This window comes from Corvus kubaryi, unplaced genomic scaffold (assembly GCF_017639235.1).
Source record: "Corvus kubaryi isolate FWS band 111438036 unplaced genomic scaffold, C.kubaryi_AGA036_p1.0 37157, whole genome shotgun sequence".
NCBI classification, from domain to species: Eukaryota; Metazoa; Chordata; class Aves; order Passeriformes; family Corvidae; genus Corvus; species Corvus kubaryi.
Genome location: NW_024581041.1, coordinates 459,248 through 527,397, shown reverse-complemented (window position 1 = coordinate 527,397; position 68,150 = coordinate 459,248). Strand labels below are relative to the sequence as shown.

General features: G+C 48.1%; 2 protein-coding genes across 3 annotated transcripts in view; one reads left to right on the top strand and one right to left on the bottom strand.

The window, feature by feature from the left end:
- The window catches only part of TP53INP2 (tumor protein p53 inducible nuclear protein 2), a 21,900-nt gene extending 640 nt beyond the window's left edge, over positions 1-21,260 (top strand). The window contains exons 2-4 of one of the 2 annotated variants that reach the window (XM_042021659.1): positions 8,428-8,758; positions 11,924-12,233; positions 13,689-21,260. In XM_042021659.1, the coding sequence (XP_041877593.1) occupies positions 8,635-8,758; positions 11,924-12,233; positions 13,689-13,941 (687 nt within the window). In that variant the 5' untranslated portion in view covers positions 8,428-8,634 and the 3' untranslated portion in view covers positions 13,942-21,260. The remainder of the gene's footprint in view (positions 1-8,427; positions 8,759-11,923; positions 12,234-13,688) is intronic. The other variant, XM_042021660.1, reaches the window with a different exon arrangement.
- Positions 21,261-24,363: 3,103 nt separating this feature from the next.
- Positions 24,364-61,862, bottom strand: NCOA6 (nuclear receptor coactivator 6). Its single transcript, XM_042021658.1, has 15 exons — positions 61,735-61,862; positions 56,366-56,518; positions 55,988-56,262; positions 52,961-53,116; positions 52,270-52,392; positions 50,748-50,876; positions 49,116-49,928; positions 46,249-46,395; positions 44,193-45,312; positions 38,353-38,474; positions 34,474-37,464; positions 32,846-32,914; positions 30,899-30,935; positions 27,905-28,053; positions 24,364-24,966 (listed from the first exon to the last, which is right to left on the bottom strand). Exons 3-15 carry the CDS (start codon positions 56,220-56,222, stop codon positions 24,920-24,922), a joined length of 6,138 nt encoding a protein of 2,045 aa, XP_041877592.1. The 5' UTR covers positions 56,223-56,262; positions 56,366-56,518; positions 61,735-61,862; the 3' UTR covers positions 24,364-24,919.
- Positions 61,863-68,150: the final 6,288 nt, after the last annotated feature.

Below are 68,150 nucleotides of genomic sequence, written 5' to 3'. Positions count from 1 at the left end.
GCTCTTCGGGTGCAAAATGTGGCTTATTGGAAAAGGAATGCGAATATATAAATATAAGTATATGTTAATCGATGAAATATGTCATAGAATCGCAGAATGAGTCGGGTTGGGAGTGACCTTAAACATCATCTCGTTCCAACCCCCTGCGGGGGCTGTCCTGGCAGGGACACCTTCCTATACTATATACTATATAAAATACAGTATATATAGTATACTATATAAAATACATTTGTGTAAAGAATATAAATAGATGTAAATCTCTAATGCAGAAAAGTATTACCTATTTAACTTAGTTCCAGCAAATCCTTGGTGCTTTGGAATTCTGCTGTCTTTAGATCTCAGTTGTCTTTGTAAATCCCACCAGTTTTAATGAGATTCAGACGTATGCTTTGGTATTTTTATTGAGTTTAGTTGTGCTGCCCAGGAAGGGGCCGTGTGTGGCAGGGGGAGGGTGCTGGCAATGCCAGGCTGAGGTTTGTGCCGTGGGGCAGCTCCACCACATCCCAGGGTGCTGCACCCAGGAGTCCCTCAGGTACCACACACAGCATCCCCTTCTGTTATTGCTGCTCTAAGGGCACCTCCTTTGGGACAGCTCAAAACAGTCCTAAAAGGGCAACTTTCCTCTGGATTTTGTGTCTCTCACCTCAGCTTGGGTGACCCTGGCAGGCCCTGGAAACTAATCCTCCTCCCATCTGGGGGGACTCATTGTGGAAAAACTTGGACTTTGTGGAGTGTAGAAAAGGGTTAAAAAAGGACATTATTGCTCTTGTAATTCTTTTATGCACATACATACACATTTTTGTGTAGGGGAGCTACAGCCCCGTCAGAGCACGTGGGCAAAGAGACTGGCACCCTGGGATCCCAAAATAGTGGATTAAACTGTCTCCCTTGAGCCCAGCAATATCCAGTGCTGAAGTGGCGCCAAAGAGGACTGAGCTGGGTGGCTGCCAAGTGCTATTGCTTGTTTGGCCAAGGTTTTGCTGGGGTAGGAAACCATCCCAGAAACCCTCCCAGAAACAGGTGTTGGGCTCTGGTACAGGACTGTGCTGGACCTCCTTTCCCACCAGGCTTAATCTATAGAGTGCCAAGAACTGTGTTGTTTTGCTCTAAAATAAATCAATAAATCTTTCCTCTCCTTTTATATTTCCCCCCCCTCCCCCCAAGAAAAAAATCCAAACAACAAACCTACAACAAAAAAAGACAAAAGCTGTCTGCTGTAGGTCACTGTCACTGTTGGGCACCTGTTGCATCAAACTGCTGCTTATCTGGCTGAACACAAAAGGAAAAATACAAAAGTGTCTCCCCAGATAATAAAATGGTAACAGCTGCTTGTAATAAGACTGGAAAACCCTGTGACATAAACTTGTATCTAAGGGGTTTTTGATGCTGACTGCACAGTGAGTGGGGCACTGGGTGGGCTTGGGGGGAGCTGCTGGGCAGCTCGGGGTGTTTGTGGTGTCCAAGTACTGCTCAGCCTCTGTGATTTATGGAGGCTGTGAGGTTGGGCTGCTCCCTCCCAGTGTGCAGCTCCTCGGGATGCTTCGCTCCCTGGGATGCTTCACCCAACGCATCCCAGAGAAGAAGGTTCTAAAATTTCATAGCACAGCTCATGGCAAATCTAAAATTTCCTGGATCCTGCCAGCCATTGGCAGATTTTCCAGGACTGTGTGTGATGATATCAAACAGCACAAGGTCACATTTGTCCTTGGAGTACGGACCTTCCTGCAGCAGTGACACAAGAGCCGGTGTGCATGCAGAGACCAGCTCCGGGAAAAACATTTCCCCCTCATTCTGCAGGGTCCTTCTCCTTCAGGCAGGATCTGGAGGAGCATGTGGGAACTCCAGTCCCTGCTGAGACCCTGGATTGGCTGAGGAAAGCCCTTCCAGGTCCTGTCCTGGTCTGCCATTAATAAGAAGAGTCTCATGATGAAGAGTTCTGTAGGGATTTTTCAAACTGTTCTGTGCCTTTCCCCCCCTCTACTCCCCTGATCTGCCATGGAAGAGGCTCTGGCTGTGAATCAGCCTCTGTTTTGCTGGAATCAGCCTGTCTGTGCCAGCAGCACCTCGGGGTGCAGCTCTGCCCCTGTGCCCAGGGCTCCCCCAAGGGAATCCCATCAATGGGCCTGCTGGCAAAGCAACGGGATCAGCTGGACCTGTGGCATAGTTGTTGTGGGACCAAATGCATCAATTCAGCCCCGCCAAACTGTCCCAGGCAGGTCTCTGCCAGCTCTGGTCCCTCCCTTGATGGGCATGGAGAGAGGACAGCACAGGGATGATTCACTGGTCATTTCTGGGGTGACGAGCAGAGCTCGCCTGAGCTGCCCAGCTGCCGGACCCCCTTCTCCTGTGTTTTGTGTTTCTGTGCCAGGTTTAGGATTTTCGTACATCCAGCACAACGAGCCTGTGAAATGCTTGTCTGATTTAGGTAAAACGAGTTGAAAATCCCGTTTCCCAAGTGGGTTGGAGGAAGGCACCTGATTTGTACCTCTGCCGCCTGCCGGGATGCCTGCGCGGGGTATTCTTAGCTGTGCCGAGGAAGGAGCGCTCCTGCGCCTGCCAGCAGCATCCCTCCCGCCCAGTATTTATGGAAAGTTTCAGGGAGCCTGTTGCCATTTCCAAGGGGAGTTGCTGTTGTTCTTGCAGACTGTGACTTTTGAGAGCTGCCAGTCCCGCGGCGCTGCAGCTCCTGCCCCGGCGAGCTCCTGGCGCATCCCAGGGCTTTGCTGCCGATGCTGTTCCCTATTCTTAGCTCCTGGGGTTATTTGCAGCCACGGTGACTCAGAAAACGAATTATTGTGTCGAGGTTTCTGAAGGGGAAAAAATAACTTGATGCATTGTGGTTTCCTTACTTCCACTTTAACTTCTAATATTTTTAATACCTTCTGGCTTGTTGTAAAAGGCTGTTGGACTTTGTGGAAGGATTCTGATAAACATAATTCATTTAGAAACTCATCTGTCCCCAAGTGAGCATCCCTGGTGGGCTGTCCCCTTGTGCTGGCAGTGCCTGGGATGGGGCTGACATGCCGAGTAAGGGGCTTGTGGAGGCCTGGGAAGGATGGCAGCTGTCCTGTGGTGGTGGCCCCAGCTCTGGCAGGGGACAGGAGGTCAGTGTGTGGTTTCTGGGGCAGCTCAGCCCCAAGGATGTGGTGCACAGGGAGTCCCCTTATGTCCCGAGGGGGGACACCTGGGACACACCTCCCCCACAGATGTGGGGCACCTGCAGACACAGGACAGCTGGAAGAAGGGACCTGAGAGGAAGAGAAGCCACGTCCTAGTGCAAACTGGCTCCGTGGGCACCACCTATGCCTGGTGACGAGGCACAGCACTGATTTCAGTCCCTGTCAGGGACACAGTTGGGTCCCTCCTGTGCTGCAGTTCCCATGGAGGCTGCCGGCCCTCCATTCCCTGCTGTAAATGGGGCAAATGTTTGCTGCAGGGAAAGCAGAGGCTTTCCAGATACCTGGATAAACTTCAGAGCTTGATCTGCTACTGGCTGCCCCAGCCAGAGAAATGCTTGCTGGAACCTGCAGGGACTGAGGTGGCACGGGGCCATCTCACTGTCTGGGTAGGAGCCAGCCAAGGAGTCTTTTGCCTCGTGAAGGGTTGAGCAGGTCACCCTGAGCTCTCCATGGTGAGCTGATGGAGGAGCTTGGTGGCTGCCAGGGAGGGTCTGGAGCAGCTCAAGGCCAGGAGCTGCTCCCTTCTAGGGGGGCTGGGAGATTGCAGACTCACAGAATGGTTGGGGTTGGAAGGGACCTTACAGAGCATCTCATCCCACACCCCTGCCACGGGCAGGGACACTTTCCACTAGACCAGGGTGCTCCAATCCCCATCCAACCTGGCCTTGGACACTTCCAGGGATCCAGGGGCAGCCACAGCTGCTCTGGGCACCCTGTGCCAGGGCCTCCCCACCCTCACAGGGAACAATTCCTTCCCAATATCCCATCCAACCCTGCCCTCTGGCACTGGGAAGCCATTCCCTGTGTCCTGTCCCTCCAGGCCTTGTCCCCAGTCCCTCTCCAGCTCTCCTGGAGCTCCTTTAGGCCCTGCAAGGGGCTCTGAGCTCTCCCTGCAGCCTCCTCTCCTCCAGGTGAGCACCCCCAGCTCTCCCAGCCTGGCTCCAGAGCAGAGGGGCTCCAGCCCTGGAGCATCTCCATGGCCTCCTCTGGACTCACTGCAGCAGCTCCAGGTCCTTCTGATGTTGTTCCCCAGGGCTGGAGGCAGCTCTGCAGGTGGGGTCTCACCTGAGTGGGGCAGAGGGGCAGAATCCCCCCTCACCCCTGCCCACGCTGTGGGGTCAGCCCAGCACAGGGTTGGTTTCTGGGCTGCCGGTGCCCATGGCTGGGTCACATCCAATTTGTCACCACCAGCACCCCCAAGTCCTTCTCGAGGGCTGCTCTCCACCCAGCAGCCCCAGCCTGTGCTGGTGTGGGGCTGCCCTGACCCAGGTGCAGGACCCTGCACTTGCCTGGCTGAACTTCATGAGGTTCACATGAGCCCACTCCCCCAGCCTGCCCAGGACCCTCCGGATGCCCCATCCCTTCCCTCTACTGAATTGACTGCTCCACGCAGCTCAGTGTCATCCACAAACCTGCTGAGAGTTTTGGAGATCAGAGCTTCATCCTGCTTCTTTAATCTGAGTTTTTCAGAGGAGACAGGATAAAGTGAGGGCAAGGATTAATGCTCACTTTGGCCCTTGACTGCCTTTTGGCCTCGCTCCTCCCTTCACCCTGCAGGTTTGATCCTGAAGGCTTTGCCAGGAGCCCCCTGCAGCTCCCTGGGCACCACCATGGGGCTGATCCTGCCACTGTAGCCCACCCATGGCACAGATTCCCTTGCACCAGTAAAGGGGTCAGGGCCACCCCACGCTCCCTGTCTCAGAGAGGGTGACAGCTGGTGGTTTACTTGAATGCTTCAGGGAATGAGCCTTTCAAATTATCCATTTCAAGTTTTGCTCTTAGGGGAGCTTTTAACTCTCTCCCACTTCCTCCAGAGCTATGGCAGCTGCCTGTGAGCCCCTGTGCCTTAACTTAAGAAGTTAAATTTGGGAGAGGGGACAATCGAAAATAATAGTGTCTGTTGTGTCTTCAGAAAAGAGAAATTACCTCTGGGTTGCGGTGGGCACCTGGGGAGTCCAGACACCTTACTCCCATTGCCTGCATCCTGTGATTTTCTGGGGACCAGTCCCTAAGCAGGGGGGTGCTCTGAGCTGTTCCTGGGGGATCAGCTTTCCTGCTGTCCTGTGAAAGCTTTTGTCATGTTTTAACAAAAGAAAACTAAAAGGTTTTGGCTGGGTCATTGGGCACTTGACTTTGAGCTTGCTGGAGGACGAGCCCCTTGCAGGGGGCTCCCAAAGCCAAGCCTGCAGAGCATGGGAAGCACTCACTGCTGCAAGACTTTGCTTTGGCAACAGCAAAATCCCTGCCTGGCTCAGCCCCTGTCCTGCGGTAGCTGCTCGGGTGCTTTCTGGGTGACCCTCCCCTGGCAACCAGACTGGGGCCCTGACTTCCCCTGTCCCTGTGTGCCCGCTCTTGTCCCTAGCTCTGCTGTTGGGTGACACCCATGTCTAGCAGGGAAAAAGACTGACAATTGCATGAGGTAGGTCAAGAGCATTGACAGTGTCCTCCCAGCATGGCAGGCTTGGGGCACAGCCCAGGGACCCTGCAGTCCCCAGCCCCAGAGTGTCATCCTGAGGACCTGCCTGGGGACACTGGGGTCAGCTTTGGCTCAGCACTTCTGCCAGCCTGGAAACGCCCCAGCTCAATAAGCACATGAGCCCACTCGTGGCCTTGCCCTGAGCCAGGGCCATGGTGGCCTTGGGGGACTGGAGCTCCCTGGGACCCCTGTGCCTGTCACGAGCTGCCCCGGTCCCTCCTGCCCAGGCACCTGGGGAGGAGCAAAGAGTGGGAGACTCTGGGACATCACCAACAGGGACCTGGGAGCTGTGGAGTTTCTGTCACAATTAGATATCTAATAAACTTCTTAAATAAATAATATTAATGTCATATTAAAAGCTATTTACTGACTAGGTGAGTGCTCAGGCAGGTGCCCGGCTTCCAGGCAGAGCTGGCGTGGTGAAGCTGTGGCTGTGTGCCACAGCCCTCAGGGCTGGCCAGGGTGGCCTGTGGGGGATGGATGCACATGGGCATCGTGGGGGAGGGAAATCCCACTGTGCTCGGCGTGGAGCACACCAGAGTCCCTTCAAAGCCCAGCCGGGCATCAGCCCCGCCTCGTGTTTTTTCCCTAACTTACATTATTATGCTTTACTGATCCAGGTAAAGGGGCTGATTTAACTGGGAGCACTGGAGGGTAACAGAATGGCCGAGGCCTTGCTGTGGTTGTGGGGTCAGAGAAACAACTCTGTCATGTCTCAGTGCCCAAACCCTCCCTGCTCAGTGGCTCCAGGGGCAGCCAGGGACCCTCTTAGGACACAGAGAGTCCTTCCTGACCTCTGATTCTTCCTGGTGGGAGGCTCCATGAGCCTCAGCCGAGCCATCCCAGAGTGAGTGGGAAGCTGCTCTGGACCCCTGAGCAGTCTGCAGCGGGGCACAGCTGTGGCTCATGGTCTGCCTCATGCCTCTGGGGCAACTGGAGTCACCAGGGGCTTGACACCTGCCCTAGGGGACAGGTAGTGTCACACTGCTGCCCTGGCCGTGCCAGGGAGGGAGAGCTGGGTGTTGCAGGGCTGCTTCATGCTCATTGACTCTCTTCTGCGTCTGGGAGTGGTGGAGATCAGAGCCCCTGAGGTCCAGGGGATCCTATCCAGGGGAAAGGCTCCTTTGATTTCTCATTCTCTGCCTTGTAGAGCAGATGTTGTTCCTCCTGAGGCACATGAGAGACTGCAAAAGGTGTTGCCATCCCACAGGGATGAATAAAAGAGTGCCTGAGCCCCAGAACTGCAGTGCCCATGCCAGCCACCTTCCCAGGGTGCTGGGACTGGGGAAGCCACTTCTCTGGGCAGCAGGGCTGAGCTAGAACTTGAGCTGCTGGAGGACTGGGGTGTGTATGCACACATGGTGCCTCCTGTACCCTTCCCATTCCACGCTGCCTGGAGCAGATGGAGTTTCCCCTGGCTGGAGGATCACTCACAAGCTCCATGGCCCCTTGGTCAACAGGGCCATGAACTGGGGCTTTGCCCTTTGAATGCACCCACATCAGTGTGCCAAGCACTGTCCCCTCTCACTGCACTGAGCTCCTGATGGCATTTTAGGCCTTTTAATGCCACAAATGTCTTTAATGTCTCTGGACCAAAAGGCACACAAATAACACACAAGTAACACTCTGCACCTTTTGGCTGCCATTCCCGTGCCTTGCCAGGAGCTTGGCATTCATTAATGAAATTAATGAGTGCTGACCTCCCCCCACGCTGGAGCGAATCTGCTTCCCCAGGGGTAAAACAGTGATGAGCTGAGCAGAGATGAAGCAGAGACCCACAAAGGGCTGGGGTGAGAGGCTGGATGTGAACAACACTGTGAGCCAACAGCATCCTGGGCTTGTCCCCCCAGTGTGGGCAGCATGGGAGGGGAGGATTCTGCCCCTCTGCCCCGCACAAGTGAGACCCCAACTGCAGAGCTGCCTCCAGCCCTGGAGACCCAACATCAGGAGCACGTGGAGCTGCTGCAGTGAGTCCAGAGGAGGCCATGGAGATGCTCCAGGGCTGGAGCCCCTCTGCTCTGGAGCCGGGCTGGGAGAGCTGGGGGTGCTCACCTGGGTAAGAGAAGGCTCCAGCAGAGCTCAGAGCCCCTTCCTGGGCCTAAAGGAGCTCCAGGAGAGCTGGAGAGGGACTGGGGACAAGGCCTGGAGGGACAGGACACAGGGAATGGCTTCCCAGTGCCAGAGGGCAGGGATGGATGGGATATTGGGAAGGAATTGTTCCCTGGGAGGGTGGGGAGGCCCTGGCACAGGGTGCCCAGAGCAGCTGTGGCTGCCCCTGGATCCCTGGCAGTGTCCAAGGCCAGCTTGGACAGGGCTTGGAGCACCCTGGTCTAGTGGAAGGTGTCCCTGCCCATGGCAGGGGTGTGGGATGAGATGCTCTGTAAGGTCCCTTCCAACCCAAACCAGTCTGGGATTCTGTGGCAACACTGTCCTCACCCTGCCTGCTGCCAGGAACTTTGCATGTTTGCCTGACTTAGGGACAGTGTCTGGCTCTGTCCCTGCCAGCTCCTGGGGATGGGTCTCCTGGGATACCCCACCCAGGATGGGAACACACTGCAGGGCGTGATGCAGGTGGGGGCTGCAGGACACAGGCACCCAGCCCTTCACTGCTGCTTTCAGGTATGACACCAGCTGGGACAGCCCATGGCACAGGTCAGTGCCAGAGCCACCGTTTTGCTGTCCCCTTGAGCCCAGCTGAGCCCCTGGGATGCAGGAGGGCCACACTGCTGGCCTGCTTTAATGTGCTATTCCTTTTTCTCTCCCTTTTAACAGGCCTTTGCACTGAAGCCAAGTGAAGAACCTCACAATTGCACTACGCACCGCTTAGCTCTGATTTCTCTGGCAGCCAAACATCTCTGTCACCAAGACCTCGAGGGCTGTTTTTCCCCTCCCTGCCCATCTCTCCTGTGTCTGTGCCTGGAAGCTGGTGCCCAGCAGTAGCTCTATCTCCCCGTCCATCCTGCTGGACTGCTCCCCACCATGTTTCAGCGTCTCACCAGCCTCTTCTTCAGTGACAGCAACACACCAGAGGGCCTAGAGGAGCCCAAACCCTTTGTTGAGGAAGAGGAGGAGGAAGATGGCTGGCTCATAATTGATCTTGCAGGTGAGGAAAGTGACAGAACTGGCTTCCTACAACCTCTGCTGCACCTTGTCTCTTCAGAGCTGGGCAAACCCTTGAGATGTCAGCAGATGAGCTTACACCACACGGGAGCAGCTCTGCCCTTCATTTTTCCTCCCCTGGTCCCCATGCCCTGCTCATGGTGCCCAGCCCTGTGGTCACTGCAGCAGCCCCTGACCTGCTCCTCCTTTTTCCCTTTCCTCTCCCAGTGATGGTTCTCAACTTTCTGCCAGTGTGGGAGCAGCATCAGCATCTCCAGCTGGGGTTGCTGCTGCCCTGAAGCCTCCAGGTGCCTCCATGCACCAGCCAGGGAGGTCCCCCGGAGTTTTGCTGTGATCCTGCCCGCTGGGGGTCGGTGGGGTGGGGGACCCAGCCCTGGCAGGCTCTGCCACCGGCTGTGGCACTGCCATGGCCCGGGCTGAGCTGTGCCCAGGACAGCACTTCTCCAGGAGGAGCCAAGCTCAGCTGCTCCCTGCCCTGCCCCTGCTGAAAGCAAACCAGGAGCCTGTTCCCCTGGGAGACCCCAGTCCTGGGGCGCTGGTGGGGGCGTGGGGTTGTGCCCATGTGAGGGCAGGTGGCAGTGGTGCCTGCCTGTCCCAGCTGGGGATGTGCCACCAGTGATCTGGCCATGTTTGGGTCATTTGAGAGGAGTAAATCTCAGCTCCATGGGGGTTATCTTCCCAAGTTATTCCCACTGCCCATGCCAAGCACAAGGGATGTTTGGCACCAGGTCCCTGTACCTAGAGAGCCCACAGGGCTCCCCATTCCCAGAGCCATCCAGAGCCCTGTTTGACACTAACCAGGCAGATTGAATTCCTCCTGTGCAGATCTTCTCCTGCTCTGTTCAGACCTTGGAGTTTTTGTTGTAGATTGATGACTCAGCCAATTGCAATGATGTTTTTATGACCTTTTCCTTGCAAATCCAGCAGCAGTAAGAGCTGTGCAGGAGCTCCTGATGGCCGTGCTCTGCTTTGGTAGCCCCTGGTTGGTTGTGACACCCCAGCCTAGGGGACCACAGATGTATCCTGCAGGTTTAGGAGGAGGGTTTTGTCCTCTCTCTTGCAGGCAGCAGGTCACTGAGCAGATGTTCTCTGCCTGTTCCCCATGCTTGTTTTTGTGATTCGAGTTGTTCATTAGGGTTTTTTTCCATATGCAGTGACCTGGAGAGGGGACCAGAGCAGGGACGAGCCTGGGATGGGGCGTGGTGTGGGCAGGGGCAGCTGTGGAGGATTCCCTGTCCTCTGGGCATTCAGGTGACTGTCCAGGGAGGGTCACGGCAGTGCCATGGCAGGGGGTGTTGCAAGGAGGTCCCTGGAGCAGCAGGCACACAGCCACCACGTGTCGGGGCCAGGTGGCAGCAGCTGCAGTGAGCCTAAAGCATGGCAGGAGGAGCCAGCAGCTTCCCCAGCCAGAGAAACGCTACTGTGAGCCCTGATCCCTGGGTCGAGATGCAGATGGCTCAGAGGGGACCAGGGCTTGACTCTGGCACAAAACACTCCCATGTTGCTCCAGTGAAGTGCCTCGGCTCTCAGTGCAGCGCTGGCTTCCAGTAGTGTCTGCCAGTGAATGCCACCCCACTGCTAATTCAGCTGCAGTCTGTTCCCACAGCAGTCCCTGAGCAGTGGGGGACCCGATTCTTTCAGCCCTGTTTTTGGGGCTGGAGTTATACCAAGCACTCCAAGAACCAAACCCGGAGACTCCAGCCCCATCCTTCCCCTTGGAGCTGTGGTGGCCAGCAGCAGCTCCCGGCCTGGCTTGCTCTCAGCAGCAGTGGCAACCTAGGGAGCCTCTGGGTTCGGCCCCTGTCAGCCTGGTCATTGCCCCCTGTGTTGCAAAATGCACCCAAACTACTCTGCCCTTCCTGGAATGTTTCTGATGCCATTCCTGCCCCCTTGCTTAGCCTGGCTCTGCTCAGCACCCAGGGAGAGAGCAAAGAGCACTTCCCAGGATGTGGCTGCATCACTGAGGTACTTGAGGAACCCCAAATATTGCTTGTGACATTAAAACCCACCTTGGCGAAGGATGGGGACAGGGTAGCCCTGTGCTCCTCGTGCCCACAGACCACTGCTGTGGGAGTGCTGCTGGCCCGGGGATGCTCCAGCCGGGCTCGGTGGCTGTCTCCAGGCTGACAAACAATCTCCAGCCTGGCATGTCAGCAACTATTAATAGACTGATATCCTCTGACCTGGAGAAAGACATTCTCGTGTTTGCAAGGCCAGCTGTGGCCTGTCCTGAGCCCTGGGCTGGAGCATCAGCTGCAGGAGGAGCTGGGGATGCACCGAGCCAGGAACACCGGGCCCCGTGCTCTGCATTTCTCCACGCAAGAACAGCTTCATCTGTGCTTCCTCCTGCTCCCTCACCCAGCTGCAGGGTCACTGTGTCCGTATAGATACTGCACTGCCTCCCCCCTCACCAGTTCCCTGAAATCCCCCTGATGAGTCTGGGAATGGGTGTGGGCATCTCAGCATTAGGTGCAGGCTCCCGTCCCATTGCAGCACCAGGAATTCCAAGCACAGGCAGCCTAGAAAAGCACCGGCCCAAGGCAGAGATGAGGAAGGGAAGCCGGGGGGTGGGTCAGCTTCTGGATCAGCCGCTCAAAATTTGGCCTCTAACAGGCTGGAGGTGAAGGCACAGTGAAAACCTTTGCTGAAGAATTTACTCCCATGATTTCTTCCAGAGAAAAGGTGTGGACTGTTTTTCTGCTCTGTGTGTGCTTGGTTTCCATGTTTGCGGAGTGCTGGGTGGTGTTTGTGAGCAGGGGCGTGTCGGCGCTCCCCCGGCCCGGCCCGGCCCGGCCCGGCCCGGCTCAGGTGCCATCAGAACGGGGAAAGCAGCGTTTCTCACTGGCTGAACTTCTGCTCTCATTTTGAGAAGGAAAAAAAAAAAAAAACCAACCAAACCATTGCTACAGTAAACCCTGCGGGTTTCCCAGCCTCGCGGTTCCCCTTGTCCGAGCAGCCCCGTTTCCACGGGTCCCCGGAGCGGGGGGTTCTGGCCGGGGCGCGGCGCCGGGCCCGCGTGTGGCGGTGTGGTGGCGGTGGGTGTCTCTCGCACTAACGATGCCCCTTTCTCTCCCCCTCCCTCCCCACTGTACATGGTATGTGTGTGTGTCCCCGCTGTGCCCCGCATGGCTCTGCACCCCCGCCCCAGGCAGCCGTGCCCGCCCCGGCCCCGCCCGCCGCCCCGGTGCTGGCGGTACCGGGCGCTCGGCGCGACCCCGCCCGACACCCCCCGGTCCGCCACCGCCACCGGCCGCTTCCCCGGCTCCGGCCGGTCCCTGCTTGATGGACGAGAGTTGGTTTGTCACCCCTCCCCCCTGTTTTACTGCAGAGGAGCCCGGCCCCGACGGCGTGGGGAGCAGCCCCATGGAGGACCTGCTCATCGAGCACCCCAGCATGTCCGTCTACGTCACCAGCACCCTCGAGGTGGATGGGGAGGGCCCCGAGGACGATGCTGCAGCGTGAGTGCACTTTGAGGGTGTTTGGGGGGCCGGCATCTCCAGCACCCACTGAGGGATCAGGGGTGGATGGTCAGTGCTGCCATCCCAAATCCCCACCTACACCCAGGAATGTTTCACCCATGGACGTAGTGGGGCAGTGGGGGACATCAGTGTCCCCATGCCCACCTCAGGGAACACCCTACCTATCTGACAGGGTGCCCCAGCTGGCACCATGCATGGCTGGCAGCCCCCGTGTCCCAAAATCCTCTGCTAAGGGGTCTCAGTAGCATATTCGGCTGGCCATGGGTGCAGGACATGAGCTTGGCACTGGGCTGTGGTGGGAGAGGGCTGTGTTCATCTCACTTGCCCTTAGCAGGGTCTCCTGGCACAGCCGCCTGTGTCAGTGCCACTCCTGCCAATGCGACCCATGCCAATGCCACCTGCCCAGGGGGGTTTGCCAGGCAGGGCTTGCACCGGGGTTTTGCATAGGTAGGGCCCAAGCAAAGCAAACCCCATGGGACAGGGTGGCCTTTGGGCACAGTGGCCCCCTGAGGACCCCAGGTCCCCCAGGCAGGAGGATGTTTCAGCCCCCCTCAATCCCCCACCTGGCCCCAGACTGGCCCAGCACAGGGGTATCCCACAGCTGTGGGGAGTGGGACACCACCAGCTTCTCCTTGCCCCAAACCCCAGCTTAGCAGCGGGGAAATTGAACAGAAAAGCCCCCAATGGCCCCTTTCCCCCCAGGCCTGTGGGCTGGAGCCCTCCACACCCATTCCTGGGGCCACATCCTAGAGCTCTGCCCTCCCCCCAGGGCTGCTCTCCACTGCCCAGCAGCCCAGGGAAAACCCGGAGCATGCACACACACACTCAGCCCGACTGCTGCCGGACAAGCCCTGCCTGCCATGGGGTCGCTGCTGTCCCCTCAGTCCCAGCCCTCCAACACCTCCCCCTAGAGCCCCTCAGTGGGGCCGGGAAGGAGTAAGAATTTGGGGTGAGCTTTGCTCCGGGCCAGGAGACACTGTTCCTGGTTAGGGGACAGCATTCCTAATAAGGGGTGCTATTCTGGGCTAGAGAACACCATTCCTGGTTAGGTGACACTGGTCCTGGTTTCTGGACACCATTCCTGTCTAGCTGACACCTAACTGAGACTCTTTCCAAAGTCTCCCTGAGGGCCGGAGCTTGATCTCCAGAGCTTCAGGAGCTCCTCAGTGCTGGAGGGGGCAGAGAAGGGGTAAAGGGAACCCGAGACTAGCCAGGGCTCCAAAGGGGTCACAGTGGGATGGAGACAGACCAGGCTCAAGGGACTTAGACACAGTGGAGTTCCTGGTGGTGTCTGGATTTTTTCGGGTGTCGCAGAGCCTGCCTTGCTGGAGCATCCCTGTTCTCCGCAGGCTGCTGGGGCGGGGGTTGGTGAGCTCTGTCCCCCGCTGCCGGGCCGAGGGCAGCGCTGTCCCGCTGACCGCGCTGTCTCCGCAGGGACGGGCCGGAGCCGCGGCCGGAGCGGCCCGTGGCGCACCACGGCCGGGCGCTGGCGGTGAAGGCGGCGGCGCTGGACAAGGCGGGGCAGGCGCAGCGGCTGCAGCGGGCCAAGCAGCTGGCGGAACGGCACCGCCTGGGCCAGAAGGCGCTGCAGCGGCAGAACCGGGCCCGGCAGCGCCCGCCCCGCCGCGCCAAGCAGCTCCCCGGGGCCTTCGTGCACCAGCCCTGCCAGCGCCACTGCAACTACTGACCTCGCTCCCCCGCCCAGGGGCTGCCCCCGGCCCCAGGAGTGCGGGCCCCACGGACACCGGGACACGGCGGCTCCGCTCCACTCCCCGCGCCCGCACGCCTCGCCCGCACTCCTCATCTTCCTCCTGTCGCCCTCACCGCGCCCCTCGCCCTCGATGCCGTCTGGGCCACAACCCCTGGAGCCGCCGGCATGGAGGGCCACGCCACCCCTCCCCAACAGCCTCGACAGCCTTCACGTGGGAAATCAGTATTCCCAGTGACATCACCTCTTCCCGAAATACACCTGTTCCCGGTGAAGCCTGTTTGTCCTGATAAGCCTGTGACATCAGTGCCTTTCCTCACATCATGACTCCATGTACAGCCTGGATGGGATGTCACACAGACACCGAGCGGGAGTGACAAGAGCAATGAAGCCACAAGATTTGGGATTTTTAGGAAAATCTCATCAATGACACTACATAATGCTTCCGCCCTGCAAAACCAGCAAGTGCTCCTGTCCCTCCTTGATTTCTTAGCTACATTTGACCATGATAACCCCCCACTGCCAGTCCAAAAGGGGCTTGTGGTTGAAAGCGCTGGTGGAATCTCTGTGGCCGGGCCAGCCAGGCGGCTCCTGGTACCTCACGGTGGTCTTTTTAAAAATCAACCTTAAAAGGAATCTCAGGAATCAAAGCACCGTCCCAGCGCCGCGCCGGAGCCCTTGGCTACCATGCCAGGAGGGGTGGCCAGCCTGGGGTGGCATCACCGTGGCTGGTGGTCCCATCTGAGCGAGCCCCATCCTCCTGGAGCCGGTCACCTGCCCCAGCCACAGCTGTATCCCTGTGGGTACGCCTGTATATGTGTGTGTATATATTTCTCTCTGTACCTTCATACTCAGAAGAGCCCCTGTTAAGCCGAGGAGCGTTGTCTGCCTGGTGTCAGTCCCCGGGAGGGGAGAGGGGGCAGGGATCTGCACAGCTTTCCTAAGGTGGCCAAAGCATGTCGATGGTGGTGGTGAAAGGATGCTGAAGAAGAGGCCGGAGGGAAGAGGCTGAAGTAAGGACAAAGATGGATCTGGGAGCCACTGAAATGGGTCAAGATGGGGCAGGCCTGAGTGAGAGGATTGCTGTAAGAGGAGCTGTAACAGGAGCATCTTCTTTCCCCACTAAAAATTGCATCCTTTCCCATGAAGGGCCAAATTCCTCTGCTAGGCAATGCTGATTTTTAATGCAAATCCCTCCTCTCTCCATGATGGACTCCTTCTGCCTTTGGAAGAACATGGCTCCAGCACCAGCTGAGATAGCTCCAAATCCAGCAGAAATTTACTGACCTGCCCCCCAGTTCTCTCCTTTTAGGAACTGGTTTTGCACCCTGTGCCCTGCGAAAGAGTCCTGCTCACGACCAGCTCACAGTCTGGATTCCCCCACCCTCTGAGACAAGAAATACCTCCACAACTCCAGAAAATTCCAATTTCACCAGAGGTTCTTCCACTCACCATGTTGCATCCCTTAATATCAGCCAGGCACCTCGGCTGAAGGAGTCTTGGTGAGCCCAGACTCAGACAGCTGATAGTTATTAATTCTTTTGATGAGATTAAAACCAAAATGAACCTTCTTAGGAGCAACAGCCCCCAGCTCTGGGCCAGGGAGCCTGGACCGCAGTAGCCGGCTGCTGCTGCTCACCTGCAGCGTTTCCCCTTCACTCCGCTGCCTCGGCGTTCCCAAAAGCCCAGAGCTGGGGAATTCCGTGCCCCCGGCATCGCCCCGCCCTCCTCGGGCCTCACTGCAACCTCTGTCCCTGTCCCACCCCTGCTGTCTTCTTGGCGAAGAGACTGACATCTGGCTCCAGGGGAGCGTTTACATCCTTTGGCTTCCTGGGCTTCACACTCGATGCCTTTTTTTCACCCTGCAGTGATGCCTGGGATGGATGGGGAGCAGGGCATGTGCAGGGACACTGGCACAGGTGCATGTGACAACAGGCAGGGGCTGAGCCCGAGCTCCCAGATGTCTGATGGGGTGCTGCCTTCCCATCCCGCTCTCCCCGTGTCGCTGGATGAGCCCCTCTGTGGCCACTGGGCAGCAGCATCAGAGGAAGCGTTTTCTCTGCAGCCCCAACACACATCAAGAAGTGGAGAAGCCAAGCACTGTCCAGCCCCCAGCTTGGTCTCCACTACAGATTCTCCTCCTGTGCATCCAAGTTGCTGCCAGAACCCCTGGAACACTCCAGAAATCAGAGGCTGGCTGCGACCCCATTGCCCCCTTGGCAGCTCCCAGAGGAACAGGCTGGGGGGAGCAGTGGCCCTGAGGCAGATCCTGCTGTGTCTCCCCTGCCAGGCTCTCCTGTGCCTGCCCGACTGCTGGAAATGGTACCCCAGGAGAAATCCCTTCTGGAAACCCTCCTGTGCAGCCCACTCATCTGCTGTGAGCCAGAGGCCTTTGGCCGTGTTCCGGGGGGACTTGTCTCAGTCCGGCACTGCCACCAGCACCCAGCCCCCAGTGCCCATTCCAAACAGGTGATCTTCCTCCGTCCTGGTTTTCAGAAGCAAATTCAAGCAGTTTTCTTTTCCTTTCTTCTTTCCATGCCAGTCTGAGATGTCTTTCATCATGCTGTGCCCAGCCAGCACAGGAGATGAAGCAGAACTGTTGTCACACTTTATATCCAGAGTATGTTTATAAAGGATTAATAAATTATTAATAATGTTTTCATGAAGAGGTTAATCCAGACCCTGAGCCTCTGGCAGCTCAGTGGAGTGCACAAACCACAGCAAATGAGCTCCTGCAAGCCCCCTCTGTTGTTTGCACTCTTGCTGTGTATTAACACCCGACACTCACCTGCCAGCCCTTCGCCCCCAGTGTGACCCACCCTCCCTGTGCTGTGGCAAAGGTCTGTTCAGCCTGGGCTTTGCAGAAGACCTGCAATGTTCTGCTCCTGCCCAGCAGCAAGCACAAGGCCTGGCCTGGTCACAGGCCTCCTGCCCAGTGCTGCCAGAGCAAGAAAACCCCTTTTCACTGAGGTTTTTTGTCTCCTCAGATCTTAAAACAAATGAAAGGTGCTTAAAAACTGAGAACTTCCTGTGTGTGCACCCGTGTGCATGTGTAGATATTTCACAGCCCAGTGTGGGTGTTCAGTAGCTTGTTTTGGGGTGTGGGATTGAATTTTTTAGGGGTTTGTTGGGAATTTTTTTTTTTTTTTTTGCACCCAGTATTTGTGATGCGCTGTGTGGTGCTTCCAGTGGGAAGGTTCTGGTTTGCAGGGAGCTCTTGGGCTGGTCCTGCTGGGACAGGTGGGGTGAATTTTGCTTTCTTTTCTGTACTTGTGTAGGGGGAAACTACAGCATGGACTCAGGGACAAACCAATCTGCTGGGGTCTTTAAAAATGTCTTTTTCCCAGGCTTCTCTGTTAGAATGGGGGGTTTGGTTCTGGGGTGCTTGCAGGGATGTGGCCTGTGGCAGCACATGCTGGTGACAGGAGCTGTGGGGTGCTCTGACACTCCTGTGTGGAAAAGAATTTGCGGCCATTCATGGTGGGACCATTCCTGGGCTGCAGCCCCTCTTCATTTGTTCATTGCCCTGAAAATTCACCTTTACAGAATGTGTCTGGTCCCTTTTTAGACTTGCTTGTGAGCAACCACATACAGATTTTCAGCACTGAGCCTCCTAGGGTTTGGGAAGTGCAGCAGAGCTGTGTGTTACAGCCTGACCCACCACATCACTGGGATCAGGAGACAGCCAGGATGGGGCAAGCCATTGGAATGATCACCTGGAGAAATGGTGATGCAGGCAACTGAAAGAAAGTTTTGCATTTCTTGCAATGAAAGCATAAAAAAGGGGAAGAATTCCCAGTGGAAAGACCTGGGCAAATCCCTGTTCAGTACATGTCAGCTCTGCTGGGCAGCATGGCAGTGCTGGGCTCTGACACCTGAGCTGGCTCCAGCCCCAGCAGCAGCTTCCCAGCCCCGTACTGGAATCGCAGGCTGAGGGGCAGCAGGGCACTGGGACGGGCTGGGGCAGTGCCCTCAGTGATGGCTGGAGCTTGTCACACCCCTTATGGAGGGAAGGATCTTTCCACCACTGAAGCCCCCATGGTGCAGGGATCTTCTCCAAGCAGGATTTCCATCTGCCTGCCTGGTTCTGCTCTGCCTGCCTGGCCCAGTGCGAGGGATGAGCCCACGAAGTGTCACAGGGCCAGGAGGGACAGCCCTGCTGGAGAAGTGCCACCTCTTGGGATGCACCAGGGCCCCCCGTGCCCCCAGGCCCCCAAGGCTGTGCTTGCTGCTGGCAAGGCCAGGCTGTGGCACACTCAGGACCCCTCACTGACAGCTGCAGCGAAGTTCTCGCACCGAATTCTGGCTCTTGCTTGGCACTGCAAGGCTGGAGGGCTGCAGAGGGAGTAGGGGCAAAAGTCCTCCTCACCTGTTGCTCTGAAATTTGCACTCACAAATGTGCTTTCTAAGAAGCTCTGCTGCAAAAGCTTGGTCTGGAAGAGAAATGATTCTCTCCATGGGAGGCTGTGTTTCCTTCTCATTGTGGATAACATAAATGCATGGCTCATCCCAAAGATCACTGCTGTGGAAATCTCTCTTTAGGCGTGTTTCTAATCAATAGTTTTACATTTACATCATACTGATAATTCTTTGTCTTCTATCTAGCCCTGCTGGGGAGCAAAGTACCCACTTAGATGTCTTGCCATACCAGAAAGGAAAAAAAAGATGAAAAATACTCCAGTGAGGTTCTAGGCTTGAGTCCCACAGCTTTGCAGTTGCCCCTCTGGATCAGTATCAATTCCATTGCCCTGCATAAAGTGGAAATTAAACTTCATGTGAATTTATTGAAAAACAAGTGAGCCCCCAAAGATCAAGCATCTAATAATTAGGAAACAGTAAGAAGACCTAAGTCACCTTAAGTCAAGAGAAATCATTCTCAGCATCTCTCAGAAGGCAGCACCGAGCCCCACTGCCCTGGGAATGGCTGGTGGCAGTCCTTGAGTCTTCCCTGAGTGTCTGGGTTAAAACAAGAGGCCATCCATGTCCAGCTCGTGCCAGGGGACTCTCAAGCCACCGGGGATTGTCAGCTGCCACCCCTCCCACGGGTGACTCTGATGTGCCTCCAGTTTGCTGCTCCTCCTTTGCTGCATGCACTCAGAAATAGCTGCTGGCAGCAGGAGGGATGCACCAGCACCTCAGCATCCCCCCAAGCTTCACAGAGCTTCCCCCCAAGCCCTTCTCCACCACTGGACTGTGGTGGCCTCAGCACAGCTGCTGGCAGGGACTGGAGCTTGAGGAGGGACACCCACAGCACTGACAGCCCCTCCCTCCCAGGGGACTGCCACGGGCAGACCCACCAGGGACAGGAACGGGCCTTAAAAGGGGCTGATCCCCTCAGGGCTTGTCTTCTTCAAGCTGGAGCTTTCTGTCTCTCAGACCTGCTCCATACAAGTCAGTAACCTCCTGTCATCCTCACGGCCTCCGTCCTCGTCCCATTCCCATCACTGGAGTGGCTGCCGCAGGTTGCCTGAATGTGGCTGTGGGAGCTGGATGCAGCAGTGGGAAAGGCTCTGCCTGCCTCAAGAATCCCTTCTTTGCTGAGAGGTGTCCTCAAACCTATTGGAGATGCCACCTTCTCCTTGCTCGTCTCCAGGATCCCAGAGCACTCCCCAGCCATGGGCTCTGGACAGCTGGACACAGTTGGGCAGGAGGTCTCCCTGTTCCAGGCTGTCCATTGATGCATCTCCATCAGCTTTTCTTTTTGCTCCTTGAGAACATTTGTCATTAACTAAACCTGTAACTCTCTCCTTAGAGGAATGACAGGGATGAGCAGCTCCTTTTAATAGCAAAGGTGGCTCTTATGTGTGATGATCTTTCCAGTTCTTCTGTGCAGAGTGGTGACACCCAGGTGTGGCCCCTGTCACTCATTCTGAGCTGACACCTCCTGGGCTGGCAAGGGGGTTGCTTTTCCAACCCTGTATTTTATATAGGGATGCTGCCCCATGCTCCAGAGCACAAAAAGAGCTGCAAAGCTTTCACTCTGTTGCAGCTTAACGTGAAAATCCTTCTGCCTTCCACTCTGACCCTATTTCATTACATGGTGGGGGGGAAGATTTTATTCCCTGCAAATGGAGGGGAAAACAGCACAGTAAATTCTAAGTGTAGCTTAACAAGGGGTTGCATAGGGGAGCCCGAAGTTCCTCTGCTCTTTCGCATTCACCTCATGTATCCTTGCTGGGGAAGCCATGAGCAGCTGTGCCCAAGTCTCACTGAGATCTTATCCTCAGCTTTATGCTTCAGGAAGTCTGGGGATGAGGGAGCAGCACAAGGCGTAGCAGTAAAGTGAAATTTCCTCTTGTATCAGAGCTGTGCTTGTACAGAGCCACCGAGCACTGCAATATTCTATCTGTATGGATCCACCCCTGGGATCTGCTTGTAAAACTCATGCCCACACATTACCCTCCCTCGTGCTGCACTGACTGTACATGTGCCTTCACCCTTTTTCATGGTTTGGCATCTTTTTTAAACACAATTACAGAACTTGAATAATCACTGAACTGCAGTTACAAGTCCTATGCAAGAGGTGACCAGGGAGTCAGTTTTCAATATTTCTGTGTTTCTGTGTTGTTTTCAGAGTCACTGTGGGGTTTTTCAGAGAAGCCCAACAGAATTAATGCCCCAAAAAGCATTAAGATTACTTTTTTTTTTTAAAAAAAGCATTTAGCATTTTGGATATACTTAATCTCTTAGGCAGCTTTGAAAAGCTCAGTCTAAACCCCAGTTGCTCACCGGGCGGTGTTTGGAGCAGGAGCAGGAGCAGCAGGATGGACGAGCGCCAGGACAGATGGCCTGTTCCGTGGTTGGAAAAGGTTGCCTTAAGCCTTCCCCAAAATGCACCGGAGAATGTTCCCGTGCCCTCCTGCCCCACGCCCGCGGGCAGCTCGGGGCAGAGCAGCTCCTGCCCTGGGCTCTGCTGGACGGGGCACAGCTGCCACTCGGGGATCTTGGAGAAGAGGGAAAACCAGCCCCACGTTTTCCACATCACCTATGCTGTAGGACTGAGACCTCGTCTGAAACTCGAAGCTAACAAAAACCTGTCCTTTTGTGTGTTACGTGTTCAGTTGGTGTAAGCAGGGTTCGTAGGGAAAGGGCGTTTCCTCCTCTAGGACATTGTGTAAACATTTGCCGTGTGTCGACAGACTGAAGGACACGACTGCCTGGGATGCATTGTGTAGTGTGCCTGTGTGTGTGTAACCTGGTTTTGGTTGTTAGGTTGTAATGCTGTCTCTTGACTGAAAAAAAAAATCTAATATAAAGAAAAATCACAAGAAATAAAAAAAATATATATTTAAAATCTATTTATGTGTAGTCCTCTAAAGCCTTCAAGTAAACCTGTCTGCAAAATGCTTTGGTTTTTTAAAAAAGCTTCTAGAAGTTGATGGTGTGAGAGACAAGTAACAGAAAAAGTCCCCTTTGAAAACAAGGACACACAGGGGAGGGGATGGCACAGGCTGAGGGGCCAGAGGGGATTTTTTTCCCCTCCCCGTTACCAAACCCTACAACTCAGCAGATGATGACAGAGCTAAAGCAGATGTCGATTGCCCTGAGAAAATCCCAGAGCAGCCAGTCTCTGCAGCATCAGCTGTTTCTCCAAGCACAGTGTGAGATGTTCTCAGCACCCACGAGAGGCAGAGATGTCTCCAAGGGGATCAAGGGCTTGGAGATGAGGAGAGGCTGAGAGCTGGGACTGCCCAGCCTGGAGGAGGTTCAGGGAGATCCCCCCCTGTGTGTGGATTCCTGATGGGGAGAGTACAGAAAACAGAACTGGAACATTCTCAGTGCAAGGACAGGGTGAGAGGCACAAATCGAAGTAAAAAAAAAGAAATTTCACTTACACGTAAGAAAATGCTTTCTCACTGCAAGGGTGGTTGGCCACAGGAGCAGGTTGAGACATTGAAGAGTCTTCATCCTTGGAGATACCCAAGATGAGAGGAGACACAGCCATGAGCAGCTTTGGGCAGGGGTGGGATGGGGCTTGCCCAGCCCAGTGGCTGTGCCAGCTCCTCCAGTAGAGCCAAGCCAAGGAGACACCCATGACCCCCCAGCTGCTGGGAAAAGCCCTTCAAAGAAATGTTAGATTAGATATTGGGAATGGAAAAAATAGCTGAGAGCTTTCATAGTTTTGATAAACCCTCTCATGGGAAAACCAAATCTGGCAGCTGGAGACAAAGCCTAGGGTTATTTGGGCTGGATGGAGCTCAGGAGGTGCAGTCCAACACCCTGCCCACAGCAGGTTAAATACTGAATTCAGACCACGTTGTACAGGCCTTTGTTCAGGCAATGCTTAAAATTCTCCAAAGAGAGAGGTCCTGCCACTGCATCCCGGGGGGAATATTTTCTCCTGTTCAGTCAGAACCTCCTCTCTTTCTGTTTATTCCAGTGGTGTCCCTTTCTCTCAGCTCACATCTCTATAAAAGCCTGGCTCCATCTTCTCCAGAGCATGAAAGGGTGAGGAAGCCCATCTCCCTCAGTATCTCCTTTTGGCCAGATGTTCCAGCCCCAGGCCATCGTGGTGGCCCTCTCATGTCTCCTCTACATTATCAACATCTTGTGGGTGGGTGGGAGGTGGAAACCAGGTGATAACATTCCAGCTCCCCAAAGGCCATGGGGAGCAATCACTTCCCTGCCCCACAGACTGCCCTCCCTGGCCACAGCCTGGCTCAGCTCTCCTCCAGGGCTCTGACTGCAGAGCTGCTCCCCAGTCCAGCACTGCTCAGGGGACCAGTACAGGGGCCCTTTGTTCCTTCCAAGGCTCCTCCCAGCTGCAGGATCTTGCAGTTCTCCTTTCCCAAGGTCCATGTCCCTGTAAATGGTGACCCTGACCTCAAGCTTGTCTGCTCCCCACAGTGTGGTATTTCCCACAAACTGAAGCACATCCCCTCTCTTCCCCTGGTTTATTGGTGTGTGGATCTTTTCTGTGAAGACCTTCCAGTTTAGTGGACTTTGTCCTCATTCTCCAAAACTTCCCACCCAACCTGAGCAGGAGCAGTGAGGCCAAGCACAGAGCAGGGTGAGCCCCAAAGGAAAGCAGGGGCCCAGCAAAGAGGGGCTGCTGGGGCAGCACATCGACTGTGCCCGCGCAGGGACACGGAGCAGCCACACTCTGGCAGGGAGGATGGAGACACTGAAGAGTGCCTGGAAAGCTGCCTGGTGGGAAAGGCCTCAGGAGTGTTGGTGACAGCAGCTGAACAAGAGCCTGGTGTGGCCAGGTGGGCAAGAGGCCAGTAGCACCTGGCCTGTACCAGCCATGGTGTGGCAGCAGGACCAGGGCAGTGACTGTCCCCTGTGCTGGGCACTGGTGAGGCACCTCCAGTCCTGGGGTCAGTTTTGGGCCCTTCATGGCAAGAAAGACCTTGAGGGGCTGGAGCATGTCCAGAGAAGGGAACAGGGCTGGGGACGGGACTGGAGCACCAGGAGCAGCTGAGGGAGCTGGGGAGACTCAGCCTGGAGAAAAGGAGACTTGGGGGGGACATTCCATAGCTCCCTGACAGGACAGTGGAGCTGAAGTGGGGTCGGGCTCTTCTCCCAGGAAACAAGGACAGGATGACAGGAAATGGCCTCAAGCTGCACCAGGGGAGGTTCAGGTTGGATGTTGGGGAAAATTTCTTCATGGAAGGGGTTGTCAAGTCCTGGCACAGCTGCCCGGGGCAATGGTGGAGTCCCCATCCCTAGAGGGATTTTTTAAAAGTGTGGATGCTGTGCTTGGGGATGTGGGTTGTTGGTGGCCTTGGCAGTGCTGGGGGAACAGATGGACTTGATGGTTTTAAAGGGCTTTTCCAACCCCAATGATTCTGTGACATCAGCCTTGCTCAGTGCCTGTTATCTTGTGCACAAATAGGTAATTTCTGTGATTATAAAAGCTGACAACTTATATTTAATAACAATTTATATTTAATCAGCACTTTGAGATACATATTTTCAAAATTCAGCGAGAAAGGGAAGAGGTGCAAGTGTGTGTGCACAGAGCTCAGGCTCCGGGCTCTCCCAGCAGCTCCCGGGAGCACCGAGCCTGACCCACTTTCTGTGGCAGCACATCCCAGCCGCCAGCGCCCATGGCAGCAGAGTTACCCACGTAAAGGACGCCAGGCTGCTGCCTGGCACGAGCCTTTACCCCACGGAACTGGGCCTTTTCCCTGCCTGTTCCCTGCTGAGCAGCCCTTTGTGGGGAGCCAGGCTGCTGGGGCTCCTCTGCTCCCTGCACAGCCCCGGGGGCAGCAGGGTGCCCTTCCTGTTTTCCCCTGCTGTGCAGGAACAGCTGCATCGGTTAATTTGTTTGTGGTTAAACAAATTCCTTGCTAAAGCTACATATAAGGAGCTTGCAGGCCTGGAGCTCTAAATAATCCCTCCAATCCTCCTGTTTGGAACGATGCTGCTGTTGTTGCTAATAATAATTCAACCCAATTTATAGGACAATAACATTTATTTAGAGCATGAGGGATTCCACATTATACAAACCCTTAAATTTATTTTTTGTCTCACTGGTCCATTTCTACAACAAATACATCAGATCTACTATATAATAAAATTATTTACATTTCCAAACAACATGGGGTTTGTTTATAAACCCTCTGACTGCTATTCACATACAGTACTTAAACAACAGCACATTACATTATTTTAATACCTAAAAATGACAACCCTGTATTCTAAATTGTTTATGAAAAGTGGAAACAAATAAATTTACAATTGTCTTCCCCTCCCCTTCCATTTCATACAAACACGTTACCCTAATGTGCTAACCCTGGACTTCACTTTGCAAATCCAGGGGGTTTTAGAAGAACCCAGTTTTTATATCTATTTATCTGTTTTTTAGAAAAAAAAAATCATTTATTGGGAACAGTATAATATTAAAATGACTTACTGTACAGAATTTTATTTAAAAAAGAAAAATCACAGCTCAAAATTGCTATTGGTAAATTCACACTCATTTACAAGTCTCATGTTTCCATGCAGTAATTTACTTGGATTTTCTTCTTTTTGACTGCATTGCACTGGCACTCGTTTCTGAAATCAAGAGAAGAAAAAGAGCATGGATACGGAGTCGGTAAGCCATTCCCCAGAGGGGCACAGATTGCCCTGTCATTTTTCCAAACTCACACCAGAGTGGAAACCTCTGGAGAGCGGGATTTCCCCAGCACCGGGACTGACTCTTCAGCAGCTGTGACAGCCCTGGGCCGTCAGCCTGACACACTCGGGGCCCCCGCGCCGCTCTCCGGGCACCAGCGGCCTCAGGCAGACATTTATGGAGCCCCAACAGCCTTTAGAAGAAGAGCCAAATATTTTTAACTGTCCCCTATGTCCAGTCCCCCCCGTGCCACAGGGGAGCCGTATCCCGAGAGGAAGCACAGCCCCAGGTGCCACGGAGATGGAGCTACACAACACTCGGGGAGGTGTTTTGGAGCCTGCCACGCCAGTTAACAACCCAGCTGTCTGAGTTCTTAGAAAGTCATTAGAAAACAAGTCTGTGCAGTCTACAGAGTCACAGGAACACAGCTGATGCAGAAAGACACAAATATTAACACCTGCAGGGCCACGGCGACGGCAGATGACATGTCCAGTGCACTTACCAAGGCACTAAGTTTCCATTTCAAAACAAAAAAAAGAGTAAGGACCAAGGGCATTTGCATTTTAGATCTTTCTAAAAATGTGATTTCAAACGTTGGCAATGTCTCTTTGGCTCTTCATAATGTTTTCCAAAAACTATTGCAGCTGTGTGTATTTTAAGAGTCAAAAGGGAAAAAAATTTCCAAGCCCATCTAAAATTAGAACAGCAGCAGTACAACTCCATGGCTGTTACATGTGGAATTAGAAAAAACAATCAGCATTTCAAAATTTAACAAACTCAAAGCTACAGTAAACGCTAAAAGCAGCCCTTGCTGGAAAAGTACTCCAAAAAGGGAAAACACCAACACAGCACCAATTTTCAGAAGTGAAACATCTCCACAGGCTCGGCTCCAGCCTGGAGCCCCTCCAAGCAGCAGGGCTGACTTTGAAGTAGCTTCAGCACCAGCTGTTGCCACCCTCGTTGGTGCTCAAGGCTCCGTGTTTGGGAGGAGGAGTGGGCCAGCAGCGCTCAGTCCCTGGCTCAGTCCCTTGGGAGCATCAGCAGCACCTCCCCAGACCCTGCACCCCGGAGTGTGCCCGACACACATGGACAGGGCTGACCCTCTCACAGTGACCCTTCTGCCTCCTCCTTCCTGAGGCTTAGCAACCGAGTTCCTACTCCAGCTGGTCAAAGTCTGCTTCTCTCTCCCTGCTGATTTTTTTCCTAATAATGACTTTACACAGCCTCTATCTCACGAGATAACTCCTCCCAGCCCCACATTCCTTTTACCATGGGTTAGGGGGTTTCTCAGGACACAGATAACATAATGAGGACGGGAGCAACCAAACCAGAATAATTAAGCTCTGATTCGCTAATGAAAATGTACAACAGAGCAGGCACAAGTGGCAAACCAGGTGACACTCCTGCAGCCACCTCACTAACGTGCAGCCTTGTCCTCTGCCACACCTGGTTTGGCTCATTCTCCACAGCTCGGGAGCAGCTGTGTGCCCACAGGTAAGGCAGCACAGCCAGGTGTCCCCTGGGAGCTGCACCCCAGTGTCCAGCAAAGCCCTTGGACACGGCGGCAGCTTCAGATGCACGATTTAAAAACAAGGGTTTTATTTACAGAGGTAAGTGAATTACACAGTCAGCACAAACCCCTGTGAGAGTTTTGGTATTATTTAAATTTGATGCACTTTCCTGTTCCCACGTTTTCAGAACTTGACGTGTCACTGGTTGTCATCTTTAGGTTTACCCAGTACAGCGTGTGGGGCAGGTCACATGCTCCAGATCCCCTCAAACGCAGGCAGGGATTTTACACTGGCTTCGCATTTTTCAAACTTTTTTTCACAATCATGAAAGAGAATTTATTTTTACAATACAGACTCAGATTCTTCTGCACAGTCCTGCCACAAATAGTAAATGTAATTAAATTCAGCAGTCACAAAAGTGCAGAACATATAGGTCCCCTGTGTAATCTTTGGGAGTCATTGCAGAATGACGTAAAGCTGGAATGCTTCTCTGAAACTCTGAAAACACAATATTCTTACCATCACACTTTAGTACCTCCAGTATGGAAATGGTGGCTGAATTCAACTTGACTTCCTTTTATAATCATTTTATATTAATACCTCTTTGTTCTGTGTATTATCTTTAAAATAGTGGTCGAATGTTGCCTCTTGACGGTCTCTCTCTACTCTCTTGCATAACTTTGGTCCATCAGCATTTTTCTGACCCTTAAACACAAGAAGCTGATAGAATTAGCTTCAGCCTGGCACTGGGCCGTGCATATCACACAATTGTTAAAGGCTGTAACCTGGGTAGGAGTAAGGTACATCAGCACCTGCTAATGCCATGGCTTAATAACTTCAGGAGTTCAGATGTTGTTGGGAAGCAGAGCTGAGGCTCTGTGCTAGTACACAGCACTCCCTGATGCTCCCGGCTGCCACCCCAGCAGCCTCTGGAGCGTGCCTGAACCATGGCATTTGACTTGGCAAAAGCTGACCGTGCACTTGGGAAGACTTAAGTCTTGTGTCTGTCGGGCTTCAGGAAAAGGAAAATGTCACTTTTTGATCTGAGTACAGTCCTTCCAACAGCAACACATTTCTGCCAAGAGAATTCAACTAGGCAAGGTGCTGAACACCACAGTGGCGAGTGCTGCAGAAAACAAGTTCCACAGATGTACCAAAGAGGAATTCATACAGGGTTTACTGCCAGTGCAGATGCCGGGAAACACTTCAACACCAACCTGTGGCTAAATCCTTGAGACTAGAGATAAAGCACCCAAGGTGTACGAGCTGCAAACCAGCGTTACAAGGCAGCTACTGCCAGGGCAAATAGCTGGGGAAGCAGGCTAGGAGCTGCCCTGTCCCCAGGAAGGGTGGCTGTGCATGTTACCTTTTGCCGTGCCGGACGCAGACGCGGGTCGCGAGGATCTCTTGCGCTGCCCGTTCTCTACAGTTTCCTGTGAAGCGGCAGAATCCTCTGTTCTTGAATTTCTTCTACTTGGAGTTTTAGACTTTTCACAATTCTCTTTTGTCTCATTACTAATAAAGTGGGACAAAATATTTCTGATGAAGTGTGAGAAGAATTACGTTTTTCTATGCAAGTCAGACAAGCTGGAGGGAGGATGGCCCGACACAGGTGCCAGTTCCGGACTATTAGCACTGAAGATATGAAACGCTAGAGATACCAGAAGTTCTATCAGATGAAGAATGACCTGAGTAAGTCAGAGTATAGTCCATTTCTATCAAAAATTATCAGAGGGTACAGAATTGAGAAGTCCTCAAAGAGAATATTTTCAACATTAGAAGACCAAGAAATTAGATGCATTATAAATTGTCTGCTCTGTTTTCCACAGGTGCCACCATTACTGAAGTCTAGGAAAAGCAAACAGGTTACATTAGAGACTGCTGCAGTATGGGGGTACAGAGTTGAAATTGCAGATGAACATCAGGAGGAATTAAGAACTCTTCAGGGAGTATGCCAGCTTTTTGGGTTTGCTAAAAAGACTTACTCCATTGATCCAAGTGATTCCTTCACATATTTAAAAAAAAGGTTTCTTTAAAACTTTCTTCAAGTTTTAAAGCTTGAAGTCAAAATCCTTTTTTTTTTTTTTTTTTGTAACAGAAAGCTTCTTCTGCTATAAAATACTAATTTTAGGTACTGTGGACATCTGTTTCTTGCCAATGAGACAATAATGGGAGTGCTACATTTTGTAATCAAATTCCTCCTTTATTTTATCTCTCTCAGCCCTGTAAAGTCATCCTGAGCTTTGGGTGTTTTCTCCTTAATGCATTATTGCCAGACAATTTCTAGTGACTAAGCAGTTCCAGAAGTTTAAACTAAACTTCTCTCCTGGGAATCCAAAGGTAAGCAATTAACTAAATAAATTATTCTGCTGATAATTGAAAAGAAGAAAGCTCATTTCAGGCCCTTTGGGTGACACTTGCAGGATTTCAAGGAAGGCTGCCTGAATCAGAGACTGGAGTGAACACACAGCACAGGGTGACCTGTGTGTGACAGGTCCCACTGCAGTGTCACCCTCCAGATGAGTCCTGCTTTGAGGGGAAGGACTCAAACCACTCAAAATGTAAGGTTAAGTAACAGAAACCTGAAATAAAACAGTTTCTCAATGGAAGGAGAGACAAACATTCTCAAGGAAGGACACGCAGCAGAGGAGACTACGGATTGTAGATTATCTCAGATACAAAATAAATACTGAAATCTATTTCCCCATAAGGGAGTACTATGGGCAATCTATAAACTGGATCCCCCAAAACAGGTCTCAGACTGGTCTTCTCCTATGGAACTGGGGCAGCTGAACCAGCAGTCACCTACCTCAGAGGATCCCTGGAGGGAAGCAAACAGGCACCTGAAGTTCAGTTAGTACAGGTAATTTTTACAGATTCTAGTGACTAAATCCAGAGCTGGGATTGTCTCATAGGAACCAGCACATCACTTCCCTCCTTTTATAGGAGGAAATCAAGTTACTCTGAGTGAAAATATTTCTAGTGCTTTATGGGTTGCAAGGTTCCCCTAAGGTTTTAAAGGTTTTTAATGGCTTTAAACTGAGAGTAGGTTTAGATTAGATATTAGGGAGAAATTGGCACAGGGTGCCCAGAGAAGCTGTGGCTGCCCCATCCCTGGATGTGTCCAAGGCCAGACTGGACTGGGCTTGGAGCAACCTGGGATAGTGGAAGGTGTGGAATGAGGTAAGTTTTAAGGTCCCTTCCCACCCAAACCATCTGTGATTCTATCAAGGTTTGTCCTGTGTGGTTCAACTCCAGGAGCCCAAAGCTGCCCACTGTATCAGCCATCACTAGACCCAGTTTGGCTGCAAACTTCCCTTCTTTTCCAGTCTTGCTCAGAAAAGCATCAACCAGAAAAACCCTGAGAATGCCCTTGTGGTAATTTGATGTGCTGGGTGAGTTTGGAGATGGTCACACAAGAACACTTCATTTGGAGAATTGGCTCAGCTGCCAATGTCCCACCTTGAGCTCTTCAGAAAAATTCTACCCTGAAGAAAACTCACTGTGAAATTTCAGCTTGTCTTTGAAAGATGCCAATCCAAATGAAGGTAAATGTGGTTAAACATTCCATTCAGAGCCATTCCTGATCTGAGGAAATGCGCTGCATTCCCTCCCTTACGAAGGAAGGCACTGCCTCATCTCCTGAGGAGCCCAATGAGGGGCTGCCCCTCCTGCCCTGGCCTAGGGGTCACTCCACCCATGAGGGCAGTGTCCAAAACCCGGCTGGCTGTGCCGGCACCAGTAGCCAAAAACCTCCCCAAGGGCTCTCACTGCCAATGGAGTCAGAGCCTGGGGTGTTTAGAGTCTTCCAAGTAGATCTTGGAAACTGTATTTTCTTCTGACAGAACACAACCATTTGAAATATTATCTTTTAATTCCTGAACGTCTTAACCAGGACAACATGAAGTTTCTACCTGACTTTCCTATCAAGTTTTGGCAGTGTTAACAAGGAAATAGAGGAAAACTGTTGAAAAGAATCCTCAAGGCAGAAGAACAAACTTTTGAGAGACTTCCTTTCAGAAAACAAAAATTCACATGACAGCTAAGCTGCAGGCTTTGGGGGGTTAGTTTTGATTTGTTGTGCAACCATCAAGACCCTTCCAGGACATGAAACACCCAGGCCTGAAAGGATGAGAGGAAACATGGCCCAAAGCACAGACTAAGGAAAAAGTTACCTTATATTCATTGCATTTCAGCAATGGTTTGGAACATTCAACTGGCCTGATTTCCTAGCAGGAAAGAAAGGGTATGGCCGAGAAAATGAAAAGCAGTAGCAGAGGTTGAGCAATTGAAGCAAAGAGAAAGGGACTTCCTCCCACGAAAGCTATATCTACTCTGAATCTACAAACTATCTCCTTACCTTTGACCAGCAACTACTGCAGCATTTGTCTCAAGTTCTACAAAAGAAAAAGATAATTTTAAAGTCTGCTGTAGAAGTAAGTACATACCTGCTGACAAGGCATGACTAGCTCACATTTTTCTATCACATATTAGATCTCAAGGACAAGCTTCTCTCAAAGCAAAGCAAGCCAAAATACCAAATACCACATTGGCCAAGTGCTTGGTCTGATTGCAGCTTTCAGGACACTGCTAAGTGTCAGCTAAGACAGGGGACAATTAAAGCAGAAGAAAACTGTAGAGAAACTCCCTGACAAGGGCTACACTCTTCTTGCCCTATAAACTTCCATTTTAGACAGCTTATTTCTACTAAACCTTCTAGGTTTTATTCGTTTTTAAACCTTAAAAGTACCCATCTGGCTCTATTGTGCATGTAAAAATTTGCCTTAACCCAACTGCCTTTCACAGCAATATCTTCTAATGACAAATTTCTGAAGCCCAATTGCCCCTGTACAGAATTGGAAAATATCTCAGGGGAGATGATGCAAAGAGAAGTCTGACCTGTTTTCTCTCTCTCTCTCAGTGATTTTATACATACAGGTCAGGTTTCCTTTGGAGTCTTCACCTCAGTAAACAGCTCTCCTTTTCAGCATATAAAATGTCAAGTCTTTTTACTGTCTGTCTTTTGATTCTCTCCACATCCACCGTATCCTTTGTTGAGAGGGAAGACCTATGCCTAAACACAGCCCCTCTCATAAGAAACTGCCAGAGATTCAGGGATTACCATTGCAATGTCATGGATGAAGTCCCTGTGCTTTGTCTCATTGCCCACAGCGAGATTCAGCTCAATTCCCTCATCAAACCTGGGGCCAGTGGGGCACAAACTGGGGCTTTGCCTTTGACAGCAATTCAGCACCCAAAGTGTGCACAGTGAATAGAGGCATGAAAAAGGTAAGAAAATGGGTAATGTCTGTCTTCCCAGGATGAATTTGCAGTGTTGGAACACCAGCCTCTTCAGTGTAAATGGATATAGCACCGTCTGAGAAAAACAGACGTCTTGGGAACAAAGGAAGAACAGACCAAGCAACATAAGGAAAGAGTTACCTTTTTTCCCACCCAAAATTTAAACAGGGAGATTATCCAACAGCAAACAATGGATAGCACCAGTGCTTTCCCCCAGCAGGAACTCCCCAGTATAGTCACAGCAGCACAGGGCAATGAGTCAGATGTGAAAAAACAAGGGTATATGACCACTTTGGCTTAGTGGTAATTCAAAGAAAACAATTTTGTAAAATTTCTACTTTCCAAAAACTCTATTTCTAATCAGATGAGAGATAGCAAATGGATGGAGAGTGGCACTTCCCATAAGTAAGCCCACATCTATCCGTTTTCCCTACTCAGCTTGGGAATTACTTTTTTAAACCACCCCAAAACTGACAGTGAAACACCATGATAGTAGATGGCAACACCACAAAGTCATCTGCCAGGGCTCCATCCTGAAACACTGCTGAGGGGGCATTAAAAGCTGAACAGAAAAAAAGGATGACAACTCTAAAACACGTTCCCAGCATGGCATGACCATATTTCTATATTCAGAAGTGTGCAATGAAAGAAAGACCCCTCTTACTAGTTCTGAATAGAACTTCAAAATTCAAACACACTGTATCATTACAAATCCAGTCCCTCCAATTTATCACTGAATGCCTAAAACCTTCCTCGGTGATTTTTTCATTTTTTACTTGACCCCATCCTGAATCTCCCACAAGGCTTTGGAGACCTCCAAAGCACAATGTAAGTAGCAAAGAAAAACAATCCCAAAGGCACAAATAATAATAAAAAACCCCACCCAACCCCCAAAATACCCGGTGTGTTAGTGACCACTGAATATGCATTCAAATAAATGCATTTTCAGTTCCAAACATAAAGGGTTTAGTTCACCTCTATTCTGCTTTTCCAAAGGAAGATTTACCTGTTCTTTGAACAGTACTTTCTGATGTTGCAACTGAACTTTTTTTCTGTGTTAAATGTTGAGAGGATGCTAGAATAAAAGTGGAGGGAAAAAGCATTATTGTCAAAGGGAGTCAAAGGAGTTCCTGTGGTGTGATCAGGCTGGTACAAAATGCCCTCTCTCCCAGCTGGCTGCAATTCAGCATTTACAGATGCAGTATTTTTAATCTACCCTCCACTTCCCTCCCACCACGTGCCTCCCCCTTTTTAAAACAAACTTTGGCAAAACTATCCCAAGCAAGTTTTCTCAAACTAGAATGAGTGATGAAATGGAAGTATCATAAACCACATTTCAAAAAGTAACAGTTTTTCAGCAGTCTGAGACATTAAAGGAGTCCTAAAATTTCAATAGTTTAGTCTCTGTTATTTTAATGTTCATTTCAACAGAGGTTCTGGGGGAAAACAGTATATTCCTAACAAATCAGTGCCCTCACTCCTTCAATTAAAGTGCACAATATGCTCCAGAGTTGCCCTTGAAGGCCTTTGGCAATAAGATGACAACTTAACCTTTCTTAAGTTGACAAGTAAAAAAATCAGATGGAAAAATAATTTTTGTTGGGCTAATGCTTTCTAGCCTTCTATGTGATAGTGAACTTACAGAGAACAGGAAGACAAAAAGTTTAACATTCCTGCTTAAATAAAGACTATCACTTCCATTTTTCTCCTAGAAAGCCGGAACTCCTCTGTGAAGCTCAAAGGAAGCATTTCCATTTTCCAGTGGCATACAGCTACGACATCCAACAGCTACGGGGAAAGTCACACTGAGGCTGAAGTTTTCATTTCCCCTGACTTCTGTGGATTTGATCATCCATGATTTTATTTTCTGTGTCTAATTCATGTTGTAAAGCACAACACTCAGCTCACTTCAAGAGTGATAGGTTTATGTCCACACCAGATTCAATAAATTAAAAATGACATCAAGAAATAGCATCAATGTAATATATAGAGTCTGTCAGGTGCTCAAATTAAAACAGCAAAGCTCAGGTGTAAAGGTATCTTATGTTTTCAAATTGAATGCAGTTAACCTTTTCCTTAATTTCTCTGAAATGAGCATTTAAGTTCTTCCCTAGACAAAAAGGCATGGTGTGGGTTGTTTTTTCCTTCTGTTCTGGAAGTTATTCAGCAATTTCCCTAGAGGGTGAAGCTTATTCAGAGAGGGAAATAGCATTATTAGGATTAATTCAAAATATCATAATTAAGTCAATAAATTGAAATAATTTACAAAATCAAAAGTCTATGGCAAGGCCAAAGCAGAATCCCAGTGTATCTACCAGTACAAAAGGCACCCTAAGCACTTGTCATTACTGATACATCCGCTTTTCCTCCTTGCTTCCAACAGTTACATGAAGTTACTGAATCATCTGTTCATGACAAACACCCCACTGAAGCAGTAAACGGAAAGCGAAATAAAACATCTGAACTCAAATCTTGGTGAATACAAGCCTGCGTATCACCCAGCTGTTAGAAACAAACAAGCAGCTGGCAGCCTGGGCAGCAGAGCCTATATTTTCTGGTGTTCGCGGAGAGCAGCCCCCGGGATGTCCCGCAGCCAGCTCGCTCCCCCCGAGCCCCGCGCAGCCCCGCACTCACCTGCGCTCTGCAGCAGCTCCGGGGGTGCTGCGGGCTTCTCCTCGGCCGCGGCGCTCCCGCTCTGCTCCGGGCCCCCGCCGGGGCTGCTGCTGCTGGCGCTGGGGCCCGCGGGCTCCGCGGCTGCCGGGGGGGCTCCGGCCGGGGGGGCTGCGGCCGGGAGCGCGCCGGGGGCGGGAGCGCTCGGGGGCGCGCCCGGGGACGCGCAGGAGGGAGCGGCCGCCGCGGGGCTGAGGCTCGAGCTGCCGGGCGCAGAAGTGCTCTGTTTTGTAACACTGGGTGCTGGAGGTGTCCCGCTTTTGTTATCGAGTTCTGCTGGTGGTTGCTCTGTTCCCAAACTATTTGGGAGCGAGGTTTCTAGTCCCTGACCGTCTGTTTCTCCATCCAAAGCATACTGCTCTTCCCCTTTCTCCAGGGAGCCAGTGACCTTCTTGCACGCTTTAGTCAGCAGGAGTTGGCCAATCTTGTCTACTTTTCCCTTTCCCTTGCTGGATGAAACAGGACTGCGCCTGTTCCCAGATCCCGGGCTGCTTGTAAGCAGAGGGGAAACAACAGGTCCCGACTGGGCTGCTGGCACAGGGCACTGCTCACCCGACCCTGCACCTTGGGAAGGCTCCTCCGGGCTGAAGTCCTTGGCTTGCTGAGCAGGAAGGTGTGAAGGAACACTGGAGGGAGTTGGAGCAGAAGAAGGCAGTTGGACAGGAGATGCCAAGGGATTCAGAACGAGTGATCTGCTGGTGGGAATACTGGACACAGGACTGGTGGATGAGGTGCTGGGAGGAGCGGGCCCGGAGGAGAACTTGATATTCTGTGGGATATGCAAAGGACCAACAACCGCGACCGACTGAGGCATCAGGCTTGAGTTAGAAGTCATGGGGGCTGCTGGAATCGTGCTGGACTGAGAGCCCTTCATCACCTGGATGATTGAGGATGAGTTTATGAACACAGGTGTGATGAACTGCGGCCGGGCGCTGGACTGAACCGCGGACTGTCCTTCCGAAACCATCACTTTGCTCCCCACATTGGGCATGGTGACAACAGTGGACACTAACGCAGATTGCAAGTGGGATGGCAACGGAGCTGATGTATTAGCAGCAGATGTAATAGGGTTGGAAGTCACAAAAACTGTTATCTGGTTGGGGGGTAAAGGACCTGAAATAGAAGAAGAGCTGACAGGCCTCTGCATTACTGGAGGAACACTCTGTGCCACGCCTGAGTTCACTTCTCCCAGTTCCTGGTGCCCTGGATTTGGACAGGGCTCATTATTTTGAGGCAGGCTAAGTGAATTAGATGGCTCCTTGCTCAAGGATGAATCCTGCAGTGGAGGAATGACAGCTATCTTCTTTAGCTCCTCACCAGTGGGGACTATCGGTGCCATTTCAAGACCTGTCAGCCCAGGGGGCTTAATGGTCACATTAGGAGCTCCAGAATTGTCAAGAAGTTGACTCAGAGAAGTTGGTGCCTCCCTCATAGCTGGAGATACCATGGTTTTACTTTCCTCCATGACTGGGAGCTTACTGCTGTCTAAGGCTTGCCCATCTTTTTTTGCCTGCTCTTCAGGAACCAGCACTTTCATATCTGGAGTAGGGACACCTTTCAGTTCCATACTGGGCTGGTCTTTGCTACCTTGGACACCTTGTGCACTTTGACTCTCAGTATCTTGAGGCACACTAAGGCTCTCCTTATTGTCTTCAGGAATGCCAGTCACAGCAGGTACAGAAACTGCAGGATTCTGGTTACTCAAAATGGAATTATTTTGAAAACTTGTAGTCACAGGTGTTGGCAAAGAAGAGGGACCAGCCATCATATTTCTTTGTAATTCCATGTTCTGCAAGAGAGATGGATTCTGCTGAGTTGTCAATGATAATTTAGCTGCTTTTGAATTCTGTCTGCCAGGGCTTGGCGTAGTTTTCCTACTGGATCCAGGACTGGACCTTCTACTATTGCTTGGACTTGCTCTCTTTGTTCCTCCAGTGTTGGTTTGTTTGCCTGAATTGATGACCACACCTTCCAATTTGTGTGACTGTGAGGCAGTAAAACTGGACTGATTGTTAATTGTGAGATTTGATGGGGCTTGTCCAATGGCCTTTAAAGTAGTGGGATTCAGACCCTGCTGATCAAATCCTCTGTTGAGGCTAGGCCTGGGAGGTAAAGGAATATTGATCTGGGGAGGGAACAGGCCAGCTATAGAAGCGTTGAGCCTCTCTGGAGACAGGCTAATTTCTGAGGGTTCTGTGCTGGGTGGACGGTTATTAGGAGTCTGAGGGTAATACGGCCTTGGGCTTGCTCTGTTTGGGGTTTTAGGCCTTGAAGTTTGCGATGGGGCAGCAACATTGGGAAAATGGTGTGTAAGAGCACTAGACAGAGAACTAGACTGCTGCTGGGGACTTGCACCTTGGGCAGCTGAAAGTGGGGATGGTCCAGGCTTGGGTCCTGTCATCATTAACTGGTTCTGTGAAACTACTAAATGAGATGTCAAATTATTCTGAGCTCCTGATGTCGGAGGGCCCTCAGCTCCACCTCCTTCTGGAAGAGAGGGTACTGATGACACCTCTCTCAGGGGTGAGCTGGAAGGATTCTGTACATTATCTGGATAAGCCATTTTCCTGGCATTGTTTCCCAGAGGAGGATTGCCCGGCAGGGCCAGTCTCTGTTTGTCAGGAGATGGAGGCACCGGCCCAGGCCCCTGGAGGTTCACCATCACCGGCATGTTCCCGCTCTGCTGCATCGGCATCCGCTGAGCATCTGGGTTCAGGGGCCCCCTGGGGGGGTGAACCCCCTGGGGCACAGGCAGCCTGACTGATTTGGGATCCTGCTGCATCATCAGCATCATCATCATCTGCTGCTGCTGTGGGGTCTGGGGGGGTGCCTGGCCTTGCTGGGGGGCTGTCTGGGGCTGCTGCTGCTGCTGGGGCTGGGGCTGCTGCGTGTGTGGCATGAGCTGAGGTGGCATCTGCTGAAGTGGCCTCTGCTCCACCGGCTGAGATGGATAACCTAAGGCAACAGGAGGACACATTCATTAAAACCAACCAAAGATCAGAGGAAGCAGAATTTCTCTAACAAACAGGATTGGATAGAAAGTACAGCCTGGAGCCTGTTTATCTTGGATGGGAGCCACATTAACAAAACAGGCTTTACAAACAAAGTCGAAGATTTTACTTAATTCATAGAAATAGTTTTACTTCATGTATGACTTGCATGAGATTTAACTGGAGATCTCTTAATGTATTGTATCAGCTACTAACCCAGGTTCACACCAGCTGAGAAGTCTCTGCAACAGCCCACGGGCTTCCTTTCACTGACAAACATGGAGCTGGACTTCCACTGATTATTACTCCTTAAAACAAACTTCAGTTTGACAGCCCTGCAGCACACCTGCTACAGACCTGACATTTTCTGGAGTACAAAGTAGCATTTGCCATGCATTACTCAGCCAAAAACAGGCTAAGGACCCCCCGTGTGGTTTATAATATAAATCTTATTGCAGACTTTAGATTTAATCCTCTCTACACGCAAAGGATCATTCCAACTACAACCCCTATTTCTTCTCAAAAATCAGCTATTGGTCAATGCTAAATTTTTAAGACATCAGTCTGTGCTACAGCTAGAAACACAACATTTTTTTATCAGTTATGTTACTACTGAATAACTCTACAGTACTCAGTATGATACCTCAGGATGATACCTGAGAATGGGGCCACCTCTTCATTTTGAGCTAACCCAAAGAAAACACTTAAACAATGGCACCAGTTACTTACTAGGAGGAAAAAAAGTTTGAACTTGAATGTGTGATAGCATAAATAAAATACAACTGTCACAAAGATCAGTTAAAAGCTCTCCTACAGTTATTACATTCAGATAATCACAGAAAAATCCTTCTACCTGGTGGCCTACTTGCAAAATCTGAGAGTTTAGGGCCTGACTTATCTAAATTCATTCCTTGGTCTCCAGACATCGACGACTGATCACTCTCCTCCAGGCCAGCTGGACGTGATTCTGAAGAACTGAAAGAAAAATAATCACAATTAAGATCCAGCCCCTACATCAGTGTTTGATTTCTGCTTCTATAACCAAGTACTCCAGTAATTAATTCCTAGCACTCTCCACAGACCTGGAATAACCCACTGAAATGCCTCTGAGGTAACTTGCCAGACTGGAACACACACACCAGGTCTGCGTATAGTCACTGCCTTAAGGACTACTGAAAAGGAAACAAGTTGCCTGGTGCTCTGTTGATCTGAAACATTTATTTCTACTGTGAATCTGAGCTTTATAACTATGTTGCAAATGATAGAGCTACACATATTTCAACTAAACAGGCTTCCCTATGACATCTCTGTGGATAAGCAAGTGCCATGGGTAGATGCATTTTTAATTTGTTTTAATGGTAGCACCTTTTCTTCCAGTACTGCACCCAGAAGTGACTCACTCAGGGTATCCAAGACCTCTGATAACATCACAGCACAACTGCACTGACATGTCAGGCACTGCAGTCACCCTCCAGAGCACAGACCTGGGTGGTACTGGGGTTCTGTAAGTGATCCCATGCTGGTCTGGGTTGGAAGGGACCTTAAGGCTCATCTCATTCCAGCCCCTGCCACGGGCAGGGACACCTTCCACTATGCCAGGTTGCTCCAAGCCCTGTCCAACCTGGCCTTGGACACTTCCAGGGATCCAGGGGCAGCCACAGCTGCTCTGGGCACCCTGTGCCAGGGCCTCCCCACCCTCACAGGGAACAATTCCTTCCCAATATCCCATCCATCCCTGCCCTCTGGCAGTGGGAAGCCATTCCCCCTTGATCTGTCCCTCCAGGCCTTGTCCCCAGTCCCTCTCCAGCTCTCCTGGAGCTCCTTTAGGCCCTGCAAGGGGCTCTAAGGTGCCCCCAGAGCCTTCTCTTCCCCAGGTGAGCACCCCCAGCTCTCTCAGCCTGGCTCCAGAGCAGAGGGGCTCCAGCCCTTGGAGCAGCTCCGGGGCCTCCTCTGGACTCTTTCCAGAGGAGTGTCCTTCTTGTCCCTCGGGGCTGGGGCAGCTCTGCAGGTGGGGTCTCACCTGAGCAGGGCAGAGGGGCAGAATCCCCCTGGACCTGCTGCTCACACTGTGGGGTCAGCCCAGGACTCGAGGCTGTGAGGGCACATTGCTGGGTCACATTCAGTTTGTCACCCACCAGCTCCCCCAAGTCCTTCTCCTGAGCAATCTGATGCTGCAGGAGACTCTCTAGGACAATTAAAAATTGTTCAGACTCAATGCCCAATACTTCCACTAAATCAAGACAGCTTTTTCAGACTCAGAAAAAACCCCAAGTTTCTATGGCTATCAATATATATGGTCAGAGGATGTAAAACAGAGGGATCAAGAGTAGAAGAACTAAACTGCTTATCACCTTCATGAAGGTTATGGGAAGATCTATGTAAGAAAAGCTCTAAGCTAAAATTAAAGACATCAAAAAAAGTACACTGCCAATAAAAAGAGGCAGAATCATGCAAAAATGCCATGGACAACAGTAACATTTTCAGCAAAATAAGAATTTGAAATACATAAAGGTGGGGAGATCTGTCCTATTTCAATTTACTTGAGAATAAGTTTCTGGCATCTGTACAGTTGACTCAAAGCTGTAGACACCCATGGAGACACCCTGGCCTGTCCTAATGCTACCTAATCAATGTTCAAAAAGCAGCATGTGACTAGAAATCCCTGAATTTTTGTGGGTCAAAACGGGGGAGAACATACACCAAGAGAGAAGAAAGGTGAAAACAGGGCAAACACAAAACTTCCAGCCACTGCTGCTGAGGGCAAGTACTGCCAAGGAAAGCACCTGGAGTGCAATGCTGTGTCTAACCCAGCACACCACCAATTTTTGTGATGCAGGTGGGGTAGGCTTACATGCCTCCACCAATGAATTTGATGAAAACTGGCAAAATGCAGAGATATGCCCCAGAGCATTATATTAACAGTCACAAATGAACAAAAATTCTGGCAGCAAAATCACCCAGAGGAGCTGCAGCCTTTTGTGCAGGTGCCAGCCATGCGAACTGAAAGAATGCCTAAAATTGTGAATGTAATCTCAGATGTGTCAATTTGCTATTTATTTAAAATGGTGGGAAATTAAAAATGCTACAGTTAAAGTTCAGCTCAAAGCTGATACACAGCATCACTGCACAGACAGGTTTAACGCAGAGAACAAACCTGGTGCACAGTGGATCCTCAGCAAACATCTCCTGCCAGGTGGGTCTGTGCAAATCTGGCAGAACAGACCCGAACTTGGTTTGCCAGTGAAGAGCAGCTATGGCAGGAAAGGCTGCTTCCATCACTGCTGGGAAATTTAAACATCAACTGAATCTCAAACGCAGCTGAAATTCACTGGGCATGTTTAGCAACCACCACTGGTGAAAAAAAACCAGAATATGAATAACAAGATGTTTGTGTGAGGGACAAAATATTCCATGTTTATTCTTCTTTTGTATTGCTCTAGAGGTAAAAAAATATATAAAAGTAACTGCACCCCAGGTACAGTCTGGATTGTCATGAGCAGGACCTCTGCTCCACCAGCTGTGCTCTGAAGTACAACCTTCAGATACAAATCTCTCATCAGAGCAGAGAGAGAACTCCAGGAAAACCCAAACCAACCAAACCAAAGAAGGTGGCAGCTGTGCTATCAGGAGAGCAAACCTAAAATGCCAGGTGTGGCAGAGCCAGCCTGGCCCAGGAGCAGCAGCTCTGGTGGAACAGAGGCTCCTCCCCTGCTGCTGGGTGAGGGCATTTCCCAGCTCTGCCAGGGGACGGGCACCCCCCGACCTGCAATGAAACCCTCCGAGTCTGTCTGGGAAAAGCCTCTTTGTCCTGCAGTGCTGCCACCACCTGCACTGGGCACTGCAAACCTGAATGGCAGCACTGGGAATGACCTTCCACAGTGGATTATTTCTGTTCTACCAGTGCACAGGGTGTTCATAGTCTGTGCACAGGGGAATATTAAACAACTGCTTGTTTGTGCATGGATTTAATAGAATTAACCAACCTGTTTTATCCACAATCCCATTCCAGCTAGCATCCTGCTCCTCAGTTTACATCCCATTACCCACAGTCTTCAGGTTCAGCATACAGATGCAAATGCTTTTAAACAACCAAAATGACCTGGATTTCATTCCAATGCAAAGTTGCTCAATTAAGCAAACACTTGAAATTATTTTAGACTCAGCTGAATAAACTCTTTCAATAGCTCACTTAGCCTATTTACATTCCAACACGACTCAGTCTGCAATCCATATTACTAATTGTACTTTTGTTACTGTTATTATTTCTCAGAAATTATTTCTTTTTAGTGTCTTTATCAAATTAGCTGCATTTCCACACAAGGCTTGCTGCTCTGAATTCTAACATTTCTGAGGAAGAATGACAGAGAGGAAGCTGAGATGAAAAGCATCATATTTGCTTCTGATGCAAGAGAAAGTGATCCAAATTGGATTTAATTCCTGCCAGTTCCAAGGCAGGAAAATGCTGAGCTTGCCCAACGATGTGAGGGAAGCTGAGAGTGAGGGAGGCAGGAAGGTGTTACAGCAGCTTGCACTGCACTCTCCCTCTTTTTGCTGGAGAATACTCAGGAACTTTTGTAAGAACAGCTCTCTTCTTAGTGCTTCTGCAAGGGTCAAGTATTGATATAGTCCGTGTAGAACCAAAATGTTCATCCATATCAGAACAACATTCTGGTTCCCTTGTTAATTACACTGAAATCTGATTCAAAGCCTTATTTAGGAGCTGGAATTGAGCTGTCAGAGCTCATTAGAAAAGCTGTAATTGAGACTTCTTCTACTGTGAAAACTTTTTAATAAGTAAATAGTCTTGTGAGGCTTTGCAAGCTCAGAGGAAGAGCTTTATAGACCCATTTATTGATATTCCCAGGCCACACTGAGGCCAAGTGCTCATCAGTAAGACCAATGAAAACAAAATCCTAAGAAGAGTTTTCTTTAATGATTAGTGGATTTTTTTTTTTTCAGAAGGTGGTACCAACTCAGCTGCTCCCTCTGAATCCTCTGTCACTTCCACAGCAAGGCACTTGCTACAGCAGTGGTTATCATTGTTTTATTGGAATCTATTTGCACTGGAGGAGCTGGTGTCTGTGTTAGGTTTCTAAGTCACCCCAAAGCTGCAGACTGGCCACACACTTGGTTCTGGCCAAGTTACTTTACCCAGGTTTCCACATCTGGCCACAGACTGGGTCCTCCTCCAGCTGTAATCTGAGATCACACAGCAGCAGTGAGGACCTGACAAGCCATACCATGACTGTATACAACTATACAGGAGAGGCTTGAAAAGCTTTTCTCCAAGACCTACTAAATTAGCATGCTTTGCTTTACCTTACAGCATTTCTGCATTTTATTTTTGTACTAGTTAAGCCAATTAATGATTGTCACAAAAGATCACTTGCTATAGATGATGCGAGTTTTTCAGTCCACAATTAAAAGGTCCATGAAATTATTAATTCCACCTTCACGAAGGAATCTTGACACTGTGCAGAAAATGCAGGCTGGGGCTACACACTGAATAACCAAGGGAAAATTGAAATATTAAACAGTTGCTTAGTACTTGATGCCATCTTCTCTTTGCACTGAACTGAACATGTGTCCCTAGGAAAGGCAGGATAAACTTCAGGTTAAGGACATAATGATTATTCAAAGGGGCCAGACTGGTGGAACCAGAGCCACACCAGGAGCTTAATGTGCTATTGCCACCTTTTTGTTTGGTTTTAAGAATTTAATTTTGATATTTGGATATTTCTGTGTTATAATTTTCTGTGCAAAGTTTTTTCATTTCCCCCATTTTTTCTTGATTGAAAACAATCTCCCAAAGTACCATCAGGTGGATTTCTGTTAATGCCCCATGTGCTCATCTACAGCATCAGGATAATTAGATAAAGCATATCTGCCTTCTCAAATCTACCATTTGAGCTGAATAAAAGCACAGCAGGAGCAGCTACCACGCTGTGCTGGGTGACAGTGGGCTGTCAATGGCAAATGGTTACAGGACAGCTGGCCAAGAAAGAACATGCTGGCCAAAGAAGGAAGAAGAGATTCTGCAATCTTGTCTTTTCACTAAAAAGGCACACTCATTGATTTCAATCTTTTCCATTGGCCTCCTCCCTCTCAAGAGCTGTGGGGGTTTTTTCCCTTCCTAATCTCTGCTAGGCCAGGAAGACCAACATTGCTTGGATTTGTTAATCTCATACCCAGAAAGTACCAGATTCCTCCCTCTAAATTCTAGCTGTAGCCTCAACTAAGAGAGAAGTCCAGCTCAATTCCAGGCAGAAATGTGTCAGAATATGCACATAATTCAGGAAACAAGCCCCCAAAATCTGTCCTGCACATGTTATATAGAGGCTTCTAGTTCTTCTGAACATACTTCCCACCCTTTGATCGTGGCTGTCAGCCTGCTTAAAAAAGGCAGCCTCCTCTTCCAAGGGCTGTGGCACCAGGGGCTGCATGCTAAACTTCCTTCACCCAGTAAAGGTAAGGAACAGTGCTGGTAAAATTTGGTTTATAACTGAGTTTGGATATTTGCATGTTATTTTTAATCTTGAACAACATTCCAATGACAGACTCTTGAGAGAAACTGCTACAACATGAATTAAATACAGGTCCTTTCTCACCCATTACTTGCTGATAAAATATTGACAAGGTGCCTGTGGAGTTTCTTCATGCCCCTTATAAAAAACACTGTAATATTAAACCTACGTTGTTTGTTCTAGCTGTTGATTATTTTTCTTCTTCCTTGGAGGCTTCTTCTTCTTTGGCTTGCTGGCATTCTGGTTATTCTGTTTGTTGTTCACACCAAAGTGCCCTGCTGAGATATCGCTCTGGAGAAGGTTAACCAAGAGTGGACTTGTGAGCGTCACATCTTTATTGACAGGAAACACAGGATTCTGCCCACAGGAAACCTGATTCCCATTGGGAGTTCCACTAAACCCCGTACTGAAAGGCAGCCCATGGCCAGAGAAATGACTCCCTGAAGCATTGTTGTTTCCTTGCATTCCTTGCATATGAGAAGGCACCATGTTTGGCTGCTGCACAGGAACCTCAGGTAACATCTGTGTCAAGTTCCCATCGTTGTTTGCTGTGGTAGCAGTATCCCCAAGTTGCTGAGAGATGTGAGGACCAGGTCCAGTGGGTCTTAAAACTTGCCCTTGAATTCCCATCACCTGAGAAGGATTCCCATTCACGGGGCCTTGCTGTGCCATCATCTGCCCAGTGAACTGCACCATGTTTCCTTGCATGTTTGGGGTTGGTCCTCTCATCAGTTGAGCTGGCCCCGTCATAACATTGGACTGGTTTTGGGTATTAAAAGGCTGTTTACTTCCTTGCATCTGAGCGGTCATCATCTGTTCCATCATTGAGTTTTGCTGTAGCAAGACCTGGCCCTGAGGTCCCATCATCTGATTGTGTGTGGACATCATCTGCTGTCCCTGCTGGGGAATCATCTGTTTGGGTGGGGTCATCCTTTGGGGAGAGGGACCAAGATTTTGGTTTTGAGGTGTCACCATCATTTGGCCTTGTGGCATGAGCTGAGTTCGAGAAAGTATCATCTGGTTTTGAGGGTTCAGCGATCCCTGAGCCTGAATGTTCACCATCTGTCCTTGAGAGGACACGATTTGCTGATGCATCCCCATAAGCTGGGACTGTGGTCCTTGCTGAGGCTGTCCCTGCATGTTGCCCATGTTAACCTGTGGTACCCCACTAGCACCAGCCTGCTGGGTGTTCATATTTCCATGAAGTCCCATTAGATTGGTCTGCATCATATTTGCTGGGCCATGTGCTGCTTGCATCTGAGTTTGAGGAGGTCCAGATCCTTGGCCACCTTAAGAAAATAAAAAGAAAATACCAGTAAGACACTAACTGGATTGGTGTAAGAGTTTTCACACCTTTAACTGTTGAGTACTCCAAAAGTCCCTTTTCCAATAAACTGGTGTATCTCATATATTTGCAGTCCTGGGATGCAGAGTTTGATGCTACAGACACGTGTTAGTTGTCAAAACAGAACATCATACACCTCAAAATAAACACTTGGGCTGGTATTTCCCCTGTATCCCTCTGCAGAAGACAGAACAGAAACTTAATTTCAGTTGTTATCTGCACCTAGGTTTGAAAACCTTCCATAATGTCACCTAACTCAGCAGAGTAATTCCTAACCAAAATGAGCTTCAAACCCTGAGGTTACTTTATAATGGGTTAAAGAATAAATGCACACAGAGTACTGATGAAATGACATCATCAGGGTATCCATAATCCAGCCAAAGGACTAATAATTGAATTGTTAAATTGAGACATTTGTGAATTAAAGATTTCATTTTCACACTTTAAGCAGACTTTCAAAATTTTTGAAGGAAGTAACAAATAATCTTTTCAAAGCAGAACAAGATATTTTGCTACTCTGCTTCTAGGATAATTACACTTTTTTTTTTTCTGGACAAGAAGTTCCTTTTGTGTTGTATCTTTATTACCCCTTGCCTCCAAGTTTCAGTGTTACCTTCCATTCAATTTCTGAACAGCTACTTCTGAAGCCCAGACCCACAGTCCTCATCAGTAATAGTTGGGTTTTGAGAAACATGAGCAGCCTTATGCTTTTCTTTTCCTTATCCAGCACTACACCCAGAGCACTGCTGCAGTCCCAGCCAGCAGCTCCCTGTTAATGGCAGGAGTTGAATGGCTTGGGACCCGTGTGACACAGGAAAAGGCACCATGTGCTACAAATGGAAAATGGAAAAGGCTGAGGAAGGCCCCAGTGCAGTCAGACCTGTGTGCTGCACGTTCTGGCTGGTTGGCAGCTGCGGTGCTCCGCTGTTCCCTGGTGTTCCTGGAGCTGTGGAAGGCACCTGACCTTGCAGGAAGTTCTGGTTAGCCTGGCCTGCAGGGAACCCCGGGGGGAGCCGCTTGGGCATTCCTGAACACGAGAATTTTCTGATTAGTTAGTATGGAAAAGGGGAAGGAAAAAATAGACAAAATCTGTAATTGGAGAATACCTTCGAGTCTGTGCCATCATGTGACACGTTTAGGCAGCAATTGTTTTTTGCCAATATACAAAATCCACTGAAGACATTCATAGTTCTTACCTGTGCAATAATTCTGTCTAACAAATTACTATGACTAATTTCAAACTATAATTTCAGTACAAAACTTACTGCCCAGAGAAGGTGAAAAGTCCAAGTCTGACCTTTCAGAAACTAGAACTTTAAGTAACGTGGTTTGTTGCTTTCTGCTCTCCCGCATCTCTTAGCATGCCCTTAACTTATTTCATGTACACAAACACAAATAACTGGTATTTTTGCTAGTGATGTGCTCCTCTCACCAACTCTGACACACCAGGCACACACTCCTTATCAGTGCTGCTGTGTGCACACAAACCCAAAGGGTCTTTTCATCCCAGAGTGGGCTGAGGAACCCCATGGTTCAGTACATCCAGACCTGCTGCTCCTTCAAGTAACTCTGCTATCCCTGCTGCAACAGCAAGGAATTCTGTCAGGCCCTTATGTGGCACAACACCCACACTTTGGCACATCCAAACATCACTGCTGCCCTGGGACAGAGAGAAAAACCTCCCCTCTACCTGCCAACATGAGCAGCAGTGCAGATGGATTTTAGAGAACTCAGTTCTTTTTAACTCACTGTCCACACAATGCCTCAGACTTTGAGGCAACCCTGCCCACCGCCCCCTTTATTTTCCTGACCCAGTGCCAGAATGTGACTTCAGTTCCTTCTGCAGTTACGGCTTTCTTGCACACCTAATTGTACTACTTGTGCTAATTATCTGGTCCTAGGTTGTAATTAATATTTCAAGGTAATCAGGTCTATAGGTCAAACACCAAATATATCTACAAATACAGAAACAGACTTCTTGAAACACCACATCACTCCAGTTTTAGTTCTGCAAAACTTTCAGGGAAGTTTGCACATAGGAATGCTTCAACTGAGAAAAAAAGAAAGTGTTAGCTTGGTCTCTTCCAAATCTGATATAAATTCTGATTTGCTAAATTGACTGTGTGAAATGCAAAGTGTTTGAATGCATTCATTTACACCAAACCTTTAAATGCAAGGTGGCTTAAAAATAGAAAGATCTATCATGAAAAATTAACATATAAACTGCAGCAAAGAATGAGCATGCACAGAAGTCAGGCAAAAATCTCAGCAGTGGAAGCAACACAGCTTTGCTGAAACCAAGGAATCCTGTCTTTTAAAATCAGCTGAGGATACAGCTCACAGCAGGATTGTTGATTTTAGCAATAAGGTCTACAATAAGACCAAGTAACATATTTTGATGGTTTATTGTGGTGTCACATTTAACTCAAAAAAATTGAGGTTTCTTTGTAGTAGGTTTACTCAGGAAGCAGAACATGGGGATTGTTCTGGCTAAAGGTCACGGCTAAGATTTCTGATGGAGACATATGGCTGGTGAGGCAAAACTGTAGGGAAATGTGACTATAATGAATAATGAATAACTGCTTCCAGAGGGAGACATAACAAGATACACTAAGTGTAAGGCACTGGCAGATCCCAAGAGGAGAACATTGAAACAGAGAAAATTCATCTGAATTCAAACGAGACCCATGGTACAAACAGTGAAAACAAGAAGCTTGTCCACATCAGCAGACCAAGAAACAGGAATTCCTTACAGTGTTTTGACAGATTCTGGATGTACAACATGAGAATGCAAGAAACTAGAATGTATTTATGTGTGTGTAGGTAGACAAAGAATATGGCCCATATTTTATAAGTACATAAAGGAATTATTTCAAAGGCTTAAACAAGAACTGGTGTATGGGACCTGAGAACAGCCATCCAAGAGGAAGATGAACAAATGAGTGAGCAAAGAGAAGCACGACAAATCTGCATGGAAATACAAAGGGCTCAAGGGGAAAAAAAAACCACCAAGGACACAGAAGAGATCCTGGGACTGACAAAAGAAATTCCTTCATTGTTAGAGAAGAACTCTAGGAGTAGTAAGGAAAAGAAGTGAGTGCATTGGTCCAAAGAGGAAACTAAAGACAACACAGCCAAATGAGAAACTAAAACATCCCTTAACCTCTTAATTTTAGGATAGGGAGTACAACAGCATGGCAACAACAGCTCTTTCCTCTTTATATGGGAAGAAATTGGTGACAAAGACAGGGTGAAGAAGAAATATCCACAGCTTAGAAAGGAAGATGCAAAACAATGCCTCGGTTCTTTAGAAAATGTAAATGGTGACAGAGGAAGCTGAAGAGAGAAAGAAAATTTGTTTGTTTTCATGACACTCTCTCGCAAAAAATCCTCCCTTTCCCCCCCCAAAAGAACAACTCCCAACCTAAAAAAATCCCCTCACCATCTCTGAACATCCTAAACTTGCCTAAAGGCAACAGAAGAGCTGTCAACAGGACAACTGGCAGTAATAACAGTAATGCACACAGCAACTCCTCCCTGACCCTTCAGGCATCTCTGTGACACTGCAGGACAGAGAGAATAGAAACCAAGGGATGCTGATGCTCATTCACCAATACCCACCTCATACTCCATCTATTTGTTGATTCTGTCTCATAAAGGATCTTTTCAGAACTAACAGCAACATTAGTTCTTGCCACTTTATGTTTGGGGTTTTTTTAAATAAAAGAAGATCTCAGTACTTCTTACCTCCTAAACCAGGGTGTAAACCTTGTGGACCTTGGTTTTGCTGCTGCATCACCATGAAGTTGGGGGGTACATTCCCCTGTTGCACCATAGGATTACGACTAGGAGAACTGACAGGCTGCTGGAATCCCTGGGGAAGTGTGCTACTCTGGGGAGGCCTTGGTCCCAGCTGCTGCTGTGTCTGGTTAACAGTTGGAGATGAGGCAGGAGAGCCCTGCTGGAAGGAGGAGGGAGAGGAAGCAGGAGACTTGTTGGTCAGGTGGGGTTGTTGTAGTGGTGTAGGAACCCGTGAGGGCCCTCCCTGAAGGCTTTTCATTTGAGGAGCAGTAAACTGGCCAGGATTGCTCATCTGGGGAAAGTTTGAGTGAGCCTGGGAAGCTTGCTGGCTTCCAAAAGGATATGGAGGTGGAGGATGAGTAGGAGTTTGTACTGTAGCTAGAGATGGTCTTGCTTGAAGCTGCTGCTGCATTTGTCCAGGCAACGGGGCCTTTTTCCAACCCTGGTTTACTGTCAGTGTACCCAGCGCTCCCTGGGTTGGAGGAGGCTGAAGTGCTCCAGAAGGAAGGTGGTTCCAGCCAGGGGGAACTGGAACCTGTGCTGGTGAAGTGAATGAAGGTCGAATACCCTGCTGTGGCTGCTGATGTGGCTGGGGAGGCCGACTCTGCAACTGCTGCTGCTGTAGCTGCTGAAAGTTGGCTGAGTTCATCTGCCTGTTTACAGGAACTGACTGCATTGAATGGAGCTGGGGAGCTAAAGATCCAGATGGATGATTTTGCTGCTGTATATTTAGCCCAGATAAGAGTGGGTCCATTGCATCTATTAAAATAGCAAAGAAAAACAATAAAAAAAAGTAACCTACTGTAGACAAAACCCATCACAAAACAAGAAAGGCTAAATTGCTTGCTTGCATTTCCTTATTCTGCATAAAATTTCATGTTCCAGAGAAGCCAGGTCTTATCAATTTATATCCTCTAAAATAAAGCACAACAGCCCCACAATGCTACAGACTGATGTGAGCCCTCTACACACTTAGAACTGCAGAATCACACAGTATCTCAGCTGGAACGACCATTGAGCCCAAATCCCTGCTCCTGGCAGGACCATCTAAAACTAAACCACAGGACTAAGAGCGTCATCCAGACACTCCCTGAACTCTGTCAGGCTTGGTGCCATGACCACTTCCCTGGGGAGACTGTGAAGAATAAACCCTAAACATTCACACCTACCAGACCCCTGATCCTTAAACTACCAGTCTATCCACCCTTCCTGAAAAGAGGGGAAAAAAGAGCACCAGAAATATTCCTGCCTCGTTGAACTAATCCTTCTCTTACCTCTGGCTAAACATAAAGCTCAGTCACAACAGTTCAACTGCAAAAATACCACTGCCATTGCTCAACACATTTGAACAAAATACCAAGTAAGCTGGTGATTTATTAAGCACCCAAATTATTTGAAAAAATTTAACAGATTAAGGGGGAAGGCAAGTTTTCACAGGAAGAGTAGCTCCCAGAAAGGCAGGGAAAATGTTCCAGAACAATTCTGGAGTACTCTCAGGAATACACACTCGAGCCTGTGTGCTGAAGAATCAACATTTAAGAACATTTTCAGATCAGTACTATGACTAAATTTTACCACCTGGCTGTGAGGAAGGCCGAGGTGTTCGTGGCTGCAGCTCAGCACTAGCACCACTTGCCACCATAGAGGAGGGCACATTTCCACCCTGGGACATCATGACAGCTGCAGCATTGCTCATTCTTATTAAACCTTAAAAAATAAAAATAGAAATTATCAAGTCTTGCAGTTACATAGAGAAGAATTTCAGAATTTTTTCCCTTAAAAAGAAAAAATTATATTTGTCAGTAAAACATTTCTTTAGACTTCAAGAATTGTTTGTCCAAAATAACCTGAGGACACACGTCTCTGTCTGAAAGCTCAGACTCCCTGGTATCAAACAAGTTCAGGTCATGCTGTAGCTCTTTCTTTAACATTAAATTTTTAAAAAGAGTATAAAAGGAAACACTACTGACTCATGAATTAATGTGAGCCTGACTTGCCACTGAAAGCACCAAGTGACAAGATTGTATCAAAGCTGCACATGGAACTCAGGCTTTTGCAAGACCTGAAACTAGAAAGTAACTGAGGTGTTGCAAGAGAGAAAAAAATTCAATGTTTTACTTCCACAGGCTGCTATTTTCTAAAATGATTGCTATTGTTGTCCTGTTGGTTATACTGCTGTTATGTTGTTGACCTGCAGAGAGGAAATAAAGGCACTGATCAGCACAGTGGAGAGCAGAGCCCTTCTTTAAATGTTTTAAAGGACAAAGATTTCACTACTGTGTAATTAGGTTTTTACAAAGGCGAAATGTTCTTTCCATTCCTTCTCAACAGCCACAAATGCATCTTAGATAAACTGACCAAAAATGCTCCTGCTTTAATTGCTTTAAATCCTATTTACTAAAATATTAGTTATTTTGCCTTATGAGTCAGCTATTTTAATAAATTACATAGTAGCTTTCTTTGTAAAAAGTCTTTGTAAAATCTGAATTTTGTAGCTGAAAATTCCTTATGCATATACAAAGCTCTAAAATACAGTTTAATCAACTACACCTCTCCACAAAAATTCCTTCTTTATGATCAGACCTCAGAAGTTTATCAGAAAATAAAATGAGAGAGTAACAATGACAGTCCTGTACTTCCCATAGTTCTAACGGATTTAATCTAAGTCAGTTTATTGTACACTGAATAGAGACTTATGCACATTTCCATAAAGGGAACCAAACAGAACACTGTGAAAATTTGTGCATATTTCAAAGTGAATTCACTATACTCAACTCATGTGCTTTAAAAGGCTTTATGTGAAAAAACCCCGAACCAACCAACTAACCAACAAAACCCCAAACCACCACACCCTCAAAATACCTGAAAACAAACAAACTGGCCCCACCAAAATCACTCCAATGCTTGTGGGACACAATGCAGCCAACAATTTATTTACATAACACCAAACATGGTTTGACAGCACAGAACAAGAACAGACATTAATTTAAATGGCCATTACAATTCTGCAAACAATAGCTGCTGTAAGCAGCAGTTTCATTAGTCCAGCAGCAGATTTCTGAGTGTCTGAAGCTGCACAAAGGCAGCTGAGGGGATTTACCTTGCCCCCCCTGCATGGGGAACCCCGTGTCCATGCGCATGGCGCTGCTCGCTCCCAGGGGCCCGTTGATCCGCACATCGTGGCTCCTGCTCTGGGCTAAGGCCAAGTTGATAGCACCTTCCCCTAAAGCAATGCACAGGGTGGGTGAACAGAAGAGACAGAAAAGCAGAACACAGACATTTGCAAAAGGACATGTAAGAAATGCCGAGGAAGGAAGAAGAGGCTCCACCTCCACTGTGCACTTTAGAAGGACACTTACACATCACACCATCCTTCTGGATTCAGTTTTAAGAAAACCAAATGTCATGACAAGCATTACCTGCCCTTGGTTTCATCCTGAGGGTGCTCCTGGACAGCTGTCCAGAATGGATAGTGTAACTGTGAAATCCACTGAAAACTTGTCTTAAAGACAGCCTCATATGAAACAACAGGGAAAGAAAATGAGCCAACCCTTTCCTAAGTCAACACACAGAAAACATTTTCCAGGAGGGTTCCTGATGCCCAGAGCATTTTCAGGTTTCATTTTTATTTGTAGTAAATTTTATTCTTGAAAGAATAAAAGTCCTGGGCTATCTTTTTCACTAAAGCTAAAGTAGTAACTTAGAAGCTTTGCAACATTAACCAAGTACACAAAACTGCTTTTTGAGTCTACTTAAATGTGAGCTTTGGAAGCAGATTTGGTGTGAAATACCTTCAATCTGAACTGAGAGAATGCCCAGGTCTCGGAGCTGTTGGTTGTTGTTCTGAGCCAGGATTCGCAGCCGCTCGGCTGCTTCCCGGGGGATGTTGAAGGTGACACGGACACTGTTCCAAGGCTCTATCTTCTGCACTTTTAACTTGTTGGATTCTTAACAGAAAAACAACCAAAGTCAGTGCAAAGGCAGTTTTTAAACATGTCTGATGAAACAACTTGGTTAAAAAGTTGAAAAAAATGAAACAGTTTTTGGCTTTGAAAATTGCCAGTGCTTGGTCTCAGGTACAGGAAATTTTTCCCCACACAGGTGTACAGTGACCAATGCTGCCAAACCACATCAGGGATTTTCCAAAAAATTAGCAGTAAAAAAACTACTCAATGATAACCAATGCAACAGACGACACACTCACTTGATAGTATTACTCAAAAATTGAAATATTCTGTGGATAAACTACTTTGGAAAGATAAGAAAATATCTAATAAAACAGATTTCATACAATTATAGGTATTAGGTTTGGGTTGGAAGGGACCTTAAAGCCCAATCCATTCCACTCCCTGCCATGGGCAGGGACACCTTCCACTAGACCAGGGTGCTCCAATCCCTGTCCAGCCTGGCCTTGGACACTGCCAGGGATCCAGGGGCAGCCACAGCTGCTCTGGGCACTCTGTGCCAGGGGCTCCCCACCCTCCCAGGGAACAATTCCTTCCCAATATCCCATCCATCCCTGCCCTCTGGCAGTGGGAAGCCATTCCCCCTTGATCTGTCCCTCCAGGCCTTGTCCCCAGTCCCTCTCCAGCTCTCCTGGAGCCCCTTTAGGCCCTGCAAGGGGCTCTGAGCTCTCCCTGCAGCCTCCTCTTCTCCAGGTGAGCACCCCCAGCTCTCCCTGCCTGGCTCCAGAGCAGAGGGACTCCAGCCCTGTGATACAGTACATTTGTTTGGGAACCAGATGGATGAGGGGAAAAAACTGACTACAGGAGTGAAACACTTGAAATATTTGCTCTAAAAATGCTTGTGAAACCATCTTTTTTTTTTTTTTTTTTTTTTTTTTTTACAAGGCCAGTGCCAACAGAGTCCTAGCAGTATTTCATTGATTTCTACCTTATTATTTAGTTTTCTGGGTAGGTATTTCATATCCACTGCCAAAAATGTCTCAAAGTCATGCAAAATACTTACTTGCACGTTTTCTGAAAGCCTGTTCTACACATGAGTGTTTCTACATAGATCAGTGGTTTTCAAAGTAACAGCAAAAAGGTTGGGCAGTTATGCTGGATACATTATCCAAAGTGATACCTACCTAAATGATTGCTACAAAATGCAGTTAAGGATAGTTAAAAACACAGCTCCCAATATAGCTTTATAAGTTTCCAGTTTCTATCTTCCTGTAAAGAAAGTTCCTCTCAAAACAGAAAGCATTGACCCAAATTTTCATCAGCCAGCTCCTCCACTGTAACCTTAGATTTACTCAACATTTGCTACCTTTTGGAGTCTGAAAAACATGTTAGTTAAGAATGCCAGCACTCATTCCTATTTAGGAATCTCTTGTTCACCACTAATTCACCAAGACCCTTTTGCTGCTACAGTAACAGAATTATTAAATTCATCCTCGTTCTACCTATAAGCCTGTTTTTGGCTGGGAACATGTCAGGAGGAGTTTTAAAATCTCCTTTTGTGGAGGTTTGAACAGTCCCATTTTTTCTGTTATTAATGTTCCAATATTTAACACAGAAAAATTGTATTATCAGTTTTGGTATTTCTATGTATTTGTACCCAGGTTTCTCATTTTTCAAACACTGCATCTGCCAAGATAACCCCACGTTATTTACTAACTCCACATTCAGGATATCCTATTTTGCTCTGAATCAGTTTAAATAACTTCTCACATGGATAATTTTCAAATTAGCTTGACATTGATTTTAAAAATTTGCTTTCTCAGCTAAGGTCTGAATCATGTTTATTAATCCTGGCATTAATATTTATAACAGACTCAGCATGCAGATGCCTCTGTGTAACAAAGGTGACTACGTGCAGCAACAGACTGAATAGATGTCAAAAACTACACAATTCATCTGTGGAATTACACACATCCCTTCACACCAGTAACCATCTGTTAGTTTACATCTACTGCCAACTGTTTGTGAGATACAGCTCAAAACTGTAGTATTTCTTCATAGTATTTTTGTCTTATCCCAGCTTTTTTATCTCCCTGAGCAAGAACAGCAAGAACCCAACAAACTGATGCCAGCTGACTACATGGACAAAATTGAAAGAAAGGAATAAAGTGACAAAGAAATTCAGTTTGGTTCTTGAGGAGTAATGTGTTATTTTTCTGAAAAGGTGTTTGACACTGTTGAAGAAAACAATCACTGCTACCTAACTGAGCAGCCATCAATAATCAGCCTAAGACCTTTTGCAAGGAAGTTCAGACAGGAAACAAATGTCTTTTTCCAGATCTAAACATGCTGGCAAAAGATGTCCCAAAAAGCCTGCTATCAGTGACGTGCCATGGAGCTGCTCCCAGAGCTGGGTGAGCATTCGGGGGTACATGAGGGCACTCCCCACCCCCAACACAAACCAATCAATCAGGTAGGGTAGGTCAGAAAAGGGCAGTAATATCACAGGTACTGGAGAGTGAACACATTCTCAGATGAACTGCAGTAGTTTAAAATGGACGGTTTGGACAGTAAAACACATCTCCTGTGTGAACCAGCCTGGTTTCACTTTCATATAACACAGTCGTGTAATAGAGGGACATGAAAGAGAATAAAACCAGGCAAAATGTGGAAACAGAAGAGAAATGAAGGAACTTGCTAAATAAATCAGTTTCAAACAACAAACCCACTGCAGACACTTGCAGTCTACATTTCTGAGAAGAACAGCTCACAAATTCACTAAGAATAACCCCAACCAATATCATAACAAACTAAGTAGCTCAAACCCAACATAAACTACTTTTTGTGCAAGTACCCTGACTACCTAAATAAGCTTTTTAAGGACAGCTGAAAAGTGACAAGAAGGTGCATTACCCATGTGTAAAAGGCCAGGCACATTCTCCAGTATGGTATCCAGCTTCTGTTCAAAGTCTCTGTCACTTATATTTCCTTTAAAAGCTACAAAGATTGTGGAATCCCCAGGAGCAGCCTCCTGTTTCAGTTCATCTTCCTCCAGTCCTGAATCAAAATCCACCTCTAAGTCTTCCATAGCTGAGGAGTACAAGGAGGCATATGTATCTTTTAAGTTAGGTAGATCATCCAAAACCATTGTTTCCAAGAATGGGAGCCTGTCAGACGTCAAGGTGATGCTTGGAAGGGAAAAAAAGAATTATAATACATATAATAATAATTGTGTAAGGACATTAACAGCTGCTTTCAGTGGAACATTTGGTCATTGCCAGAAAAACCTACCTGGTGACCCAATGTTGGGCTCTGTGAGACCAACTGTGTGAGGCTGCAAATGGTGGCCATGGCAGTGTCTGAGCTGTTTCTCCACTAGGACAAACAGAAGGGGTTTCCTGACAGAATCCTGCTGCACGGGACTTGAGAAGTATTCCAGTTGATCTAAAAGACAGACAGGTAGAAAGGAAGGTAGAGGATAAAAAATCAGAGGAAAATGAATTCTATTCATCTCCATATCGTAGAGGGGACAAGCAGGCATCTGGTACCAATGTTGCAGTGCCTGACTGTTGGGAGACTGTAAAACTACTCACAGCAATAGCTGAATTACAGAATGATAGGAAGAATTCACTTTTAGAGACTGCAGATGCAATAGGTGCAAAGCACTAAGAAAGCCACAGCACATGTTTACCAGGAGAAATGTAGCATTTGACAAATATTTTACTCCCACCCAGGGAAATCTCAGGCATAATGTGCCAACTTTCTTAAAGTTTGTAAAGATTTAGGTGTTTTCAGCTTCTTAGGCACATAACAACCTGAAATCTGCTCCCCTGTCACAGCCCACAACTCTCACCATGCCCCCACATCGTGCTCAGATAACAATGAATTCAATAAGCCAAGTCCCACACCTGATGGATTTTGCTTAATAAGAAGTCTAAACTTTGCAATGAATTTTGCCATTATGACATTAATCTATGCTGTTACAGAAGTACAATCTATGATAAAATTATCCCAAAACTTCCAGTGGTCACCACCAATGTTAAGATACACATTTTCCCACTCCATCACAAGGGCAATGGCACTACCCTTTCCAGGTGAGACATCTGCTCTAACACTCAGCACTTTGCAAGTATTGCTAAAATATTCAAACCATCTGTAGAAACAGCCAAAAAAAGGAACCTGCTCCTGACCACCATTGTCAAAACCAAATCAATTCACCAGCCAGGACTGTCAAGACCTCATAACTCCAAAGCTGTGGGTATTTGGCACAACCCACCCAGAAGGTTTAGCTCAGGACAACAGACCCTTTAACAGGATACAGATTGGGGTTTTGGCAGAGGTTCAAGTTCCCAACACAAATTAAAAACACAACTTTGAGATTAAAGGTGAGCTGCAGATACTGGCCAGAAAACAGCCTTTTCTAATAAAAAAATCTAACAATGTTAGACAAGTGCAGATTCAACTCTGCACTGTTTGCACACTCACATAATGCTGCTGAAGGGACAATATCACAAAGGAAAAACCAGGGACTTGGAAGCCACAAAATCCCCTCAGCTTTTTGGTCAGACCTCTACACATATACTCACTATATTTCAAAAATACAGGTTTTTTCTTCCTTGCAACCCTACCCCACACCAGGCAATCCAACAGCACTAAGGAATAATCCCCTATTTTACATGCAGTTACTCTCTCATCCTGCAGCACCAGCCTTCATCCTCAAATCTCAGATTAAAAACTGAGCTAATTTTGTCTCACAAGCTCTTCTGCAGCCCTGCATCAGAAAATAAGTTTAATGTTTCACAGGCACTGATCTGTTTCCACAGTGCTTTCATATACTTATTATTCCCATGGAAATTTTCAAGATGGGCAATAGAGAAAGAAATTTTAAAAATTCATTACCAGGTGAACACAGAGACAATTAAATCTTCTTTTTTTTCCCAGACTCCTTGCTGCTCAGCTCTGTGTCTAAATTACTGCTCTGAGTGTTCGGCACCTCCATTAAGTCAAACTCCTCAGTGCCATGTCAGGTGCCCAGATAATGAGAATCACAATTGATAGGAGTCTGTGAAAAGATGTTTTAACTGATTTTCACACAATTTCTTGGACAGATAACTTCCTTACCCAAGCTGGCTTTACACCAACCAGGAGAGCAGGCCTTCTCCTTCTGTGTTCCTACATCTTTCATTCCACATCCACTGACCCCAGGGAGGGAGGAGCTGGGAGTCCTACACAAATGGCCTTTTTAATGACCAAGCACAGCCATTCTGTGCGAGGAATGAGGCAAACATCCTGTGAAATATAAGCACTATATTTTGAGGAAAATAACATAGAACATGATTTGTCAGAAAGTCTTGAGTAAATTTCTTAGGGAGAGAAATCTCAGCTCAAAATATAGGCTCTTACGTGTTGAAAAGGTACAACTACTTGGAGGTGATGGGGTGTTGCACCTCCAGCAAGAAACATGAGTACACCTGACAATCCCTAACACCAAAGAAATAAGAATTTATCTACAAGAACACAAACATTTCAAGTCTTTATTTGAATGGAAGTGTCTGAAGCCTCCATCTTCCCTGTAAAAGAGCAGAACACCCCCAGACTGCTTAAATCATGGTTTTTAAGCAATTCATAAAAATGCTGCAGCTTAGACCAAATTTCATCAACCTCATCTCAGTGTGCTAAAATCTGACAGGATTTGTTGAAGTTATGGCCCTTTGTAAATGCTATAAAAATCGAGTTTTCTAAATCCCAAAGGACCATGGGCCTTGCTTCACTTGACTCGGAGAATCACAGGACCACAGGGATATGGTGAGGGAAGGAAACAAACCAAGACCAAGCTTTACATTTTACCTCCCAGATGAGCATATATAGCTACAGCTCCCATTGCATTTTTTCTTTACATCATGCTCCTCAAGGATCTCTGCTACATTCATCTGCACTCTCTCCTTCTCAAACACACAGAATTTAGTCCATTCCTATATTCAGGTATCATTTATCTCAAGTATGACATGAGAAAGTGATCATTTGCAAGATTTTCTTCTTCAGGCAGTGCACAGCACACCATCCATGTCAGAGCAAATGAATCCCAGCTGCAGAACATCCTAACAACTTCTGTAATCTCATGGTTATAGGGCTGGCTTCCATAAACCCTGAGCAAGCACTTGACCGTAATCAGCAGGTACCTTCCCTCAACACTCTTCCACACAAACACAAAATGCCTTCAGCATAAGCACACCCAGGTAAAACACTGGTCATTCAACAGTCCATGTAAACCAGAACTCCCAGCAGGTTATGGAGGATCTCTGATGAGTAAGAACCACACCTGAGCTGATGCGTACAACTGCAGCACACTTCAGGAACTCAAGCACCCATGCTCACTTGGCAGCACAAAAAGGTCTCTGACCATCATCCTGCCTTCAAAAAGCCCACATGGCCTCCTTCCTGTCCCTGCACCTGCTCCTTTAGAGTTTCCAAATTAGTATTTCCCATTTTACAGTTGTTTCTGGGAACTCAGAACAAGTCCAGTGCTACCACATGGCAACCATTTACCCTCAAACCTGGCCTGGAACTGGCTACAGCAGCAAAACCAGTGTTATGCCTCTTTATTATAAAGTTGGTCTTAGTACATCTTAGTACACCTAACTGAAGTAAGAGAGGTGGGGATAAACAGCCAAATAACAGACAAATGGCCAAAATGCACCTGCACTGTTGTATGGGGACAGGGGGTGGAAGAGCACGGCCCATGAAGACCAGAGTGTCCAACCCGAAGGATGCAGGGCACACCCTGGGCTGCTGGAGCCAGGAGCTCCCAGGCACACTCACCATATGCATAAAACAACTGACCCACTAAAATGTGCAAAACAGAGACTCTTCAGAGGAAGAATTCCCACAAGATAGAGGATGCCACAGCTGAGACCTGGGCTGATGGACAGCTGGGGCACACACACAACCACCAGGAGCCCCAAGGCATTTTGCCATGGCCTGTGCTGTCCCCACCAGCAGCCTGACAGCAACAGGCAGCCTGCACAACAAATCCAGCACCACATGGCTGGGCAAGGCTTGGAAAATCCCATCCAGACCCTGGGAGAGATGGGATTAGAGCAAAATCTCAAAGAGCCAGTTGTCACTAAGTGGGGAGCAGCTGAACACTGGAAAGCCAGCAGGCTCTGGAGTACCTGCAAGTGCTGGCCTCTGGGGTGAAAAACAACACAAAGGAAAAAACCCCAACTGATATCTTTCCTGATATGAGGAAATCTTATCCCAAGGTTCACTTAACTGATCCAAACTTATGTCAATTTGTCTCTTAAATAGAACTTGAAATCTCTTGCCTTGCTTTCTCCTATCTATTGCACTACACAGAGCACACAAACCAAACCAAGGCCTTGTCTGGCCACCTGTCCCAGGCTTTCTGCCATAGTCTATTGATTTACAAGCTTCTTAATGTATTCAAAATAAACACTTTCACAACTGATGTCACACCAGAACATGCACTCTCCCAAAACAAATAAAAAGTACTAAAATCCTGCTCTACATCTCAGCACTCTTCCAAATTACACAAAAGATTGGAAAGGGTGAGAGCAGAAGGAAGGATGGATTGATGCCCTTCACTAGCAGATGGCACTAGCTGGCACTAAGCAGGGTCCTCATCCTCACAGTGACCATTATTTAAAGCTGCAACAGGGAAGGGAAAGAAATGAGGTTACAGTCAAATCCCTTGAGGAAACCAGAATTCAGAGTGAGGAGGGAAAGTCTGGGATACCTGTACCAACATAATTTCTAAAGGATTGAAATTCCTTTTGCTGTCACTGAAAAATGGTTTTCAAGCAACTTAATAGATTAAAAAAATCAGGAAAAAGGATATCCTGGATAACACACTTTAATGTTTTCTGCTTCCTTTGTTTTAGATGCCAATGAGAAAAAGATGTAGAGATTTTCTTGATGGGGGCAGAGGAGGTTCAGTGTTGCCAGAATACTGGTGAGAGGATGGCTTTCTTTGAACCTGTAACATGCACTCTTATACAGTCACACAGGCTTCATTTAAACAGTAACACCTGGAAACCCCAGAGACACTGATCACAACACTGTCTCTACTGGAGATTTGTTAACAGTGTATTATCCTCCTACAGCTGTTCCATTTGTTGCCCAGCATAGCGATCTTGGAGCTTGTTAAACCTGAGCAATGAATAAACCTAGACACCCACAACCATTCTACGATAAAAAGATTAAAATAACATCATGGTTTTGAGCAAAAAACCAAACCAACAACACTTTTAAACAAATTCTAGGCAAGTGTCATTTAACAGTATAACACAAGGAAATTAAATAAGGCTAAGAACCATTGTTACAATGTGAAAGAATACCTAAAGATAAACTTAAACATGCACTAAAATTTCCTCTAAAACAACCTAGCCAGGGTTCCAGTAATTTTGAACTTCCAACGTTGGTGTTAGATGAATGACACCACTAAAGCATCTCAACTGTTCTCCTTGGGAGGAACAGCCAAAAACCTGATGGCAAATACCCCTAACCCTGTATGGCCGAGTGGGGAGTCAGCTCTGGAGCCAGCCCAGCCCTGCAAACACACACAGCAGTGGGGACAGGCAGGGGGAGAATGTAAAAAAACCAAGAGATATTCAGATGCATCATATGCTTATTTTACCTACCAAAACAAATGTCACGACTTCAGTATTTTGGGGTGCGCAACAGGATTTCAGGTAATTCCAGACTGGCAAACATGGTTAAACAGCAACTCCCAAATATGGAATCCTGAAAGAAAACCATCACATTTCATCAGACAATGATGCACAATTACAGAAATACTGAACATAATGGCAAATAGCTCCATTTTTAATGCGCAGTTTTGCACCAAGTCAGATGCTCTCCTCAGCAGTGTAAAAAGCACATGTTACTATATTCAAATTCAAACAGCAAAACCTGAGGAACCTGAAAAAACAACCTTTCATTACGGGCAGAAAATGGAATACTTCCTTTAGCTGGAAATGACGTTCTATTCTTCTAAACATGGCAAGTTTTATCTAGAATAATGTACTTATTTAGGTTTAAGGACAAACTCATCTAGATTAAACCAATCTTCAGAGAAACCAGCACAGCCAGGATGTCCCTCAGCTCATCCTAAGCAGGCGCCTAAACCGGCTCAGGTTAAGCTCATTCCAGAAACACGTTCCGAGCCCACAGGACCACCTCAGACAGACAGTGCTGCTGCAGGTGGCCAACATGGGGAGGTGAATCCATTCCTAGCCCCTGCTGCTGGTCACGGGCTCATCAAGCTGCACTCCAGCTCCTGGGATCATAAAAACACAGCAGTAAAGCTAAATGGCCTCGGAACAACAAAACACCGCCCCTCGAATCAACGGGATTTATAGGCACAGCCCAGGGCCGGTGCTCAAGGAGATTTTCTGCTTACGTGCTTGCCTGCTCCTCAGTGGGAAAGGGGACTGCCCAAAAACAAACAGGGGAAGCAGAAGAGGGAAGAAGACTCAGAAAGAAAAAGTAGAGATTTGTCTTCTGTCTAGACAACAAAGCAAAATTGCTTTAAAAGCCTTATTGTGCTACAGCCTTTGCACTTCTGCCAACCCAGCAAATCAGAGAGAAGGAAAGAGGTTTTACATTAAATCAAATCATGTATGCTTTGCAGCACTTTTAATAGTCATCTAACACTTCAGCCTCTCGTATCTTCTTGTATTTCTAAGTAATTGTAACTCAAGAAGTGTAGCACCAAGTCAAAGGCCTGATGACTAAATCACAAGCAGTGACCTGTTTCCAGCTATATGCACCTGCCTAAATACCATGACCAGACACCAAGCTGAGGGGCAAAATCAAAATTTGAAATAGGAAATTTTAGTATTGTTTGTTGTGTAAGCCAAAACTAAAAAAAGTTTTCATGTTCTACAGCAGATACTGCATTAGTTCTACTTTTTCACCCTTTTCATAAAAGGATGTTCCACAGCCTAAAACTGAGTCCTGTAACAAACTGGCTGGTTACCTCCAAAGCTAGGCCAAGACTTCACAGGAAAGGCCAGGCATTGTAAAAGCTGATTTGAAGGAAGCCTCCAAGGTGCAGCAGCCAGTCCCCATGCTGAGTGCCCACACCTTAGCCCGGCAGGGAGAGGGTTATTTTGGCTAAAGGGTGGGGAAGTAGAGGGAAGAAAAATCTTCTGAAGTCTTTGGTGCAAGGAACCAAAGGGGTTTTGTTCCTCCAGTTCTCCCTTCTGAGTGTCTCACACCATGACGCCTAACTGCTCCAAAGGACCGGGAAAGACAGGCTGCCCTAGCAAGATCCAGTGAGAAACTGAGAATGGTCAGCCTGGGCTATGGGAAGAAGAAGAAAAAATAACTGCTGCTGTCTCCATTCCCATTGTGCACATGAGATGAGACCAAATTTGATTAATGAAGATAAGCAATCAACATTGATTCATTAAGTCCCGCTTTCACTACAGTAAGTTACCCGACAGACCTGGAGACTGAGCACACACCTTAGCACGCCACAAGGCATCACAGAAACAGCCCTGCAAAGTGTTCCAGCTACAGAAAGAGTTTTGTTTAGAGTTTATGCTTTCCCAAACACCAAGAAAACAAACCAAGTTAGTCTCCAGCAAGGCAGGCTTTGTTCACTCACACTGACACAGAACTGGTCACCGTTCCTCACACTGGTCTGCTCCCATAGCCCTCAAGCGTAAAACACTGAAACCCAAATGGTTCCAACAAGGAGAAAATTACAGCTTGTTATAACACACATGACTCTTTGCAGTGATATCCTCATGTAGTCTGACAGCAGCTTTAATGAAACATCAGTTTGTTAAAGTTTCATGAAGTTTGCTGAAAGCCCACGACTCATGCCAAGCTGCAATGGACACACCTCAGCTGAACCATTCGGTTTTATTCCAACAGAATTTGACTGCTGCGACACTCAGGACTGCTCTAAAACGCAGGATGATAACTCCAGAATAAGCAGCTAAGTTAGCCACGTAGAAATTACCCCTTTCAGCAGCTGAGATACAAACCAAGGCAGCTGCCAGGCACAAGGGAAATGGGAATCAGCAATGCTCTTGGAAGCTGCAGTCTACCCAGCACAATATTTGGTCAATCAATTCCCATTAGCTGAGTTACTTATTTCCCATGTTAAGGATATTTCCATCTGGAAGAAGCACACTGTGAATACTGACAGAGCTTTGCAGTACATAACTTTCCACAAAGATCCACCAACGCAATCAGCAAACAAAATGAGATGCTATTTAAAAGCAGGAGCATCTTGACTGTATTTGATCTTGCCTTCAAAAGTTATGAAAAATGCCTTTTTAAGTAGCAATCTGTGCTCTGTGTTACAACAAGATTTTCATTTAAACCTGAATTTAACCAGTACCAGACCTTTTTGGGCTGACACACCCCACAGGCTCTCCTTTATCACCAAATTCTCACACCAATAGAACCAGCCCAGAAATTTTTGCAATCATCAGCACTGAACTAAGGTTTGACTGAAAACTGCACCTTCTGCAATATTATTTCTTCTTACATCTAATAAATATCTAGGAAATCTCAGTGAAGCCTTTAAAATTCTGAAATGATATAAAGGATGAAGAAAGAATTGAAGCTAAAACAAACGGCTTAAAAGAAATTCTTTGATAGGAGACACTCAGTATCAAGGAGATTGTGTTCCCTGACCAAAAAACTAATCTTCATATAACAGAAGCAGGTACAGCTTTGGTAAAAATTTGGATTATTCTGAGAGTTTCCTGACTGTATAAAAACTTGCAGTTTATTTTGTGCTGCTCTGGGCTTTTGGAAAAATCAAATTTCAAGTGTTATTTATTGTCACTACTGCCATTAAGAACCACGTAAGCAGCTTAGGACCTTCTGGTGAAATGTGGATGCAACAGAACTGGAGAGCAACGCATTCTTGCAGGGATGGGAAGAGCACTCCCAAAAAACCCTTTGAAGGAACACTTTGCCATGCATGGCAACAGATGGGAATGAGGCGGTCTTTAAGGCCTCCCCCAACCCAAACCATTCTGGGATTCTGTAAATGCAGAACAGAGGCTTAACTCAGTTTCTGTGAGCACCACACTGAAACCACAATGAGAAACATAATCTTACACTGGCTGCATGGCCCTGGCAGGTCATTTGATTTTCAAAACAATAAAAATTATAAAATTAAAATAATTTGCCTAGGACTTGGGGAATTCAATAGCATGCATCTTTTGGTGGAATAACTAGATGATGCCCTTTCATACACCAGACCTAAAGCTTGGGCTTCCATATATGCAACTGAGCATAAACAACTTCCTGTCCCAAGTTATCAGCTTACACAAATTAATTTAGACAAGGTATCATTCATCTCCTGCACTTTTCTATTTTCATACAAATCCAATCCAAAGCCCTGTGCAGGACTATGCTTCAGGGCACTCATACCAGCTGGAGAAGCAGGCAACTGGTCTCAGTTCCAAGAAGACGATGGCCCTCACGAGCTGTGGAGTCCCACACGTGTCTCCATTCCTCACCCCAGCTCCCAAACAAACAGCACTGTGACACACACCGGTTGGTTTCATTTTTTCCCCAAATGCATAAAGAAGGGTTATTTACTGAGTTACAGCCTCAGGGCTGTCACATATACATGACAAATCCAGTACTTATTTCTATTTTTGATTACTACAGCAGCAATTTTTGATGTACCATTCAGTGTGCAGGTGGGATGCTGTTCCACTGGATGGAAAATGATGCTCAGTGCCCAATGGACTGAGAAAAATCCCCAGCTCCTGGACCTCTGGAAGACTTCCACTACTGTCCTTCTGCATAATTCAAAGCTTAGATTAACTTTATACTCCAGCAGCATCACTTTAATGATCCAGGACACAAGACAAGCTAAGTTATCTTCATCCTCTTGAGCTAAACCTCCAGCTCTCCATGCAGGAACACACTGACTGCATGGCTGAAACGTTCCGTTATCTGCAATTAATGGGTGGCTCCTGCTGAAGAACATCAGTGACCTGCTCCAGTGGAGACAGCTGAGTCTGTAACAGTGTCAAGACAAAACACGAAATATCCACCTCTCTGGTAAAGCAAAGGTGAGTTGCTTGTCTGGCTGCTGGAAATGGAGATACTCGCCTGGAGATGGAAAACACCTCACCTGGAGCCTGACGAAGCATCTTCCCTGCTGCCTCAGTTCGGTATCTGGGGTTATTTCTCCTTCCATGGCTGGCCCTTACCTTTTCCCAGCCCTACACATTCTTTCTCATTCCTTCTGCTCCAGCTGTGCATTAAGGAAAAAGCTCATGCTTGAACCCAGTTTTTGCAGCACCAAGGGTCGAGTCCTGCTGCTCAGTGCCCTACACGCCAGCAGGCCTCCTGCTCCCTCACACTGCCGTGGCACCACAGCTTTGTATTTCTCAACAGACACCACAGGATTTTGAAACAGGCACCCCCATCATGCCTTCTGCCCTTCAGAGGTTCTCTAGTGACCTATAAAATTTCACCATTCTCAATGCAAATTGTTACAGCCACATTAACTCTTCAATCCCTTCAGCAGCAAGCCCTTTGCCACTGCAGATCTATTAAATTTAGTGACTCTGTGTAATTGGGTTGTAACTCCAGCTTCCACCCGAAAGCAATCACTATGGTACTAGAACATCAAAATATACTGCCAATCTAAGGTTTAGTTATCATGTTGAAACATTTAACATCTCCCACAAAGGCAGGAACCTTTGTTATGCTCAGACAGCACAAAGAGTGGCATTACAGCTGTTCAGCAGAAGTAACCTCCACAACCTGTGTTTTCATGTATTTAAGCCACTGAAAAATGGAAACACCAACACTTCAAGATGCACAAGGACCTGGAATTCTTTGGCTTCCCTACACACAGTTGTTTCTTATTTTAGAGAAGCACATGCTTTTTTACTAGAAAAATGCAAAATTACTACATCACCTGGAAGCCTGTTGTAAACAACTCCTTCCTCCCATTCCTACAGAAGGACAGGCCTTCCAGAGAAAATGGCTGGAGAGCACCGCTGGGAGATTTTCAGCCAAAATCCAACACCTAACAGAAGATCCTTCCTTGGGTTTAAAATACTAACAAACGTGATTTCTCAACTGAAGGTCAGGTCTGTGCGCAGCCCTCCTTGTTCTGATGCCCCATAGGAGAGCCCGGACACAGTGTTACCGTGAAACATTTCCTCCCAAAGCCGGGTAACTTTCAGAGGAAGCCACAGGGCTCAGTGGATACTTAGAATCTCTAGCAAACACCTGGATGCTGCGCTGCAGGCACTGCGTGCAGTCCCCAGGCCCGCAGACCTGGCCATTCTGAACACACGCCTTGAAACCTTTGTTTCTCACCCCACAAGATACATAGAGAAGGTGGGACCATTTGCTAGAATTCGAAAAGAGCTGCTAAATCCAAAAGTTGTGGTTATTACACTTGGTAACCTTTACAGAAAATGCCACATTTGTTCTTTGTGGTTGTTTTCCACATACAGGAAACACTGAAAGGTGCCTTAGCTAAAGAACCAGTCAGAACAACACACAATAATTATAAAAGCAACAAGAGGCATTGCCTTTCTTCTAAGAGAGGTTTTCCTGTAGTAAAACTACTGTAGTAAAAGTCTGAGAAAGGTTTTACTGCAGTTCCCAGTGAGGGGAATGAGCACAAATGTGTCTACCAGGAGGCTGAGGGGTTATGGAGAGACAAAGCTCATGAAGCTCCAAACTGCTCCCAGGATGCAGACCCACAGAAAAGCTCTGTCCTTCCATCCCCAAAGCAGCGGGAAGGAATCAGAGCCCTGAGCTTTCCGAGATCTTTCAAAAGTAGCTGAAATTTAAAGAAACACAGAAACCACACGGAGGGGACGAGTGAAGGGCCTTTTTCTGACTGGTTTAAGAGTCACCGAGGACTCGAACAAAAGCGAAACGTCAACGCGCCCCGGCTGACACGGCACAAAGCCGTCACCGCCCGCATGAGGTCAGGGCTGAGGGACCAGGCTCACACACAGCGGCCGGACCGCGGGGCAGCTCCCGGGTCTGACAGCGCTGCCGGCCCGGCCGCGCTCCCTCCCGGGCCGGGGGAGCCGGGCCG

What these genes read in the sequence shown, in the direction of transcription:
- NCOA6 (XM_042021658.1), bottom strand. Translation starts at nt 56,222, where the DNA reads ATGGTTTTGGATGATCTACCTAACTTAAAAGATACATATGCCTCCTTG. An exon ending in GCCTGGCCTTTTACACATGG is followed by an intron (nt 53,117 to 55,987) that starts GTAATGCACCTT and finishes TTTTCTGTTAAG; the next exon opens with AATCCAACAAGTTAAAAGTG. An exon ending in CCCCATGCAGGGGGGGCAAG is followed by an intron (nt 50,877 to 52,269) that starts GTAAATCCCCTC and finishes TTATTTTTTAAG; the next exon opens with GTTTAATAAGAATGAGCAAT.